The sequence below is a fragment of the Pangasianodon hypophthalmus genome, chromosome 2 (assembly GCF_027358585.1).
Source record: "Pangasianodon hypophthalmus isolate fPanHyp1 chromosome 2, fPanHyp1.pri, whole genome shotgun sequence".
Taxonomy (NCBI): Eukaryota; Metazoa; Chordata; class Actinopteri; order Siluriformes; family Pangasiidae; genus Pangasianodon; species Pangasianodon hypophthalmus.
This window is the reverse complement of record NC_069711.1, coordinates 10,230,154-10,302,242: the sequence shown is the minus strand read 5'-3', so window position 1 is coordinate 10,302,242 and position 72,089 is coordinate 10,230,154. Positions and strand designations below refer to the sequence as shown.

The 72,089-nt window shown below is 38.7% G+C and overlaps 3 protein-coding genes across 9 annotated transcripts in view; 1 reads left to right on the top strand and 2 right to left on the bottom strand.

Moving 5' to 3' along the window:
- Nucleotides 1-2,300, bottom strand: part of tfap2c (transcription factor AP-2 gamma (activating enhancer binding protein 2 gamma)) — a 13,766-nt gene extending 11,466 nt beyond the window's left edge. Inside the window, exon 1 of one of the 4 annotated variants that reach the window (XM_026930188.3) lies at nt 2,142-2,300. In XM_026930188.3, the coding sequence (XP_026785989.1) occupies nt 2,142-2,171 (30 nt within the window). In that variant the 5' untranslated portion in view covers nt 2,172-2,300. Of the gene's footprint in view, nt 189-2,141 lie in introns of those variants that run through there. The other 3 variants (XM_034300033.2, XM_026930180.3, XM_026930172.3) reach the window with 3 other exon arrangements.
- Nucleotides 2,301-16,856: 14,556 nt separating this feature from the next.
- Nucleotides 16,857-25,290, top strand: gcnt7 (glucosaminyl (N-acetyl) transferase family member 7). 4 transcript variants are annotated; one of them, XM_026940250.3, is made up of 5 exons: nt 16,860-17,633; nt 19,397-19,845; nt 19,939-20,362; nt 20,547-20,642; nt 20,821-25,290. In XM_026940250.3, the coding sequence occupies exons 2-5, from the start codon at nt 19,420-19,422 to the stop codon at nt 21,048-21,050; spliced, it is 1,176 nt and encodes a 391-aa protein (XP_026796051.2). In that variant the 5' UTR covers nt 16,860-17,633; nt 19,397-19,419; the 3' UTR covers nt 21,051-25,290. The 4 variants fall into 4 exon arrangements, with proteins under 4 accessions (XP_053098242.1, XP_026796051.2, XP_026795982.2 ...); XM_026940181.3 differs by having other exon boundaries at nt 19,397-20,362; nt 20,821-25,283; XM_053242267.1 differs by lacking the exon at nt 20,821-25,290 and having other exon boundaries at nt 16,857-17,633; nt 19,397-20,362; nt 20,547-20,813.
- A 15,732-nt stretch (nt 25,291-41,022) lies between these two features.
- rtf2 (replication termination factor 2) lies at nt 41,023-66,709 on the bottom strand. Its single transcript, XM_026916832.3, has 9 exons — nt 66,503-66,709; nt 63,618-63,712; nt 63,422-63,515; nt 62,264-62,403; nt 56,584-56,662; nt 49,916-50,029; nt 49,677-49,731; nt 47,641-47,694; nt 41,023-42,070 (listed from the first exon to the last, which is right to left on the bottom strand). Exons 1-9 carry the CDS (start codon nt 66,569-66,571, stop codon nt 41,886-41,888), a joined length of 885 nt encoding a protein of 294 aa, XP_026772633.1. The 5' UTR covers nt 66,572-66,709; the 3' UTR covers nt 41,023-41,885.
- Nucleotides 66,710-72,089: the final 5,380 nt, after the last annotated feature.

Sequence of the window (72,089 nt, the reverse complement as noted above, 5' to 3'; positions counted from 1 at the left end):
CACCGACTCTTTCAACCGCCCAAGTAACCACGCTCCGAGAAAAACGAGATTTAAACAAAAAATCAGCTACAAATAACAAACACAGTGTGCTAAAACTAAGAAAGTGCACTCCCTCTGACGGACGAAAGCCTGTCCTGTCCTCGACTCGTTCATCCTGTTGGAAGCTTCGCCACTATATTTGCATAGACACAGCGAGTGGGCGGGGACTTTACCGGGTGTAATCACTAATGTCCTGGCCAATTGGTTGCTGCAGAAACAACGGACCAATCAGCGCGCTGTCCGCCTATTCATCAGCCAGAGCTTCCATTTTACGTTCCATAAAACTTTAAAGAAAAAGTAAAGTTGGCATACCAGATACGATTATTATTCAGAAACTATATTACTTCAAATTATTGTAGACTAAATTATTAAGTGTTACATCGTGTATTTATCGCCTGTTAAGGCTTATTATTATTAGTAGTAGTAGTAGTAGTAGTAGTAGTAGTGTTAGTGTTATTATTGTTAGTGTTGTTGTTGGTTAAGTGTAATAAATAATATGATGGAACTATGCATAATGTTTTCCAATAATTCTACTGAACTTTGTTAAACTCTATCTGCTGATCTGCATTCGCTTCACTATTCAGCAGCAGAGATCTGCTCTCTAATCTCACTGCCTGCTTCTGGCCGAGCTGCCTTTCCGCAGCCTCTGTGGCCACTGCGGCTTGTTTTCGTATACAAGCTGCAGAATATCAAAGTACCTCTTTCTTCAAATTAACCCTTATTATTATTATTATTATTTTTTTTATTATTATTATTATTATTATTATTAGAGGGTTAGCCGTTAAGCAGTGTTTTCTGTTTCTAAATGACTTCGTTAGGCCTAATTTACAATTACACACAGAACTTTTAAAGAAAAGTTTTTTATAGATTAAAATTTTCCATTTCCAAAATTTGACTTTTTTTTTCAGCAGTAAATATACAACAAAGTAAATATCAATTATAAAGGCAGCCATTTGGTTAAAGCATTGCAAATAAGCAACTTTATGGTCATATTTAACCCGTTTTAATGAAATACAATATTCGTTAAAATAGGAAAACAGCAGTTAACCTATGGATTAACAATGACATGGCAAATCGGGTTGAATATATTCATGTCGTTTAGATCATTACTGGAGGAGCTGTATAATCTTTAAACTTGTAAAACCTACCAGCGGATTTCGGCTATCAACAATTTTATCATTACTTGTTTAATTCTTTCTTATTAAAGGCTTTAATTGTAATTATATATATTTGTATTCAGCCAACTTATATGTTATTAGCTATATATATTAATCTTATTTCGTTTATATATATATATATATATATATATATATATATATATATATATATATATATATATATATATATATATATATATATATATATATATATATAAAATGTATGTAACCTAGCCTACTAACCTAATAATTTTGCATTAGCAGCACAGCACAGAAGGCCTTACTTGGGCCTTACTGGTTTTATAAATTTAGGCAACTCTATAAAATTTTTTGTCTTTCTCTCACGCAGTTTAATCTCAACCAGATAATGTAGTTAATGGAGAAGAGTACGAGGCTAATTTAATCTAAACAAGTCGATACACTGTCCAGGACACCAGGACATTTAATTCCTTCACACACTGAAAATGCAATAAAATATTTAATTCATATACCTTATTATTCCATTGCCTATATATTTTCTATATATTTTTATAACATTCCAGGTTCTCTCTTAGCCATTAATGAAACATTAATTAAACCTATAGCTAGGCTTGTCCTCGTAAATATAGGCTACTTGATGTGCAAAACTAAAAGCAAAGCGTGAATTTACTAACATTTTGTTTCTATATTATTATTATTATTATTATTATTATTATTATTATTACCCTATTATTAAATAAAAACCTATCAGTTTATTATACTGATATTAACATAGTTTCGTTTAATTGTGTAAACACTTCATATTGATCAGAACAGGTAGCAGTCTAATCCCAACCAAGGATGCTCTGGATAACAAATAAAACTTCAAAACTGGGTCGGCATTAACAGAAATCGGATTAGTAGTTGTCTGCATTTTCTAGCTGATATGAAAATCCCCTACATTATTCACAAAGGAAAATAACTTACCCGCCAGTCCAGCCTCTCTAATAACGACATCTGCAAAGATCTGTACAGTCCTTTCCGAGTAAGAGCGAATGCCTGAGATCACAAGTGCGCCTTATCGCTGACTACACCTGGCTGCCGACTTCTGTCTGTGCGCATGCGCGAAACCTGCACCACCTGAGCAGAGACCGTAAAGACGATGGACCGACCTAATAGGTCCAAATGACGAATGCGGTGCCTCATTCAAATCAGAGGAGACACGTGGTCCCAACGCTATGACCCTTGAACACGTGAGTCGTGTTATTTAACCCAGTTTGTTTGATTTCAGCGGTTTTCTTACCATCATTACAGGATATGTGCTCAGTGCTGCAAGACCAGTGAATCCAGAGATTGTTTTCCCCATTAATTAAACACTCATTTAGTCTTACAAAGTTTTCATCCAAAAAGCATATTCTGTATATAATTAAATAAATAAATCAATAAACAAACATTAGGAAACATCAGAAAAGCCACACAATAGATGTTTAACATGCAGATGGTAGTTATCCTCGAAAAATGATGCTATTATTTAAAATTGTAACAAAATTTTGTTTATCTGATATTTGTAATTATGTAGACTACAAACGCAAGTTTATTTAATAAATGATAAAATAAGGACAATCAAGCAAAAGTGATTCCCCGCATGAGCAGGAAAGAAATGAGTAAAACTGGCTGATTTCCACTCAGGGACCTGATCATCGAAATATCCAAGAATAAAACAGTTAAACAGTTTATTTGCTATCCGAACTGTTCGCACTGCTTCTACTACACTTCTTACTCTAGCTTTACTGTACTGGGGAAATCTACTGAGCATGAGAAACGAATGACTGCATGTTAACAAGTCAAACGTGATTACTCTTCACACACAGAATACACACACAGGAAAGAGCAACGAAAAAGCAGCGAGGATTTTTTTTTTTTTAGCATTTATGCAAGAGTACATAAATCCTAAAATGCGAATTAACAACAAAAATTAGTCCATGAGTATTCCAAGTCTTTGCAGATAAAATCTGTCCAAACACGTGCTAAGTGTACTAACATTCTGCACTGTAAATATGTGTGGTTTTGTTTCTGCGGACCCCTCGCAGCTGAAACTCTTCTGCTACTGTAGGACTTAGTACGCCTGAGGAATCAAGAATCAGTATAGTACTGCTCTCAGCTGGCCACTGGTTGGAACTACAGCCAGGGAAAAATGCTTGCTGGGAACTTAGTTTACAACTCCTGAGTATTTCAGGGTCAAGACTTTAAATAATAAGAAGCACACTGACATCTTCAGGTTATTCTTTTAAAGGTTATCAAAGACAATTTCACACAGGGTATACAGAGACTGGTGACAAATTAAAGTAAAAGCTGGTGGCTCTGTTATGCAGTGGGGGCATTTTGTTGCCATGGTTTGGGTCCACTTGTCCCCTAGAGGGAAGGGTTACTGCAAATCAGTTATTCTGACTGATCACCTTTATCCATGCAAAGGCACAATGCAGCTGTTCCATCAGAAATATTCACTTGAGTTGAAACCTGATGACTGTGAGACTGACATACATTATATGGCCAAAAGTATGTGCACACCTGACCATCACACCCATATGTGGGCCCTTAACATTGAAGCACATAATTGTCTAGAATGTCTTTGCATGCTGTAGCATTAAGACTGCCCTTCACTTGAACTTAGTGGGGCTAAACCTGTTCCAGCATTACAATGCCCCTGTGCACAAATTGAGGTCCATTAAGATTGGTATGGAATTGAATACTGACTGCACTTCAGGCGTCTTTGCCCAACATCAGTGCCTGACCTCACTAACACTCTTGTGGCTGAATGAGCATAAAATCCCCACAAACATGCTGCAACAACTAGTGGAAAGCCTTCCCAGAAGCGTGAAGTTTATAATAGCAAGTTTATAATGGAGTAAGTCTGGAATGGGATGTTCAAAAATGTCATATGGGTGTGATTGGTCAGGTGTCCACATACATTTGGCCATATAATGCATACGACTCATCAAACCGTTTGTTGGACCCTCATGCCCTGTGGATGGGGGCACTGCCATCCAGGAAGACACCACTCCCATCAGAATATAAATCTTTCATCATATAAAGGATAAAACTTATGAGTCAGAGTAACTTTATACTAATTTGCAGTCAGCCTTCTAATGACAAACCATGTCAGCAAAATGTTCCCACTGCATAACAGAGCCAGCCATCTAAATATCCACTAGATTTAATAAAACTAATATATCACAAGACAACTGTAGAGAAAATAAGTGAAACAACAATAAAATGTAAAAAAAAAAAAAAATGTGAAAAAATACAGACAAAATAGGTTTCAAAACATGTTTTGTCTGACAAAACCCATGTCTGAGAAAATACAAAGTAGCTGTTTGGAAAGAATAATGCGTCATAGCTACAAAAGACAATTACATGATTAAGGCAAAATGAATTTAAATGAATTTAAGAACAAAGAATTTAGAAATTAAACAAAATGTCAGCAAAAGGATCCTCCATCACCACTAGAGGGTGCTGTTTTGCCCACTTATCACTAATCATGTGGCTCCTAAAAGTGGTAGGGTGTGTGGGTAACCCAGTTGGACATCTGGTCTTTTGTACGCTGTGAGATGTGAAGATGGATTTGTGGGTCTCAGACTTCTCCTCCTTGTCCTGAATTGACCTTTTACTCCCTGCTGCAGCAGTGGGCTTCAATGGCTTAAGAGCTAGAGGGTCCTGGAGCTATAGATGAGTTGGGGAAAGAGCCATAGATGAGTTGGAGAAAGACCACACACGAGTGCAGAAATACTACTGAGCTTAAATGTAATTAAAAGAAATGGTTCATGGTTAATTATACACTGTCCTGAGTATGAATTTAAGTATGACTTTTTCCACTTTGGCATTGCATATTGCATGATTACAGCAGGCAGGATTAAAGCTGACTGTGAGACAGAAATGCACACAGAATAGTTTTTTTTTCTTCCTCTGTGGTTCATCTACACTCCAGTGTCTCAAATAGTGGTACAATGGATATAAAACGGTGGTACAATTCTCAAGTTATCAACGGGTTTAAGCCTCAATTTCTGCCCAAACTTGGAAAAAGGCTTCAATCACCTCTAGAGGGAGAATGGAACAACTCAAAACATCTGATTTTGATTACTGATGCAATTTATTAAAGACTTTCCAGACAACAGCTCAGTCTTGTTCATAGAGTTGATGAACACGTTGTTGCTTTTCCCCAACTGTTCTTAAACAATTTCAACATGCAATTTATTCCAAAGTCATTCTCCATAACTTGTTTACTTCTTCCTGGATAATTCTTAGTCTTTTGTATGGGTAGCCTTCAAACTCAAAACTTTCTCGACCCCCTCTTTTTCCAATACGCCCCAGCAGAAGAGAGTTTGGACTTATATATTCCACACAGTCTTCCCGACTTTGTGTCCTGGCATCAATAGGTCTCTCGTTGACCAAATTAGCTTACATGTAAAGGAAGGTCTGGAATTTCCCCCATGACAGACCTCCATTGCCCCCTAGGTTGTAGAGGGCTGGCTTCACCAGATGGAAGGCTGCTTCTGCTGCTCCATTTCTAGGAGGGGAGTCTGCAGGATGAATTTTCCAAGACCATTCTAATTTGACCTTATCTTGTTGTTCTAAGAAATTATAAAGATCTTCAAGAGTAGACTTGGCCCCTATAAAATTGGATCCTGAGTCTGACCACAACTTCCTTGGATGTCCCCTTAGAGCTGTAAATCTTTGATATGCCAGCAGAAATTCTTCAGTTGATTGATCAATAACAATATCAGTATGGATAGATCTTGATGCCATGCAACAAAAGACAATACTGAAGACTTTGAGTCCCACACTTTTCTTTACTTCATCTTTTACCTCATAAGGTCCAAACAGATCCAGGGTTGTGAACTCAAATGGTGCAGCTGGTTCTACCCGCTCAGGTGGAAGGTCTCCCATAATCTGTTGGCATTGCCTTGCCCTCACGTTTCTGCAGATCACACAACAGTCAATGATCTTCTGGGCTAGTCTGGGGCCTTTTACCACCCAAGCTTTTCTTCTCATTCTCAACAAAGTTCCTGCTACTCCTTCATGGTTTGCCTGATGGGCCTCCTGAGCCAACAGCATAGACGCATATGCATTAAAAGGTAAAACTGGAACTGCAATTTTATTTGAATTCTACCTCCAGAAACTAACAGTCCAGAATTTTCTTCCTTGTAAACTGCCAAACTACTGAGGGTAGTATCAGGAAAAAACACATTTTCTTAGGCTGCTAGAAAGAGATCTTCAAGAGCATCTTCTTGCTCTCTCACTGTCAAGACAACTTCATTGCATCTTCCCTTTAAAGACTTTAACTCCCACTTTGATGAACCCAAGGTTTTAGTTATCTCCAGACGCACCCAAGCAATAATTCTGACCAGTCTGGAAAAACTCCTGAATTTTTCCACATTCAGTAATTTACTTGCTACTAAGCCACCAAACATCCTTCCTGATGAAACACCCATCTGCCTTTTCTTCTCATTAGCAGAGATGCTTGAATCTAGAGGGAGTTGATTTAACTTAACTTTCCCTCCATCCTCATGATCTCTCAGTTTGAGTTTGTCCAGGAGGACTGCATTTTGTTTTTCCTTTGCCAGACTTCTGGTTAGTACTGCAGAGAATGCTTTCTTCTGAAGTTTGTTAATACTTTCACTTGCAGCACTTGTCACTTCCATCAGAGAATGTGATTTCCCATGGTCTTCCCTTCCAACCTGCAGGCATTAGGCTTCTGAGGAACTTTATCTTGCCAAGTTGAACATACTCTTCAAATACTTTGATGGCTTCTTGTCTAAGGCTCATTTATCCGATGTATCTTTGGTCAAATTTCCACGTCCTGCTTCCTGAAATGCCTTTCATATAAGGATTGCCCCTCTTTGCTTAGCAGGTGTGACCAGGCCAAATGGATCACACAACCCAGCCACCTGACTCAGTAGTTCTCTTCTAGTCAGTGGATTAGGAGTCTTGGTCTTTACCTCCTCTTTAAGGAGGTTTCGTCCTAATTTCATTTTCTTTTTCCGCTTGGAAAAGTTAACCAAAGTCATGATGTAGAGTTTATCTTCCTCCACTAAATACCCAACTCCAAGAGCTTTGTAGTCTTCCTCCCTAATCTTTTTCGGAAGTTTCAGTGTTCTGCTTTCCACTGCTGACCTTACTTCCTTCACATCACCAGGCTTCCAACTTTGCTCTGACAAAAACATAGAGTTTCAGGAAAAAAACACCAGCTCTTAGGATCTCCTCACCACCTTCTGTTATTTTATCCAACCTTTTTTGATCATTGTGGGACATTAGAATATCATCTAGATAACTATCCTCTTCAGTGACTTTGTGCTTCTCATGTAGATGAATGAACTCTGTCAGTTTTGCAGTTTCTCAAATGGCTAGCTGTGCAATGCACCCTGCAGGTTGGTCTCCAAGGCTGATTCTTGTAATTGCATATTCTTCTATTTCTTGGCTCTGAACATTCAATTCAATTCAATTCAATTTTTTTGTATAGCACTTTTAACAATGGACATTGTCACAAAACAGCTTTACAGAAATAAATGGATTCACAAAAAATATAATGTAAATATGTGAATTTATCCCTGTGAATTTATCCCTAATGAGCAAGCCAGAGGTGACGGTGGCAAGGAAAAACTCCCTGAGATGATATGAGGAAGAATCCTTGAGAGGAACCAGGCTCAAAAGGGAACCCATCCTCAGCTGGGTGTAACTGTGTAACCAATAAATTCATCACAGTTTTTGCAAGAAGTCCGGTTGGTTAAAATCTACTCAACTGATGAGAACTCCAACCAGAAGTAGGGCATCAGGATGGGTCAGGCAGCGAGGAGGAGCAGAAGGGGCATCAGGATGGGTCAGGCAGCGAGGAGGAGCAGAAGGGGTCAGGATCACTGGCATCTCAGAAGTAGCATGTGTAGTTCTACAGAGAGTGAGGGAGAGAGAGAGATGAAGAGAGGAAGAGATTGTTAGGTAAGCTTTTGTCCTCTAATGGTTAAGGACAATGTACTTTGCGTGCAGAGTGCAAGCAGGGACTCCGGCAAGACTAACTATGACAGCATAACTAAAAGAGAGAGCCAGAAGCTAACACAGACATGAGGGCACCCTGGGACATAAGGCAGCCAGCCACTCCACCCTCAACAAACCTGAGTGAACGCGTGAGAGTGGGGGGCGACAGCATCCAAACATCCCAGTTCACCACAACACTCTATGCCCGTGAACCCTCCAGACCTGCTCCTTTACCTAAGAAAAAAACTATTGACAAAAGGCTTGACTACAAGGTCTACCAGAGCTCCAATCCTCTGCCCCGCATTAGCTGTAACCTCCATGAGCATCATAATGACAGGTAGCTCTTGTATTCCACTTTCCTTTAAAAGTCCAACTTGGGTTTTCCCAGTGCAGGTCACTGTTGCTGCTTTGTTGGTGAAGGCATTTTTACATCTTTCTGCCAGCTCTGGAGAAAGTTCAGCTAAAAAATCCTCTTGCTCTGCTGTTAACACCTTTTGAGACCTTTTCTCACTGCCACTCTTGAATTCTCTTCTTGGGCAGAGAAAATAACACAAGAATATATCTCTGCAGTTAGTGTCAACCTCGTGACATCCAAGGCACTTCTTGTATGTCCCATTCTTTCTTACAGCAGCTTTCTTTTAAGCTAGCTTTAGCTTTTTAAACTTCTGACAGAAGAAAATCTTGTCTTTATGATTTACAGCTCCACACACAGTGCACCCGCATATTTCCTTTCAAACCTTTTTTCTGACTTATCTAATCTTTCTGTCTTGTGATTCTGAGCTGTCCAATTTTCTCTAGAATATCTTCCTGTTTCCTTAAAAACTTCAACAGGACATCAAAGTGATTCTCTGGGGTTACACCATTAAGATGGTCAATCATGAAGGTAAGCCAATCTCTTTTTACAAACTCAGGCAGTTTACTCTCAATAGAGTTGATCGCAAGTGGGTTCTTGAATGCAGCAGTGTTCCCAAGATCTGTCAGGTCAGATAGAGCTTTTTCAACAGTCTGGTTCAGGTCTATCACTTTTCTGGGTTGAGTTCCCTTTACAGCAGGAATTCTCTCCATTTCTTCAATAACTTCCATGGCGATTGTTACCTTGTTACCATATCGATTTTCTAGAACTCTAAAAACATCTTCAGCAGTATTATAATTTGACAGCCTCGGGTCCTTAACAATTCTGTCATCCAGACTGTCCAGGAGATGAATTTTCTTAACTTCTGCTGATCCAGTTGGCTCTCCTTGTTTCTGCAGGCTTTCCCAATTTGTCTTCCAGCATCTCTTTTGATACCACTGAATTTGGGTAAACTAGTTGGTTTTATCCTCATAACTGGTGTAATTGCCATAATTTGTGATGCTGTGTTTAGGTCTACTGGAATAGCAGCCTGAGCACTTCTTTCTACATTACGTGCTGTAATAAATTCATTGTTTCTCGAAACAAGCCTATTGTTTTGCCCCTCTAACTGTTTTACTCTGCTCTCAAATTCATTCTTCATTGCTGTAGGAATCCATCGCTCCCAACTAGATACAGTTTTGACTGCTTCACTCACAAGCCTTTCCAAGTGAATTAGTTGAATCTCATATTCTTCACAATTGACACCAATGACAGGTATTGACGCTGAATGATTCCAAGCTTTCTCAGCTTTGTTGACTGCAGTAGTTAATTCCTCTTGACCATACCTCTGCCACAGGTCAAATTGGACAATCTTTTTAATTTCCTGCTGCATTTCAAGCATCATCACTCTTTGCTTAGCTTCTAATTCAGCCAGCAATCCCAGTCATCATTAGCATCACTAAGTGCTCTTGCATTAGAAGACAGTTTCTAAAATTCTCTCTGAGTTCAGATTCAATCATTTGGTTTGACACTCGACTGAGAAAGTTAGCTTGCTTTGTTAAAACCATTTTTGCAGTGGTCCTCTCCCTCTTAAGTTGATCCAGTTTTTTCCCCATGGCTTCTTCTGCCATTTTGTTTTCAAGGTAGATGATGTGTGGTCTTAAAACAACTCAACTAATTTATTGATGACTTGTATTGACAGTATTATTTCTTATATCCTCTGCACCAGCTTTATTTTCTGGAACAGATGAAGCCTTTAATCTTCATGCCCATGAGTGGTTATCAAGTGTCAAGTTATCAAATAGTTTCAGCCTCAATGTCTGCCCAAACTTGGATAAAGGCTTCAATCACCTCTAGAGGGCGCATGGAGCAACTCATCTTGCTCCCTTGTTTTCTGACCATGATGCCAACTTGAGTAGGAACAGCACAGTCCACTTTGCAAACAAAGAACTCTGGCCCGCTGGTACTGACACACCTGCTGCTATGCGTTATATCTGATCAATGGCCAATTAGCTTCTTCACTTTTCCTATGTTGTATTGCGTGCTCACATACCAATGGCTCTTCTTTCCTTTTCATTTCAAGAGTAAACTTATGTTATCTGGTAGATTCTTTCACTGTTTTAAAAATTAGGACTATGAATTATGAATATAAGGGTTTTTTCTTTGCAATTCCAGATTTAACTTAACAACAGTGGATATAAAAATGTCTGCTGACCTCTGTTAAAATGGCAGGTTTTTGTGATGTAAAAAAATGAAACCAAGATAAATCATGTCAGAACTTTTTCCACCCTCAATGTGAAATTCTAACATATAAAAATTAAATGAAAACAATCAGAAACAGTTTAGAGAAAAATAAAAAATTACAATAACCCTGTTGCATAATTGTGCACACCCTTTTATAATTGAGGATGTGGCTATGTTCAGAATGAACCAATTACAACCAATCTCATGTTCAAAAGTAATTATCATTCAGCTGTCATCAATGAAATTATTCTGATTAACCCCAAATAAAGACTGGCTGTTTCTTTAGGATTTTCTTAACATCTTGGTTTCATCTGACAGCTGAAGCCATGGTCTACAAAGAGCTTACAAAGCATGCATGGTGTCTCACTAGTTGAAAGGTCTCGATCAGGAGAAAGGTATAAAAAAATTTACAAAACATTAGATGTACCACGTAACACGGTAAAGGCCGACATCAACAAATAGAGAAAATAGAGCACCACAGTGACATTACCAAGAACAGGACCTCACTCCAAAATTTATAAAAGGACAAGACAAAAACTTACCAGGGAGGCTGCCAAGAGACCTATGGCAACAATATAGGAGCTGCAGGAATATCTGACAATTACTCTGTCTGACGATTACTCTGTCTGGGCTATGGGGTAGGGTGGCTAAATGGAAGCCCGTTCTCACAAAAAAACATCCAAGCTCAACTAAATCACCCCAAACCATGTGGCAAAATGTGTTATGGTCTGAGGAGACAAATTCCAAAAAGATATAATAATTGCAATAATAATTACACTGTACGACATTTCAAGTTGGTTAAACTTAGAAACGAAAGTTCACCTGCTGCCTTAAAAAAAATGAGTAAACTCAACTTGAAGATAACCTTTGTTTCAAATCAAAGTCAATTCAAGACAATGACTTCAAGTCAAGACAATAGATTACTTTAAGTTTAATTTTTGAAAACTTATAAACTTGAGTTCAACATTCAAAACTTGTCATGACAATTGGCGTTAAAGAGAAGAAATAAGTTCACATAACTTAATGGGGCTATCATGTTTACAGGGGTTTGGTGCAAAAAAGCAAATCACCAAAAGAACACCATACCCACGGTGAAGCATGGTGGTTGCAGCATCATGCTTTAGGGCAGCTCTTCTTCAGCCAGAACTGGGGCTTTTATCAAGGTGAATGGAATCATGAATAGCAACAAATACCAGTCAATTTTAGTGCAAAACCTTCAGGTGTCTGCTAATAAGCTGAAGATAAAAAGGAATTTCACCTTTCAGCAGTGACCCAAAGCATATATCCAAATCAACAAAGAAATGGCTTAACAAAAAGAAGATCAATGTTTCTGAATGGTCTAGCCAGAGCCTAGACCTGAATCCAATTAAAAATCTGTGGGGTGACCTGTAGTGGGCTGTACACAGGAGATGCCCTCTTTTTATTGCAACAAAGAGTGGAAAAATATTTCCAAGTCAAGGTGTGCCACACTGATAGACTCTTACTCAAAAAGACTGAGTGGTGTATAAATAAAATTAAAAGTTGCTTCAACAAAGTATTCATTTAGGGATGTGCACACTTGTTTTATTTTTCCGTTTTCCCTAAAAAAAATTCTGATTGTTTTTCATTTTATTATGTATACTTTGCAATTTCACATTAAAGGTGACATGATTTATCTTAGTTTCATTCTTTTACATTTCAAAAACCTGCCATTTTAACAAGGGTGTGTAGACTTTTTATATCCACGTTAGGTTGGCTTTGGTACTACCTGTTTGCTGTTCAGAAAGCTAAGTTAATCACAGATTTAACTTCCCTTCCCTCTCTCCACTTCATGACACTGACTGAGTCCTGGATCACTCTTGAGAATTTGGCAACATCTGCTGCTGTCCTCTGCTTATGCTTTCTCTCACAATTTTCTCACACTACTGGCAAGGGTAGTGGCACAGGCTTGCCTCTGTCACAGAAATGGCACATCATACCTCTTACACTGTCCCATCTTAATATCTCATCATATAAATTTCATGCTGTTACTTCTTCATGCCTTTGTCCATCATCCACACAGCCCCCTAGGAATCTTCATAGAAAAGCTGAAAATCTTCCTTAGTTTCTTCCCTACTGTTGTGACTTTAATCACTTACCATGGAGATTTCAACCTCCCTCCAGACAAGTTCCAGTCCTCCTGCCTCCTCTCTCTTGCACTCTTTTGACAAGACCTTCAACAATGTTCTGGCCATTGTCTTCAACCTACCTTCCTCAGCTTTACACATCAATGTCAACCTGTCCCACTTTTCAGATCATTACTATCCTTCACTCTCAGCATGTCTGGGAGACATCTTGTCATGGCTGTCTGCCATCTGAAACTAAATCCCAACAAGAGTGAGCTGCTATATATCCCTGCTATATATATATATTGACCCCTATGTCAAAATCTTCCCAGGAGAACTCTTGGATCATACTATGTGACAACAAACGCAACCTTGGGGTAGTTCTTGACAACCAACTATCCATCTCTCCTTATATTGCTAGCCTAACTCGGTCATGCTCGGTCCTTTACAACATCAGGAGAATCTGCTCATTTTTATCTATGAAGGACGCTCAGGTCCTTGTTTACTACCTTGTGACCTTGAGACTGCACTACTGCAACTCACTACTGGCAGGCCATCAGACTCCTGCAACTGTTCCAGAATTTAGCTGTATGATGTTTTCAATCTCTCCAAGTTCTCTCACATCACCCCATTGTTGCTTCCCTATTTTTAGCTGCTTGCATCAGATTTATACTGCTTGCCTGCAAAGCAAAACTGGACCACAGAACTAGACAATCTCCATTTATATGCATGTTACATCTAATCCAAACCAAAGTGAGGGTGAGTCAAATTAAATTGAATTGAATTGAATTGAATTTTTCCACTTATACAATAGGATAAACTATCTTTGTTTTAAGAGAACATAACTCATTAGGACTTTTTAAATAATAGTGTTTTCTCCTAAAACATATGTGTACCAAGATTGATATCCCCAAGGAATATTCTAAATAAATGTAAAAAAAATTGCCATTCTTTTGAAACGCACATTATTTTTCACTTGCTCTCAGCCCCCAGGAACTCAGTTGTTGCTTTTAACTATGTCCTGTTTCCCTGGGTGTGAGAAAACAGTGGACCAAATGGCAAAACCCACTGAAAAAGGGTTGTCCAAAAACCAGGGCCGAAGGCATAGTGCAACCAATGGATGTAAGAAATGCATAAGCAGTTAGAAAATACTATTAATCACAATTGGAGATACAAAGTTTCACGTCTGTAAACGGCTGTAAATTTGCTGGGAATTGGACCCATGAGCACACTGTCCACTCACACAGTGAGACGGGTAAAGAGGGAAACAAGAAGAAAAATTCATAGAAGCAAAGAAGAAAAATAAGAAAAGTTCATAAGAAAAGTGGCACATGCACACCTATCCTACACAGGCAATGTGTGAAACACACTATATGGCCCAAGGTATGTGGACACCTGACCATAACACCCATATGTAGGCCTTCCTCAAACTGTTTAAAGCACACAGTTGAATAAGATGTCTTTGTATGCTGTAGCATCACAAATTGCCTTTACTGGAACTAAGGGGCCCAAACATGTTCCAGCTTGACAATGTCCCTGTGCACAAAGTGTGGTCCATGAAGACGTAGGTTACCAAGGGTGATGTGGAAAAACTCGAGTGGCCTCGCAAATCCCCACAGCCACGCTCCAAAATCTATTGGAAAGCCTTTCCAGAAGAATGGAGGTTATTATAGCAATAAATGGGAGACTAAATCTGGAAAGGGATGTTCAAAAAGCACATACTGTATAAGTGTGATGGACAGGTGTCTACAAAATTTTGGCCATATAGTGTACCTTTTCGGAAGGAGGTACGTATAGATGAAAGAGTGCAGCTGATTTATTTGTTGTTCTGAGCCTCAAAAAATATTGTTACAAAATGCATTTGATTTAGTGACAAAGACTTAAGGTTCCTACAACTAATTGCACCAAAATTGATTATTACCCTAACAACTACTATATTTGCAATACCAAATCAAATATATCAGCTACAGCAAACATTTAAATTCAACATTTTAATTTATTGAATATTTAAATCCAACCTATATGTAAGGCAAAACTGAGCTTTGGCTGATTTCGAGCATCATAGTCAGAAGCCTATCCACTGCTAGATCATCACATTATGTATACCACAGTCTCTGCACTTCTGGTTATCTCACCACAGTGGGAATTGAGGTATTTGCAGCTAGTGCCTACAAAAGATAAACGTGAGCAACATTCATGAGAAGAATGTAAGTATTGTAAGAATACTTGCAAAGCCCTTTGTAGCAAGCTGGTGAAAGGCAACTGCAACTATATGCTTCATCATAAATACACTACTATGAAGGTAAGAAAATACCTCCATTTGCTGAGGCTGATTTTGACTCAGACGCTATATAAAATAAGAGAAAAAAATGAACAACAGTGCACAAATTAAACTTTTATAGGGAGTAATGTGACAGCATAAATAGTAACAGGGTTAAATCTTGATGTTTATGCTTATGCATGATCTCGTATGCTCATATGCACATAGCTTGCACATACTGAGCCTCCATCACAATGTTAGAGGCTAACTAGTAGGCACTGGAGGGGAACTTTTATTGCCTTTAAGGCCTTCAGACAAGGCTTAAGTCTGGTCATCCCCAAAAATGAAGAGGAGAAAACTGCATTTAAATATTCCATTTCAACTCTCCTGAGACACACTGATTGTTTAAAAGCAACTACTATTTGTTGATTTAATTTGAAGTTATATATATATATATATATATATATATATATATATATATATATATATATGCAATAAATAAACTATTAGAATTTGTATATCTTATACATTAGGCACATTATCAAAGAATTTTATTTTGACGGTGGAAAATGTCTAATCACTTTGGTCATCAGCATCATCGCCTGAGGGGAAAACATGTCTCATGAACTGACAATGAGATCAACAAATCATATGGTAGTTTTCAATGAGTAGGAATATTTGTGGGCACTAAAGCCAAAATGCAAGTACTACAGTGGAAGGACAGCCAGATTTGCTTGTAGATTTGTGATCAAAGGAGGAAAAAGACATAATTAGACATGGCTGATGAAAGTCTCTGTTAGCATTATCTTATCATGATTTTTTAACACTCCTATATGGATTTCTCATTACTGTTTTCATTAGTGACTATTTATGTACAATTTTTGTCCACTTTTTATTTTAATTAAAACTCAGTAATATGTGTTGTTCACAATGCAATTTATGCAAATGTTTATCTTTGTGGAAAAATATGTACTTTAGGCCTACATTTGCACATTTGCAAAATGCACAGGTCCCCAATGCCGCAAGCTACTCATCATACAGCAGTCAGCTCTATTTGAGAAACACTGCATGATAAAACACAACATGAATGTTTTTGTGTGATTCTTTTCATCTTCATGAAAGGGGTGCCCACACTTTGAACATTATACAGTTCAGAAGTTCAGACCCAAAGCACCCTCAGATATAAACCGTTAGATTAATATTAGAAGTATTAATGTGGTGTCTGTGTTGCATGGCCTGAAAATTACTGACAAAAATAGACAGTAAACAACAACAACAACAACAACAACAGCAACAACAATAATAAGTATAATAATAATAATAATAATACAGTTTATCTGTAATGCACCTTATAGGCAGAGTGTTCCAAAGTCTTGCATAAGTGCATACTTAAGTGCCACTGATTAGTTAGTGAGGCTCAGATGACATTGACTCAACCCTTTTGAGTCCTCTAAATCCTCTAGTGTGTGTCCAACTCATCATATCTGGGAAAACAAACCAGGCAAACAGCAATGGGTTGCATATTTTACTACAAAATACTGTAAATAGGGATTGAAAATATATTTGGACAAAAGTGTTCCTGTCCCCATACTTTTCAAGAAAATATTTTATGACAAGACAAATTTAAAGGCAATTCTTCTAATTCTGCTACAGAAAGTGAACAAAATAAAAGCCATTTCATTTGAAATTTGGTAGAAAAAAAAAAATTGAATAATTGTCTCCCAGAGCAGTGTACCTATAATCTAGGTCAACACAAGAGGACTAATCTCCTGAGCTGACCAGGCAGAGCTCACAAACAAGCTGCCCCTAGGGCTTAGAACATCCGCAACACCAGGGAGCCAACCTCATATTTAAACACCAGTAAAAATGTTTTTAAAAAAAAAAAACAAAAAAAAAACGTTATGTAAATTACGGAAGAAGGAACGAATATGGAAGAAGGAACAATGGGTGCAAAGGAAAGACACAAATGGAAAGAAAATGAAAAAAAGAGAACGCAAGGAGGAAAATGTGAAAATGATGACAAAAATAGGAAGTGAATGTGAATGGGCCCCAGAATCAGTCTAATGGGAAGTACGTTAGTACGTTAGTCAAGAGAGGGGAGGGGAATGTGTGTGTGTGTGTGTGTGTGTGTGAGAGAGAGAGAGAGAGAGAGAGAGAGGCATGACTAGTTGCTAGGCAAGCTCAGCCTCTAAATCATTATGCCTCTGGTGAGCTCTCTCTCGTTGTATCACATGGGGAATGTAGCTGAGCAGCCAAGCAGCCAGTCAAACAGAGAAGAGAGGATAGCACACTGATTACAAAGCAGCAGAAACAAGAGCTTCAATAACACCACTATCTGCATGCAGTGTGTGTGTCGGCAGCTCTTACAGCACACACCAGCTAACTAAATGGCACTACAGCAGGCATGACTCTCCTCTGCCTCAGGCAGCATGTATTTAGCTGAGGTCACCGTGGAGCAGACTTTTCTGGACGTCAGAGTTATTTAATGGTTAACCTTATTTAATGAGAGGACCAGACTCTGCTGCAGCTAAAAGGTAGGAGCCCTCTTTGGTTGATGTATTAAGTCATGTGTGAGATGGGGGATAGTTGTGAAAACCTCCACTAGGTCACTAGATTTAATGTGTTTGGTGGCTTGGTGGAAAATTTTCACAGGTCAAGAACATTGCTGCAAACATTTTATAAATGATTACTCTATTCTATATCCCAACTTGACTGAAATGAAAGGACCTTTGTATAAAAGGGTTCAAATGTCTAGTTAAAGATTATTCATTTTCCACTAAAGCACTTAGTGCTTAGTACTTTGTGAGGAATGGAAGGGCTGTAGTTGAGTTCTCTGTGTTATCTTTCAGGAAGGAAAAAATCAGTTAAAAAAAACAAGTGTTATCAATCTCTGTGAAGCAAGAGCATGTGCATTCATATTGCATGTATGTGTGTTACTCTGACAGCGATATGCAAATGGAAACAGAGAAACTTATTTGTATACAACACTGGGCACCTGCTTTCAAAAACAATATAATGTGAAATTTGCATGGGGTTATTGGAAAATATTTGCCAGTCTTTGAAAGGCAGGCAAACAAAAAGGGATGACTAATGAGAAGGCTAGACCTTGATGTTTTAGTAGTCAACCTGTAGGCAAATGGGACATCAAGCTGCTCAGTCAAGATCTGACAACAATAATGACAATGGTAATAATACAGACCTGCCAACCCCGAAGAGCAATAACGCTTATTCCCTGCGGGGGTGGGGGTGAAGTAAAAACACAGTACATTTTCGATATGATTTGGCTGAAACCTTTCACAAATCATTTGTCTAAGGTAGAAAGTCTAGTGTGCGTATGTACAAGGTTTTACAGTAGCCACCAGACGCTTATGGTTGAACATGTCTGTGCTACCAGTGCAGGGCAGCAAGCTGCATTTTTAATCACTTTCTATTTATCAATAGCATTAAAACTATTTGTAAAGTGACACTTTCTTATAGGCCTATTTAAACTTTTTATCATTTTTTTTCTCTCCTGAAAAAGTGCATCTTTTTCGCTGGCATCCCTAATAAACATAGTTAAGTGACTGTAACTATGATAATGTCTGCAGCATACTCTGGTGTTAAAATGCAGCGTCCCTCCAAGGTTGGTAGGTCTGATGATGATAATAATAATAATAATAATAATAATAATAATAATAATAATAATAAATGATTTAAATAGAAAAACTTTAAACAAAGGTTTTTTATAATACAACACATTAATGAAGTAATCTACAATCATTAATGAATGAACTACAAATCCAAGAATATTATTCCAAATCATGAAACATATAAACATGTATTAATATCATGAATATATAAATATCACAGATATCATTAATAACAGTGCAATCCAACAGTACCAAATTAACCTTAATACCATGCTAACATTGATGCCAGTCAAATTTAAATTTAGGATGTGACTGAACTTGTGAGTAGAACCTGGAATAATGGGCATAAATGCAGTGCTGAAAGGGTTACCTTCTTTCACAATATAAATTTTTGTCAGGAGACCAACAGACTAGACAGAAAGCTTCTCTTGTCTTGTCTTGTCTTGTCTAGTCTTGTTAGTGTATGGTGTAAGAGGTCTATAAACTGTAGAAAGTGTTAAAGAATATTCTTTTCTAGAAAAAGGAAAAGTACTAACAAGTAGCAAAAAAATCTTGTTAACAGCAAAAATTTTAATTACAGTATATTTAGCTATGAGTTTGCATACCTTTCACTTAACTTACTCATTTTTATTTTACTCTGTCTACACATTTCATATGGTCATACATAGACTAGTCTGCTTGATGCTGGATTATGCTCCAGCTTGAGAGTGCCAAGTGGAGTTTTCTTCTATGCCTTGGAATCAGCATCCTGATCTGCTCAGTCATTTATCTTAAGGGTAAACCTTCTTATGCTCCAAGGCCACTACACCGCACCTTGAGCTGCCGTCCATTCCCTGAAAGCTGTAAAGCTTTACCACCCACTTCCTCTTACACAAGATGGGAAAGAACAGAATGTCAGGAGCTGAGCTTTAACAATCCACTCAACTGCTCCCGTATACAATCTGAGCTTCACTTTATTATGGAGACCCTGAGCAAAGAAGAGGAGGACTACCCTCTGGCCTTCATCATCACTATCCACAAAGACCTGGAGATGTTTGTGCGTCTGCTCAGAGCCATCTATGCACCACACAATATCTACTGCATTCACATAGATGCCAAAGCTCCAGAAGACTACAGAGTAAGTGTTGAGAGATTGGCAGAGTGTTTTCCCAATGTTTTTCTAGCCTCAGTTAGTGAGACAGTGACCTATGCTGGTTTTTCTCGCCTGAAGGCTGACATTAATTGCATGGAGGACCTGGTGAGATCTCCAGTCAAATGGCAAAGGGTGATAAACCTGTGTGGCCAGGATTTCCCTGTTCAGAGCAACCTGGAGCTGGTCCGATATATGCAAGATGCAGAATGGAGAGATAATAATATGACTCCAGGCGTAAAACAGCCAAAGGACATGCAACACAGGACTCAAATACAGCATATAGAAGTTAAAGGTGAGCAGGTGGCCTCCATGGGTCAAGGTTACCAAAAGACTCCCCCTCCACACAACCTGACGATCTACTTTGGTACAGCCTACTATAGTCTGCAAAGAGCATTCGTGGAATATGTGCTCACCAGCTCAGTGGCCAAAGACCTGTTGGAGTGGTCCAAGGATACCTACAGCCCCGATGAGCATTACTGGGTAACCCTTAACCATGTGGAAGGTAAGCACACACTACTCATGAAATATGATTCACAGATATTCAAATAATCAGGCGAGATGCCAGCATTTGCCAAAAAAATCACTGCTGGTGAAACAGCATGAGAAGCCAGAGCATGTAAGCAATTAACTAAAATGGCTTATGATGAATATATTAGCTACTCTCACACTGTTCAACATCTCCACAGATGCCCCTGGCAGCAATGTAAACGCTGGCTGGGAGGGTAACATTCGAGCCATTAAATGGAAAGACCAAGAAGGAACAGCACATCAAGGCTGTAATGGTATGACAACTACAAAATTTTCATCAGCCACTACAACTCTGGCTGAAATTCAATCTAAAACAAAGGAACTCTGTACCATGAACCATTGTATATGTGAGAAGGTGCTGTCAAGAATTTACACAAGGTATAAACATCCATGCTACTAATCTTATCAAAAACACTATATTTGTTTCCACAGGACATTATGTCAGGGATATCTGCATCTACAATGTTGAGGATTTACCCTGGATAATTGAGAAGAACAGCATGTTTGCTAACAAGTTTGAGAGCAGTAGTTTTCCTGAAGCTCTTGACTGCCTGGAACAGTGGCACAGGCACAAAGTCCTTCAGCAGGCAACAGTACCCATTCAGATATCATGGCAACTTGCAACAGAGGTCAATATTAGTAGTGCCACAGTAGCAGGCTGAATTAAAAAAAAGCCAAAGAGATAAGGTCACAGTTGAGATAGTTAATTCTTAAACTAAATTATCCACACAATTCAACATGAAATGATTAATCCATGAAACATGGATACTGAGCAGAGACTTTTACTTTTTTTTTTTTTTTTTTTACATTTTTGTTTATTTATTTATTTATTTTTACTACTCATGTTTATGTATGTATTTATTTATTTATGTATGTATGTATTACTTATAATGTGTGAATTAAAACTATTAATTGCCATATATTATAAAGGAGAGTATAGAGTTAATATGCAGCACTCGTTACCTTTTATAACTCATGAGTGGCTCTGAATAAAATAAAAAGCATTAGTCCATTTCTAGGTTGGTCATTTTAACATGTTGTCCGCTGTCATCTGGACAGAGCATGTAAGATCTCTTATAGTTTACTAATCCTACTATTTGAAAGTACAGAGCCAAAATAGATTTAGTTTCAGATATTATGAACAACCATACAATAAACCTGCTCATCGGTCCTGCACAGCTTAATAGCAGAAAATAAATGCACTGGTCACCCTCCCACTGCCTCACTGTGTTATGATTGTTCAAAATGGTACAGCTAACAATTCTATATCTATTAACTGCAATTATCGCTGCAATTATTACTGTACTGCAATTTTAAACTATTTCATTAGGCTTATGACATTATAATAATACACATCTTGAGTAGGATTTAGCGAGCTATAATTTTGTGTGATGCTGTTTAGACATTATTCTACTTACTTGACATTGAAAAAACAAAATAACAAACAAAAAAACAAACAAAAAACACTGTACTAAATATTTTGGTGGAGTTTTCCCCTGTTTTCATGTTTTCAAAACACAACTCACTGGCCAATAAACAAGCCTTTTATGGGATTAAAATAAGAAGAATTATAATCAGTAATAAATAAATAAAGAATAAAACAATCAGGATTAATAAATTTTTCACTATTAATACACATTGACCTGTCTCTTCTGGTCTTTGTAGGAGACTTTTTAACAGTAAACCCATGGATGAATATTTAGAAAGCAATGTTTTCCTTTTTTTATTTACTTCCCTTTTTTGTTTCCTCTACCCTTGGGATTTCTCATTTTTGTCAGAATAAACTGATCATCATAATACATGGAAATTCCAAAGCCCCTTTGACCAGTTTATTTCAAAATACATACACAGGGAATTTTATCTGCTTTCAGACTTGTGCTGTGCTAGGATTTATGATTTTCTAGGCAGCCAGAAAGCTAGGTTGTTCTTGAGTAGAGCAATAGGTGTTTTTTTTCCAGTTTTTCCAGAGTCAAGCACCTTTAAAACAACTTGACTGGATGAAAACTATGCAATGGAACGAATAATTTGATAAAGAAGATTGCAATTCATGAGTGAAGTTTGCTGTCAATTTCAATACCATTCAAAGCAAGAGACACAGAAAATGACCTAAAAATACGGGTTACAATAATTTGTACTGTACATAAAAATCGGCAGTATCCAACTTCTGACACCGAGAGTGATTTGCAGGAATAGTCTTATTCGTATATAAGTCAAAACATACCCTACATATCTACATGAATGCAAATGACAATGTCTGTCCAAAACCTTTCTAAAGCACATTCCTTTTGTACATACTCAATGTGAACTTGAAGGGATTTGAAGGGAAATCTTAAAACTAAGGTATACAAATGCATTCTAGACAATTGTGTGCTTTCAACTTTATGGCAACAGTTTGGGGAAGACCCACATATAGGTGTGATGGTCAGGTGTCCACATATTTTTGGCCAAATAGTGTAGAAAAGCTGATTTATCACAATTTATCTTGCACCCTGAAAGTGTACTGAATACAAAATATAATCCACATGTAAGGAAATTTAGTGCTGAGAGTTAATAATTATAAGTTATAATTGAGCTGGGTGATATCAGATTTGATTGCCGTATTGCTTGGGCTAAGGGTTCTAATGAAAATAAAAAGAGTGACAGGGAAATCCTTGGTGAGTACCCCACCCTAATGAAAAAAGTGTTGAGCATTTCTGACCTGATAGCAGGGTTTGATCCTCCCTGAAGGATGTCAAATCTAGATGTGTGTGTGTGTGTGTGGGATGGGGGGCGTAAATGCAGGAAGTACCACGCAATCATGCATTTGGGGTGGGTGGGGGGCCTAAATGCAGGAAGTACCATGCAATCATGCACTCAATCGGCCAAATGCAAATGCAAAGAGATAGCACGGGGGATACCGTAAGTGTTTGAAAGACACTTTTTCTTGTAAAATAAATGTTGTAATCTAAATGTAGTTGTATCTCAAGCATAAATGTCCCACACAGTTCAACAAAATGAAATGACTATGGTGAACTGAGTAAGATGAAGTTTACCTATCGTCTTGAGGTCATTTTAAGTCTTGAGTGTGAATGAAGCAAGCTGATAAAATACTGTTAATTAAAATAGCATCCAAATTTGAACAAATAATTCAAATTCAACCACAAAAATGTAAATTAGACCATATACATTACTCATGTAATACGCATGTATTTTAACGGGCACCTATGATAATACATGTTTATAAATAAATGTTTGCCTAATACAAAGTTTCTTATGTACAATGTTTTGAAGAAGCACTGAGTAGGTTTAACTGTTCTGTAGTTTTAAGAGCTATTGTGTACAGTGCATACTGCATTATGGTGTACTTTTTTTTTGTTATTAACTGCATATTTTATTTAATAAATAAGATCCAATTGAATTACGTGTGCTAAATTCAGTTCACTGAAGCACGCATTTGCATTACAAGAACTGAAAGTCAATGTATAATTCACATATTGCCTCATAGTAGTTATGCTGAAGGGTTTACATGCAGTATTTTTATCATAGCAATGAAAGTGCCACCTAAACACTTGTTCTAATGTGGACCACAGATATTGCCATTCGAAATGCTCAAAGGCTTTTATAGCATCCAGTGAGAAATCAGACCAGAGGGATTCAGTTTCTTCTGCAGAGGAAATAATATGCAATAAGCGCCTAATATTGTCAGCAGCCAAATGATTTTTTTATGAAGCCTGTTTGGTCACAATGAACCAATGTTGGTATTATTGTTTCCAAATGGCAGGCCAGCACTTTTGTGAAGAGTTTTATATTTACATTTACATTTATGGCATTTGGCAGATGCCCTTATTCTAAGTGGCATTTATAAACAAGACTGGATGGTAGCTACTACAGCATGTTGGATCTTTGTCATTTTTATGTAGTAATGAAATAATTCTGTATATGAAGGCACTTATCAAGCCCTGCCCTACAACTTGTTCTCTTCAATCTTCTAGCATGGCTCAACTGATTCCACCATCCCTCTAGATACGACTAAGACAAATAAATCAAGATTCTTCTCTCTTCTGGCACCCAGGTAGTAGAAGGAACTTCCACTGAGTCAATGGTCTCAAGAAACCTGAAGACCTACCCCTTCAATAAGCAATTAAACAAGCTCTAAAAGAACAAAAGAAGCACCTTAATGTGTACTGCTTTTTTGTTTTTTTACTAACTCAGGATGTTAACTTGGAAATTTCTTAGACCCTGACCTGTTTGTAGTAGCACGATGAAAGGTTTTTGATTAAGACTACAAAATGCTCTTTTTTGTAATCTTTCTTTGGTGCAGAATGAAGTGTCATGAAGTGAGTGTACAACCATTTCTTAGTAAATGGGCAGACAATATGCCTTTATACTTGTTTGGAAACATAATAATGTGTTCATCTATAATTACTAACACAGTATAATAGTAATTACACTTACTTTCTCTTACCCATATTTCACCTTTCCCCAAACTTGGATCCTCCCCTCACATTGGTAGACGCTGTATGTCATCATATTTTGCTTTGTTGAACCTAGCATTTTCATTGTTGCTTATGCTAATCAAAACAGTTAATAAATACTCTCAGTAATCTTCGTGTGTTTGTATAAGTTTATATCCACACATACAGTTGTATGCAAATGTTTGGGTGCCCCTGGGTAAATCATATATTTTGTTAATTTTTAAGTGAAAAGAAAAAAACAGGAAACAAAAAAACCTCTAAGATAGACAAGAAAACACTTGATGGCTTGATCTGCATGGAAGAGTCATCAGAAGGAACATCATTCCTGTGACCTCATCATAATAGTCAATGTCTAGTGTAGACAAAATAACAACTGGGTAATCCAGAAGCATTTCAGAAACAAGTGCTATGGACTAAGGAACTCTAGACATGGGGTATCTTGGCAGGAAGCAGGCAGTGAGTCTATAACAGGCTTGCCAGGGTCTTGTGGCAGGGCTGAGACAGGCTCACCGAGGTCAGGTGGCGGGGCTTGGACAGGCTTAATGGGGTCGGTTGGAGGGGCTGGAACAGGCTTACTGGGGTCAGGTGGAGGGGCTGGAACAGGCTCGCTGGGGTCAGGTGGCGAGGCTGGGAAAGGCTTGCAAGGTTCAGGTGGCATGACTGGGACATGCTCGCCGAGGTCAGGTGGTTGGAACAAGGCTTGGGAGGCTGCACTGTCAGCCTCAGGCATAAGCAGGTCTTGGAAGGTCACACCGTCGGCCTCAGGCTTGAGAAGGTCATGGGAGGCCATTCCATTGGCCTCTAGCAGGAGCAGGACTTGGGAAGCCGCACCACTGGCGTCTGACTGCACCTTTGCTGTGGAGGCCGCCCCGTCTGCCTCTAGCTGGAGCTTAGCTGTGGAGGTGGCCCTGTCGGCCTCTAGAGGTAGCTCTTTTGGGGAGACCGCCTCGTCAGCCTCTGGAGGGAGCTCTGCAGGGGAGGCACCATGGTGGCCTCTGGCTGGAGCTTGGCTGTGGTGGCCACCCTGTCAGCCTCTGGAGAGAGCTCTGCATGGGAGGCCGCTATGTTGGCCTCAGGCTGGAACTTTGCTGTGGACGCGGCCCTGTTGGCCTCTGGAGGGAGCTCTGCAGGGGAACACGCTAGCACCTATACAGGCTACTATGGCAGCACCCTCTCAATCTGCTCCATTGCTGATCGCAAGCCCCAACACATTTTCAGGTGATCCCAATTCATGCAAAGGTTTCATGCTTCAATGCTCCTTGTATTTCTCCAGTCAAGAGGGAGTGACATCGAAGAATAAAATCAATTTGCTCACAGATAAGGCCCTCACCTGGGCTACTGCCGTCTGGACCCAAAGAGGATAGCAAACCATCTCTTGTGACCAATTCTTGGAGCTCTTTTGGCATGTTTTTACCATTCTCCTGAGGGAAAGGAAATAGGAGATCAACTCCTCACGCTCCAACAAGGCAACTAGAGTGCTGCAAAGTTTGAATTAGAGTTCCACACTCTCGCTGCTGGCAGTGGCTGGAACGAGTCAGCGTTAAAGGCAGCCTATCGTCAGGTATTGAACCCTGACATTCTAACAGAACTGGCTTGCCATGATGATCAGTCATCCTTCAATTCCCTCATTGATCCCTCCATTTGTCTTGACCACTTAACTAAAGAACCGGAGTGGCAAACCAAAGATAACTTCCGTGTCAGAAATCTCTGAGCCTGAACCCATGCAACTTGGACAAGCTAAATTGATGGACGTGGAATGCCAAAGGCATAACAAACTCAAGTTGTGCTTTTACCATGGCAGGCCTCAGCACTCAGTGTCTTCATGCCCAGTCTGACCCAAACCTAGGCCTTCTCCAAACTGCACAAAGCAAGAAAACCAGTTTTCTTGCGTCAAGACACTGAGTGTCCCCACATAATTACTCACCAAAATTTTGCCATACCTGTGCAGGTAGGCTACTGAACCTACCTACCCAGCCACTCCTCAATCACCTGCATGGGGACCCATCAGAAGGGGTTCCATAACCCATTGTACTACACCCCTTCTTCTTAGAGTCAGTGCTTTCCATCAGGAACAAATCTTGCTCCTTGTCACAGTCACCAAGAACTTTCTTATCATGCTGGGGTTCCTCTGGATGCACACTCACAACCCACAGATCGCTTGGTCTGAGAGAGAAATCCTCCACTCGTTCCCCCACTGTTTCAACCACTGTCTGTAGGTCCCTACACTTCTGGTAGCATCTGCTACATTTGAGAGTCCTGAAGCTGACTCTAACATGGAAATACCTCCAGAGTATCAGGACCTCAAGGAAGTATTTAGCAAGACCAAATCTAGCAGCCTCCCTCCTCATCGACCTTATGACTGCACCACTGAGCTCATGGCCACTGCTATGCCCCCTTGCAACCATGCGTACCCTCTCTCAGTTAAGGAAACTCAAGCCATGGGTGAATACATCATGGAGGCCCTGGAACAAGGATATATTCATCGTTCCACATCACCAGCATCAGCAGGCTTTTTCTTTGTGGAAAAAGGAGGAGAACTCAGGCCATACATTGACCCGTGAGGATTAAACCGGGTTAAGTATTGTTATCCACTTCCCTTAGTCCCAGTGGCACTGGAACAACTCAAGAAAGCCAAGACCTTCATGAAGCTCGATTTGCGACGTGCATACAATCTAGCCTGGATCCAGGAAGGGGTGAGTGGAAAACGGCCTTCAGCACCACGTCTGGGCACTTCAAGTACTGCGCCATGCCATATGGGCAATCTTGTGCACCTGCTGTGTTCTAATGCCTCATAAAAGACGTCCCCTGTGACACGTTCCAAATGTTCATCATCACTTACATCAACAACATTCTCATCTTCTCCCTTTCCAAAGATGAACATGTCAGGAGTTTTCTTGTACGGCTCTTAGAGAACCAGCTATTTGCAAAAGGGAAGAAATGTGAGTTTCATGCTACCACAATATCATTTCTTGGCTGTAACATCAATCAAGAGGGTGTACTCATGGACCAGGATAAAGTCTCTGCCATCACCAAGTAGCCGACCCCTACCAAAGTGAAGGAGCTACAGAGGTTCCTGGGGTCAGCCAACTTCTACAGCCGGTTCATTAGAGGGTTTAGTTCTATCACCCCACCCCTCATGTCACTTCTCAAGAAAGGGCCCAAAAACCTACAATAGAACCCCTCAGCAGACCAAACATTTCAATGGCTCAAGGACGCTTTCACACCAGTCCCTATCCTCAAACACCCATACCCTTCCAACCCATTCATCATGGAAGTGGACGTTTCAGAGACTGGCATGAGGGCAGTGTTGTCATAGAGGTTTGGAGAGAAACCTAAGCATCACACAGTTGTGTTCTTAAAGAAACTGTACCCGGCTGAATGCAACTACGACATTGGCAACTGAGAGCTCCTGACAGTAAAACTATCCCTGGAGGGGTGGCATTACTGGTTGAAGGGGGCCCAACTTCTGTTCATGATCTACACTGATCCCAAATCTTAGAATAAACAAGATGGTATTAAGGAGATTGAGAACACCCCAGGACAGAGAATCCCCAGTCAGTGTCCTGCAGGAAAGAAGTTTGTGCCCCACAATCAAGGAGCAAACTCATCATCTGGGCACACACCTCGCCTACTACTGGACACCTCGGTACTCACATAATCCACCAACCTATACAGGGGAAGTACTGGTGGCCCCACATGCTCTCCGACATCAAAAGATTCATCTCTTCAATTACCGTTTGTGCACAGTCCAAGGTGCCTATAATGCTACCCACTGGTAAACTCCTTCCGCTCCACATACCACAACAACCATGGTCTCACCTTGCCATAAACTTTGTCACAGATTTACCATGTTCACTTCCTGGGTATCAGTCAATCTCACTTCTGGTTACCATCCCCAAGCCAGTGGCCAGGTTGAGATGGCTAATCGAGAAATAGGCCGGTTCCTGTGAGCATACTGTGCCAACAACCAGGATAACTGGGCCCAGTTCCTCCAGTGAGCAGAATATACCCAGAACTCTCTACATGATTCAGCCACACGACTAACCCTGATCCAGTATGTTCTATGTCACCAAGCTCCCCTGTTTCCTTGGAATGTTAACCCCTCTGACTCCCCTGCTGTCAATGACTGGTTCAGGAGAAGTAAACAAGTGTGGGAGGTTGCACACCAAAACTTGGAACAAGCAACCCAGAAAAACAAGGAAGTTTGCAGACAGACGTCGCAATGCCACTCCACAGTATGAACCTGGAGATAGTGTATTGCTGTCCAACAAGGAAATCAAGGTCATGCAGTTAAATTTGCACATTTTTTAAGCATTACAAATGACTTAATTCCATACAACTAGGGTATTATTGTATAGACAATACACTTACTGACATGTTTTTGGGAGGTGGGAGGAAACCCATGCAGACATGGAGAGAACATGAAATCTACACAGCTCAGGATCTAATCAGGGACACTGGACCTATTAGATGGCAATGCTACCCAATTTAGGAACCTAATTAATAAACAGGCTTTACACATGATGTTTTGCTTGGGCTATAATAACTGTATATGAAAATTACAACTGTTAATATATTTGATATATTTATTATATAATTAATTATTACATTATACAACAGTTAGTTTCAGTCCACTATTTTGATTGGACAAGGGTGTTCCAAGAGCACTGGGACATTTCACTGTCATAAAATTCCAAATCTAACAATAGTTCATTACATTAAAACCATTAATACACTTACTATGGGCTGTCAGTCAGTCTGTGCATTGGCATGGCAACATTCAACACTCTATCCAGCTGTGGCGTCTTTGGGAACAATTTTCGTTGAACAAGCAAAAATAAACAAAATATTTGACCATACTGTGTCTGAAATGAGAGTTACTCTATATTAATTTCTTGTTTATAGAACTTTTGTACAAAAGCAATATCACACCCCCAGTCATGCTATTGTACTCAGTGGTGAGGCCAGAAATTGAACGGTGGCTGGGCCTGGGTAAAACAGGGTGTGCAAGGGGTTGAAAAGAACACTCAAATGTCAACAGTCACTCAGAAGAACTTAAATGATTGCAGAAAGCAGGGAACGAGTTGAAAAGCTATCACTCAAGAGGACCGTTCTCTTAGCAGTTCGGTAAGCCTACTTGTGGCCTAATTCACTTTAATTTTTAAAAAAAATGCCAGTTACTGTAACACACACAAACACACACAAACATGTCAGGAACTTTAACAATCTTTAGGCTTAACATGAACACAACAAAAGAGCTGTCACAGAATGCACTGAGTTGTGCCTATCATTAGGCCTACATATCAATTAAATCAAGCAGCTGAACACATCACACTTAAGAGAAAATCACAAAATGAAACAACTGGTTGCAGAAAATAGGCTGATAAAATTAGAGATGTTTATATTGCTGTGTTTTACATGTGCTTGTGCCATTTCAATAAGCCAACTAGAATTACATTTCCTAGAACTTCTCTTACTTGAGTCTTACTAGCTACAGTTACTTTGTTGGTTTATCAATTTAAATGTGATGTTTCTTTATTCAAACATTTCCTATAGGCTATGTAGGCTTATTATGGGACATTGCAAGGGAATATCTAACCAATGTAATTAGGATAAAATATTGTTGCAAAAGAAAGCAACAAATCACATGAATTGTTTTAGCTACGATTTCTTTTAAATCTATTAGGAAGAACAATTACAACAGTCTGTCGGATTAATCTTTGGCTGCAGTGAGATTTAAAATAATTTTGTTCAGGTGAGTAGGCACATTTTTACCTCTGTCTCATTAGATTTTTTAATATAAATCATTTCATTCACATACAAAACATCAGCAGATTTGGACTAATAAATAAGGAAACCAGGCATGCTCTAATTTCTATGATTAAATATAATATGTACAGTACACAGCCATCATTTTGCTAAGAATTTTTATTACAGTTAAAAATGCCCTTGTTTTAATGTTGCACCATGCATTCCTCAAAGAACTGCGATTCAATGTAAATGTCTATAAGTTTTCCTGCCTTCAGTTTAGTAAATATGCAGGTGGGAATTATGTCATTTTCCAGTGGGGGGAAAAAACATGGACGCCTCCATGTTCGTCTATTGTTAGCAGCAAGCTAGCCAGCTAAGTGTGATGGGTGATGTATATTTTTCTCGTCAAACAGCGAACTGTATAGTCAATGGTTGAGATTTAACAAGCGAATATGTCTCTGTGTTGATTGATCTAAACTAAATATTGTATATATACCGCATAACTCATTTAAAGTTAAGACATGCTAAGACCTTTTAAATGGTTAATTGACATTAATAGAATGTAAACTATAATGTTTATGAATTATAAAATAAATCTAATAAGTCTAATAATATTAACAGACCAAAAATTCTGAGAATGGATGGGATATTATCAGCATAGGCTAATTTGCACTGAAATGGTTAATTCTAGTTATATAGCCTACTATCAGTAAGGCTGATGTTAGCTAACTTGTTAGCAACATTGGCCACTGATTTACACAATATAATATTTATCCTAATGTTAGCTAGCTTGATAGTGCCCCTGTTACTAGTTAGCCTAAGAACCTATGTTATGGCTAATATTTTCCATTTCTATATTATCAGTTAATAATATTCCAGTCTCATATAACCCAGTCTCACGGCAGTTCGTGATATAGTCACGAAATATAATCTATTGATTCGTGTTCATGGACACGAATTTCCCTCTTTTTTCGTGTCACTCAGCACGACTTTCCATCTAATGTATTTCAATAGGAAATATCTTTCGTGCCCTCCACCACGTTTTTCTTTTTGGCACTGGGTAACACAGACGCTGTATTTTTTTTTTTTCTGATTTGTTATTCATTTTTTATTATTTTTTTAATATTCAAGCACTATTACTCAACATTTAATCAGGAGATTTTATCCTTGTTTTTATTGCTTTATATTCTGTAAGCTACTCGCTATTATAAACCATCGTCAGTGATTCCTTGCAGTCAAATATACTATATATATATATATACGAGACTGCGTTAATTAGACACATTTATTACAGTATAGAAAGTCTAAAATATATTTTCTGCCTTATTCTCTGATAAAAATGGGGGAAAAGATTACATTTGGCATTTCTGTCAGCATTACCCATGATCCTCAGCTTCCGGAGCCAGGCGGCGGCCGCGGGTCAATTTTTCTTCTCATTGCGCTCGAACCGCTGTGCAGGTAAGTCACAAGCTCATTGCTAATGATAACGTTTTGTTTAAATGTTGTAATTGATGCCTTTCTTTGCCATTAAACTCACATGGTTTAAATGTTAGAGCAACAATTAAAACCCGACGAATGGTTTACTCCTTATCAGCGAAAAATAACAATAATAATAACAATAATAATAATAATAATAAAAACACTTGTGAAATTAGGCTTGCTAAACGGGGCTAGCTAACTTCAATATAAGCTAACTCTATTAATAGAAAGAAATCCAAGGCACTTCTTCCGGTCCAAAAAAGTTAAAAAGCCTTTATTCACTTCTTGGCCATCATCACTATTAATAGAAACATAACTAAAACACTGCACACACTGTAGATACAATTAGTCAGTGAAGTTGGGAGAAATCAAAAGAACCATTACAGGGGGACCTACAAAAATTAAAAATATGAAATAAACAACTAAATGAAAAAAAAAAAAAAACAATAATCATACTAGTAATGATTACTAGTAAAAGCTAAGTGTAGTTTAAGTTATATCAGCTGAAGGGCAACTTAGCATGGAGCAGTGCATTATTGTGTGAGCTCTAGACGATGTCGTTTTCTCTCGATCATCGTGGTTCACCCACAACTTCACTGTAATGTGTCAGTATTAACAATATAACTTTGCCTAAAGTTACTGCACATAAAGTTTCCTTTAAATCTGGGATGAGGAACCCCAGAAGCATGTTACATGCCTTTTAACTGTCATACAGGAAATTGAAAAATCTTGAATTTTTATTAATTTACCTTAAGTATTTATAAGAAAATGGGAACCTCTCAATATTGGGGTACATTTTTTTAAACCTTATTTTAACATAACTAATTTTAACTCTACACTACATTTTCTGTTCTCCCTTGCAGATCCTGTCAAATGAGTCACCTGTCTGAACCTAGATACACCTGATTTACCGAACCAAAAGGCACTTATAGGAGATCTATCTATCTATCTATCTGTCTATCATTTTCTATCTCTACCTCTCGCAATGCCAGGGGGGTCTACAAAAAAGATTTGTCCCTTTTGTCAGGTCATTTTATTTTGTGCACAGAAGATCTGTTTGAATTGTAAAAAAGACCAGCCTCTGAAGCAGCAGCTCAAGAAGAAGCTTCAGAGGTTTGATGAGAAGCGAGAGGAATGGGTGGTTGGTCGTAAGAAGAACCACAACATTGCATCCATCAAGGATGAAGCAGTTGTTTTGGTACAATTTTTTTTACGTGACATTAAACTGTCCAGATAAATTCAGTGGTAACATTTGTGATTGAGTGATCATGCCAGTGCAAGGTCAGAAAGGCATTATTATTATTATTATTATTATTATTATTATTATTATTATTTTATATCTTTTATATCAGAACAAATTTAAAAGTACAATTTAACTATCACTTTTGAAGGCAGATGTAAATGTGATTTTGCAAGAATGTCATTTAATGTACTGTTTTTATTTCAGTGGTAATACCCTTAAATAATCACATCTTAGCCTTAACACATCAGAGTCCTAAATTATCTACCACAACAAAATTGGAATACACAGCAAATATAAGTGATAGTTGGGAATTCTGAATTCATAAAAAAACAGAGCCATGCATTATGACAGAATTACAGGTGCAATATAATAATCAAACTTTCTTATCTAACTTTTTTAAGGGGATGAGAAATAACAAATGGACTGCATTCATTCTACTACATTCATACTGTACTATTTAAAGCTCTTTACAATGGGCACATGTCAGCTGTAAATGTATGTGGAGCATTCACCCATTTGGCCATATAATCACAAAGGTTCTTATTTTGAATAAATCTGTAGATTGTCACTGTCCAATTGTACAGTGGTTACACAATCTTGCCAATGTAGGTGCTTAACCTGAGCTACTAATGTTGCAAAAAGTTCTATGATACCCTCATGGTTTCAGATCATTTTTTTGCTTTTTTTTCTACTGTATATAGAACAGTTGTTTCTTGCTTCTACTGGAGGAGCCTTTCTTGGTTGCACGTACTTGGTTATACAAAAGCTAAACTCACCATAAAGTAAAAAATCCTGAATCGCATTAACCTGTATGCATTCATCAATAATGTTATATATTCTCAATAACTAATATGCTTAGTTTTTTTTTTGTGCTGTTGTTTTTCTATTACTTTAAACAGCAAATACACAATGTTGTCATTGCAGCTTGAGAAACTCCATGCCATTGGATACAAGCCAGTTCTGCTTCTTGGCAAGGAGAGCAAAAAGAAACAAAACAAGTGTGAAATATTAACCCCTCGCTGCACACTCTCCACCTATGCCCAGGACTACCTTCAGAAGATAGGTTCATTTTATGAATACCTTTGTGAAGGTAAGATGCATGCACTATATTTTTAAAGTCACAGTTCACAACTTGTGTTGAGTATGCAAAAGATTTTTTATCAATGTTTAGGCATAAATCTTAAAGGGATGGCCCCCCTCTAAAACATAAATTCAGTCGTCAACTCCTAACCTCATTGACATTAGAAACTTGGGAGAGGTTTCCATTTTTATATAACCAACACAGTTTGTTAGCACAATACTGGGTTTTTTCATACAGTTAAAGTTTTTAAAGATTAATTTATCCTTAGACAAAGCCAAACAGCTCTCCCTCAAACCATTTTGTAAGATTTGGCAAACTAGCCTACAACTTGTAAGACAACTGTCTCCAAAAACTTTTCTACCTGTCCACTGCCACAGTTTTTCTCTGCATAGTATTGTGAAGTTTGAAAGTAATTGCACAAAATTTGGGGATGAGGAACTATGACTGTTTATTTTCATTTTTTTTATTTTCGTATTTATCAGTCGTTGATGACTGAAATTTAGTTTTAGGGTGAACCATCCCTTAAACAATTGTCTTATTCACTCCCCAAAAGAGAGCAAGCTTTTGGGAATGATGGGAAGAGCACAACACATGTACATCAAATTCCAGCTTACCACATTTGCAGTTTGGCACCCACAAACCCACAAAATTGGACTGTACGATTCAAACAGATTAACCCTTGTGTTGTCTTAAGGGTCCAACGTTAGAAAAAATGAACCATTTTCTATTTTCATATTTTCATGAAGGCTTTACACAGCTAGGGTACAAAGATTGTCTTAGGGGTCAATTTTGACCCGCCAGCTATAAAACCATTTATACGCCACAAAAACTACAGACACATCACAGACACACACTGGCACACACATGCACACTCCAACACACACACACAATAAGAAACTAAGATTGTGTGCTACTGATTGATTTCTCTCTCGTCTTCCCTCCGTGACCCCATGCATGACTCAAGCTCAGACAAAATAAAAAGAATTTCAGACAAAATAAACATGTCTTGAAAGCATTATTTACTAATAGGGAATGTTTATATATAGGTGCTGTAGATTGCAGTACCCTAGTTGTCTTTTTGCCGAAGTCATGAGTGCTTGTTTCAGTGCCCAGCAAGTTGCAGATCTGATTACTTCAGGTGTCCTGGAGGAAGAAGATAACACTGATTTGGAAGAGGAGGAGGTATCTGAAGAAGAAGATACCTACTCAGTGGGTACAACCCAGAGAATGATTCCTCATCTTCGGATGAAGAAGAAATCCCCCAAGCTGACAAAGAAACTTTTTTGTCAAAGGACAGCAAAATATCATGGTCTTCTTTACCATATGGCAACCAGGGCAGGATGGCAGCAGAAAATGTCATGAACATGACCCCAGGGACAACAAGATATGCTGTTTCCCATGCCCAGGACATCGTCTTAACATTTTTCATGTTCATTACACCAGCCATTGAAAAAATCCTAGAAATGACCAATCTACATGGTTTCCAGAAGTATGGAGACAAGTGGAAAATCGTGGATGAGACTGACCTGCGTCCCTACATAGGGCTGCTAATCCTAGCAGGTGTGTATAGGTCCCGAGGTGAGGCTACATCTAGTCTCTGGGATGCAGAGAGTGGAAGAGCAATTTTCCGTGCCACAATGTCACTGAAGGTCTTTCACACTCTTTCAAGAATGTTACGGTTTGATAACCGTGAGTCAAGACCTGCAAGATGAGTGACAGACAAACTGGCTGCCATAAGAGAGGTCTGGGAGAAGTGGGTGGAGTGCCTGCCGTACCTCTACAACCCTGGGCCTGAAGTGACAGTGGATGAGCAGTTGGTTCTACTGCTGGTGCACTAACCATATCAAACTCCTACCTCATGTCTCATTCACATATATGAAAACACCGAACATTATTAACAAATTCCCCCAAAACAAAATTAATAAATAAATACAGCAACCATGGTGTCACTTCAGGCTCTTCAGCTCCCTAACGTTAGTTCACTGCTGGTTCAGCAGCATGCGTCGGTCCCTCTTGTGTCAAACTTGTATGGACTAACTTGTATTCTACAGGCACACACTCCCGATGGTAGCTGCCAATGTTAATATGGTGGAACAGGCCACTGCTTATTACAGACCTTCGACGAGATTACATTTCAGAATTAACGATATTAGGATAATTTTAATATTTATATCTGGCTATGCCACACCACCATTTATCCACCCCTTGCGTTCCCTGAACAAGTCAGCAAAGGATCAGCACTTGTTAAAACAAATTGTGATTATCACAAACAGTATGGGCATAAGCAAGAAAACAAAACATGTGGGATTAATGAATCAACCTTAATTCAATCGCAGTAAAAATGCATGTACTTTACACCTATTAGTACTGCTGCACTTGTGAGATGTTGTGATCTTGATGTATTTGAAATAGAATGTTTAAGCTTTATTTGGTATATGAGTAATTTTCTTTGTCCAAACCCACTGCTGTCTTCACAGGGTCAGCAATGGGCAAAGTTGATCTCAACTGCAAAAAGAAAAAGTCAGGTATGTAAATAATGTTTGTAGGGTAATTATTGGTGGTTCTGGTAACTATGTATTACCATAGCTCATGAGTCAAGCAGATTCTATTAAGGAATTGAATTAATTAAATTGAATTTAAAGGAGACCTATTATGCTCATTTCCAGTTCTATATTTTTATTCTGATACTCCACTAGAGTAATTTTGCATGATCCACAGTTACAAAAAAATCCTTGTTTATCTAAAACTGGGCCTTTATGCAGGCACTTAGTTCATCATTTGTCAGAAACAAGCCATTTTAGATGGAGTCTTCTAGAAGCCTACTATGGTTACTATTCTAATGAGCCTGCATGTAATGTAAAATGTGGAGCCAAATATAAACAGCGTGTTTGCACATATATTTACTATAAGAGAGAGGATGGCCTTTTGTCATATTTTGGGGGTTTTTAGATGCACCTGGGACACATACAGTCATGGACAAAAATATTGGCACCCCTGCATTTCTGTCAGATAATAAATGCACTACTTCTCCCAGAAACTTGTTGCAATTACAAATTGTTTGCATTGGAACAACACAAAAACACAGATCTCCAGCAAAAATTAAACAAACACACTCGTGAGACCTCCTGTGCCACCATTTTCTTGTTTACTTTTGCTATAGTTGGGGGGGAAAAGCTAGACATAGGGAAATTCACTTATATAGTCTTCTTGCAAAGGGAAAATCATGATGATTAAAATGTTTGATGTAAAATTCAAACTAACACCTGTCTGGGTTTACAAAATTTTCTGAAAATATCTTCTGGGATATATATATTTTTTTTTAAGATTTGGTTATCTGCCACATCTGATGCAGCCCATCAAGGGCCAACCCCTTAAACATTTGAAGAAATCAAAGGGAAAAGTTATCCCATAGTAAGTTCCTTTATCTATTTGTTTAATTGTTGCTAATTTCCTGACCAATGATTTGTTGTTACGACCATTAAAAGCTTAATTTTTTGCCATTTCAGGCTTGGCCCGTTTTTTTTTTTTGCCCAGGAGTGTATAGTGCTGGAGGACATTCTCCTCTGTCTACTTTCCTCTGATTCTTTGGGTCAGTGCCTATTTTAACGGTGTGGTACAATGCAACTCAAGAACTCGGATTCAGGGTGAGATGACTGGTAAGCATTTATTACTGTCAGTGCCCCACAAGGTATTAAAAAAAAGCAAAATAGAATGAAACATAGCAGAAACTTGAACTTGGCAGCTTTCCAGAGGCTTGGATCAGTTCAGCTCACATGACACACATACATGCCTTGGCCCCACTCAATGTGAGTGAGTGAGAGAGTATGTGAGTGAGTGAGTGAGTGAGTGAGTGTGAGTGAGACAGAGAACCGCATGCTAAATAACCATTCACAAATAAGAAGCAGGCCACATTAATTTGCTCATTCCCTCACCTTCTGCTGTAGACTCCCACGCCCTCACCTGCCACAAACAGATGCCATTATGTTAATTTCCTCTATGAGACCTTTAGAAGTGATATATAGTCAAAAATGTGCCTTAATGTAAATGCCTGAGCCCTTTGAAGCTCATTTGTAATTGTCTGCAAGATACCCCACAACCAGGATGGTCACAACGCATAAAACTCCAGGCCTCTCTGCTCTAAGAGGGGGGCAGAGCCAGGAGATATAAGACTGTCTTCTTAGGAAGAAAATGGGAGAGAACATTATCCATACCTCTGGTATTATTTCACCAGACACTTCCTTTCAAGCACATTAAATCAGAAAATTGCTCATGACACTCCTTTATCATGTACTGTGCTATTTGTGTGGTAATGGCATGCTTAATGGATGTGTAATCCTTCCCTTTTCCTGAAATACACAGAGACCACAGCAAGCATGTAAAGTTCAAATGCATTGTAAAAGCATGCTTGGAACTTTGGAGTAACGTCTTTGAATTCACTCCAATGCTTCAGTTTCGTGATCTAAGCATTTTATGAGCAATCAAAAAGTTATCCCAAGTGCAGTCCTTGGGGGATTGTGAATTGGAACTTCACCCCAGGAATTCCCTTTGAACCACTGACCTATCAGTCACACTGAATGAGGAGTCAGGAACATTGACCCAAATTATCACTAGTCAGTGATAGTGATAATGACAAGCCAAGAAACTCTCAAACATCTCTGAGTTGGGCATTTCAATCCACCTTGATCTGTGTAAACTTCAGAGCCAGGCTCTTTGTTCTGAATGATTCCACATTATACCTAGTCAGCATCTACCGTAGCACTTTGGCCCTTCAGTGGGACCTCTATGGAAGAATTGTGCACAGTGAGTCATAAGGCCTTGTTCACAATCTCTGGACAAACGGACTCAGTGGAGGCTATGGCTGGAACTTCCCACTGAAACAATTTCCACTGAAAGCAGTCCACACAGAGCCAGAAGCCTTCATCTTATCTACCTGAGTTCGACAAACTATCAACCGAATCACCTATTTCTTATTTTGGTGATGCAACCTTCTCAATCTGAGATTAATTTGTCCATTGGACTGTTGCCCTGTTTTATAGAGCTGCTATTTTTATTTATTTATTTATTTATTTACTTATTTATTTATTTATTAATTTTTTATTTATTTATTTATTTATTTATGTATTAAATAATAATATTTCATTTAATAATAATAATTTACTTCACAAACCCTACACCACCATAATGGATTTTCTGGCATTTTTTAGTTTTTTCAACAGTTTTTGCTCCATCTCCTACAAATGTTTGTCCAATAATCACCAAATTTGGAACACAGCATCCTGAGGCCAACCCAAACTAAACATGGTGTGAAGTATAGTGTGAAGACAGTAAATGACCTCCTCCTAAAGAATTCCATTAAGTGTTGTCTAAATTCACCTTTAGGTGGTGCTATAATTCAGAAAATAGTAAACTTATCCTAGCTTTGTGATTTGGCAAACAGGAAGTCATCCATTTTGAAATGTAACAAAAACAGATTTTTGCATGTTCTATAAATTTTGTTCAATCTTCACAAAATTTGGATCAAAGCATCATAAGACCAATCCAAACAAAATATGTTTCTCAGATTTTTGATATACAGAATGTTCCTTCCATAACCTGCAAACAAATTTGATGGCTAAGTCACCAAACAGGAAGTGTGGGCATGTCTCAGCAACACTTTTACTTACTGACACCAAACTTGTACTTGTATTTAGCAATATGTTAACAACAAGTTTTGAGTTCATTTGCAACTTGGGAGGGCTACTAAAAACAAGACTTGAGGCAATGTCTCAGAAATAGCTTGACAATTTAGCCTTCAAATTTAGTGCATCTCCTTAGGTACAAGAGCCGATTCTCCCAGTGGCTTGTGGTCTTCCTCCATTGCTACGTGTTAGGGTCAGAAAATGCTTCTCACCCTTAATCACAGCTTGCAGCTATATTTTGTAATATGTATTTGTAACTATGTATGCTACAAACATTCTGATACAAGCTGGAACTTAATTTAATAAATGTAACAACATCCTGATAAAATGAAGACAAGCAAATCAGATTCACAAGCAAGAAAGAAATGAATAAAACCAATCCCCAGTCAGGGACCTGATCATTTGAATATCCGAGCGCTCAAGCTTTTTGCATGCAAACTTCATTAAGATCACCATCTGAAATGTTGTCAAGCTATTACTCTCCTATATGTATTACTAAAGTGTGACTGTAGCATTGCACTAGAGAAAAAAAAAACAAGTGAAAATGAGAAAACAGCTTAAAGAAAATAACTGCATGGTCAACAAGTCAAATGTGATTAGAGTACGGCATTAGAAATAACCCAAAATACACACAGTAATGATTGTAGAAAAGTTTTTTTTGTTTGTTTTTTTGCAATTGTACAGTAGTACATAAATCCTCAAATTTAATTAACAAATTAACCCAGAAGTCTTTCATTTTCTGTGGATTAAATCTGTCAAAACATGCAAAATTTACTAATAAATTGCACTGTAAATATATGTGGTTTTGTTTCTGTGGACGATTGTAGTTGAAACTACAATCTCTGCTATTGTAGGACCCAGTCCTCCTGAGGCTAAGACTTTAACCAAGAATCAGTATTGTGCTGCTCTCACCTGACCACTTATAGGAACTACAGCCAGGGAAAAAAGTTTGCCAAGACTTTTATTTACAAATTATGAACCCCTAAGAGTTGAAGCCATGATACATAATACAAAGCACACTGGTATCTCCAGGCAAGGCTTTATAAAGTTCATCAAAGATGCTGTCACACAAGACATATACAGATGGGTGATAAAGGAAAAACTGGTGGCTCTGTTATGCAGTGGGGGCATTCTGTTGCCATGGTGTGGGTCCACTTTTTTCACTTTAGAGTGATGGGGCATTTTAAATCAATACAAAGTTATTTTGAATGATCACCTTTATCTATGTCAAGGCACACTGAAGCTGTTGCATTGGAAATATTCAAATGTGTTGAGATCTAGTGACTGCAAGACTGACATGCCATATGACTCATCCAATTGTTCATTGCACTCTGTGGATGGGGCATTGTTATTGCCTGGAAAAGACCTCTCCTATCAGGATAGAAATGTTTAATCGGGTCAGAAAAATTTTATACTAATTTGCAGTGATGTTTCCTTCTAAAGGGACAAGTGGACCCAAACCATGTCAGCAAAATGCCCTCCACTACACAACAGAGCCCGAATGTCCACTAGTTCTAATACAACAGTTTAATATATCACAAGACTACTGTAAAGAAAATAAGTGAAACAATAATAACAGAAAAATGTGAAAATATACCAGACAGAAAAGGGTTTCAAAACATGTTTTGCCTGACAAAAAAAAAAAAAAAAAAACATGCTAAAAAATGCAGTAGGTATTTGGAAGAATAATGTATCATAACCACAAAACACAATCACTAAATTAGGTCAAATTTCTTCAAAGGAAGAATTTAAATGCCTCCTTAAACAAAGAGGGCACTTTTTCTCCCACTTATCACTAATCATTTTGGCTCTTAAAAGTGGTAGGGTGTGTGGGTAACCCAATTGGACATCTGGTCTTTGGTACGCTTGGCGGAGCTGTGAGATGTGAAGATGGATTTGTAGGCCTCAGACTTCTCCTCCATGTCCTGAATGGACCTCTTACTTCCTGCTGCAGCAGTGGGCTTCACTAGCTTAGAAGAACCAGAGGGTCCTGGAGCTATATGTGAGTAGAAGGGGAAAAAAAATGTCTTATTGAAAAAAATGGTTTGTGGTTAATGATGTACTGTCTTGAGTATGATTTTTGATCAGCTACAGTATATATTTTACTATTTAGGGTACCATTACTGTTGTCAGTTAGAAAGGTCAAGATGTGTTTTCCAGAAATACCTAAAGAATTGGGACACTACAAGCAAATGTGACATTTGTTGTTTAATCACAACAGCCAGCATTAAAGTTGAAGTGCACCCTGTCACCTATTGTATATACAGCGTGTCTAGGTGTTGGGGTTTGCTTCTTGTTCATCTACCCTTCACTATTGTCTCAGTCCCAAACAGTGGTGGTAAATAGATTTTGGTACTGCCAGTGTGCCATCCACAAAGCTGATTTCATCTCAGCTTTAGCTTCCCTTCAGTCTCTTCACTTCCTGGCACTTACTGACAGCTGGAGCACCACAGAGGATTCAGCAGCACCGGCTGCTGTCCTTTGCCTATGCTTTCTCTCACACACTACAAGAAACCAGCCAGGGCAGTGGCACAGGCTTGTTTCAGTCACAGAAATTCTCTTACATCAGAGGTGGGAAAACTTTTTGAACAAATGGCTGGATTGATTACAGCAAAGTAAGCCAGGGGCCACACATTCTAAGGTTGATATTAAATATGAAAATGTATTTGTATTGAATTACACAGATACCATAAGTAAACCACAGATTGCATTACAATTTACTGATTTCAAAATTTAGGGCTTACGGGTAATGTAAGGCTGGATATGACAAATGATAGCTGACCATTGTCTTAATGTAAAGGAAAAAAATATAAAAATGCTAAGTATATTGGTGATGAGTGTTAATGAGTGTAAGACAGTGGTATGGTTATGAATAACAGCAGTATTACAACAGAAAATAATAACAGCAACAGCAATACCGTAAATTACAAATAGCAGAAATTACAAGATTGCAAGATATATTTATGTGCCAAAAAACGTAAAAGTAGTCTATTTCAGTAGGAACAACCACTGGAAATAAATCAGAATAACAACACAAGCACATTTAATTATATACACGGTATTAGAATTGAAAATGATTGACAATGAACCATTAAAGACATAATTAAACAAAAGGGAGTCAAACCTGCCTGCCCCATTCTCAGTCATTTTTAGGAAAATGTGAACAATTAAGTTGGTCGCCTAGATTTGCAAGAGTAGTAAAATCTGGTGTCATTGTTAATGTTGAAAACAGCAGCACAGATGACAGATGCTGATCAGTTAAATGTAATTGATAACAGTAAATGTAGTTTTTCAGAAGAAATGTTTGTGCACAAACACATATGGAGATGAACAAAACAAGCATCCTTTGAGTGTGTTTATTTTTTCTGCAACAGAACAGGCCTAGCATCACAGCACCATCTACTAGACATATATAAAATAACAATAAATAGTCTTGATGAGCTGAATGCCGGATGAAAATAATTTGCCCATGTCTGTCTTACACAAGTTCATCTAAACATCTCAATTTAATTCCATCTATTATCTATTGTCCACACAGCCCCCTAGGAATCTTAATTGAATAGCGGAACATCTTTAGGGTTTTCCTTTTCGATGCTTACCTACAAGACATCACCCTCTCTCCAGACAACCTCTAGTTCTCCTCTCTCTCTTGCACTCTTTGACCTGACCTTCAGGAACTGCCCACCAATACACAAGGAAGGATTTTGAACCTGGTCTTCAGCCAACCATTTCTATACATCAACATCAATTTTCAAATCATCACATTGTATCCTTCACTCTCAGCATGTCTGGGAGACATGTCATCAAGGCTGTCTCCCATCTACAACTACATCCCAGTAAGATTAAAACATAGTGCACTCGATTTTAGCCAAGATTTCCCAGTCATCGACTTATTTTGGTATTTTTGCTCAGCAAATACTCAAGGCATGCTCCCACAGCAACTGTTCATACTGTAAAAGGTTGAGCGATGCGATTTTCTCAGTCTGTAAGTGATCACAGAGGCTCCATTATTTTCAAGCTTGTTTAAAAAAAAAGCAGTGAATTGTGTAGTGTGAGCTCCTCTGTGACTAGTACAGCCATGAGAAACAGCCAATGAGAGCCCAAAAGCAATTAATATTCATCTGCTCTCATGCACCACAGATCCCAGAACATAGAGAGTACACAGAATAGGTTTTTCTGCACATCTGGAGAATCTGCCACAGTTATTGCGGGAGACTTGGACAGTGGCACTTGCTTCTGTGTTTGCATGTGAAACCTGGCAGCCTTCATCATGTTTTTTTGTCTGAAAAGTAGTCTATTACATAATGTTACTTTACTGTCAAACATTTTTAATTTTTTTTTTTAAATGTTTGACAGTTGGAAAAAATACATCGTGCCTAAGACTTTTCCACAGTACTGTATATACAGTCATTGATCACAAGCAATTCAAGTCGTGTAGTGTGAAAGGGTCAGTAATTCTACAAATTTGGAAAGTTTAGTGTAGTGTGCACTCGGCCTAAGTTGCTGTATATCCCTGAAGATGCATCCCCATGTCAAGAACTTGTGATTTCTCTGGAAAACTTTTGAATCACACCATCTGACAGCAAACTCAACCCTGGAGTATTTCTGGAAACCACCATGTGATGAGGAGGAGGGAGGGGCCAGGCTGTGAGGACGCATGCCTGGCACTAAGTTGGCTAATCAGTGGGAGAGAGGGATAAGGGAGGGATAAGGGATACATCAGTTCTTGCCTCCTCCTTGGCCGTCTGTTACAATGGTGCCGAAACCTGGGAAGGAGGAGCAGCTGCCGTCCGCATGAAAAGGGGAGGAGCAGCTGCCGTCCGCCTGGAGATGGAGGAGCAGCTGCTGTCTGCTTGAAAAGGGGAGGAGCCGTAGCCGTCCACCAGGAGGCCCAGCGCCCGGCATTGTGGGAATCGCTTCCCGGCTGGTCAAGGACCAGATGACAGTGTGTCTGGGGACCGGGAGATCAGTTGTCTCTACTGCTCTCTCCTTCTCTCTTCCTCCTCTAATCACTCCTCTCACTTGCAGAGTGTGGGGCCGGCCGAAGGAAATAGCCGGGAGGGCAGCACCGCTCCTCCTGAGGGGGGAGGAGGTGGTGTACATCAGGCCGAAGGCCTGAATCTGCCCATGGAGGAGTGTGACGAGGAGGAGGGAGGGGACAGCCTGTGAGGACGCACGCCTAACACTGGGTTGGCTAATCAGTGGGAGAGAGGGATAAGGGAGTGGGGCTGGAGACACTGAAGGGGAGAGACAGACGCACGTGTTTGTGTTTTACATTTGGTGTTTATGTTCTGTTTGAGATTAAAGTTTACTTTTGCTTGCCCATCTGTGAAGTTTGTTACATTGGTGCCAAAACCCGGGAAGGAGGAGGGATGCGCTGTCAGAGAGCCCTCCCCAGTGCAGGAGAATCGCGGCGCCGAGGAAGTGTGGTGCTGGAGCGGTTGCCGGAGGACGGAGGAGTTGCTGCTGTCCGTCTGAAATGGGAGGTGCACGGTGGCTTAGTAGTTAGCCTGTTTGCCTTGCACCTCCAGGATTGGGGGTTTGGTTCCTGCCTCCTCCTTGCTCATCAGTGAAGATTGTTACACACCAACTATCCTTCTCTCCTCATATTGCTAGCCTGACTCAGTCATGCAGGTTTCTTCTTTACAAAATCAGGAAGATCCAGCCATTTCTCTCCACAGGGGACACTCGAGTGCTTGATCAGTCCCCCATCATCTTGAGATTGGATTACACCTCCTGGGTAGGTCTGCCCCTGCACGCCACTACAACTGATCCACAATTCAGCTGCCAACTTGTTTTAATCTCCTCAAGTGCTCCCACCATCAGTGCATTCCTTCCAACAGCTTTTTGTTTCCATCATTTTAAAACACTGATGCTTGCCTACAAAGCCAAAAACGGACAAGACACCACCTACCTAAAGGCACTTCTCGCACCCTGCTCTGCAGCACAGTCTCTGAACTTCTAGTACAGTTTGACTGGACTACCATGTCTCAAGGTACAAGTAAGACAATCAAGATTCGTTTCTGTACTGGAACCAAGTACACACACACACACACACACACACACACACACACACAAAAAAAAAAAACCAAAAACAAAAAACAAACAAACAAAAAAAAAAACACCTTCTTCCTTCTTGGTAAACAATAACCTCTTCCTCTTGCCTCAGCTGAGTCATTGGTCTCAAGACCTACCTTTTCACTAAGCAATTAAATGAGCAGTAAAAGAAGAAAAGAAGCAGTTTAATGTCATTTTTGTTGCTGCTCTACTAACTTGTACCAATTCCTCTCTAACAGGGTTTTAGCTTGGTAATATTCTTAGAGTCATTCTTTGAGGGTACAACCATTTCATAGTAAATGGGCAAACAATATGATTTTGTAAACTTTTAAAGATTATCTATAGTTACCAACACAGCATAACAGCAACCATGTTTAGCCCCTCAAAATCTTACACAAGTTTGTGGACACCTTACCTTCACACCCGTATGTAGGCCTTCCCCAAACTGTTGTCACAAAGGTGGAAGCACACAATTATCTAAAATGTCTTTGCATGTTGTAGCATTAAGACTTCCCTTCACTGGAACTATGGGGCCCACACCTCATTAGAATTGGTTGTAGTCAGATCAATCAAACTTTTTTGGTCATGCACACCATCAGCATGTTTGGTCAAAAAAAGGGGACTGTATAGGAAAAGCACCCGATACCCACTGTAAAATATGGTGGTGGATCACTTATGCCAGGATATTTCAGACCAAAACATGGCTGCCTCTGGCAGGAGGTTCAGACTTGTCCAAAGAGCTTTCAACACAATGATGAGCTCATCATACCTCCAAATCAGCACAGAAATGGAGAAAGTAACACATAACTAATGTTTAGCTGACCATCTCAGTCACTGGATTTGAACCGTACTGAAAAGTTGACAGTTGAGGACAGAAATACACATGCACAAACCTAAGAATATAAAGGAGCTTAAAGTCTTCTGCATGGAGGATTGGACCAAAATCCCTCTTCAAGCCTTTCCAACCTTGTTAGATATTACAGGAATTGAGTAGTATTATCCTCTGTTAGGGCAGTAGTCCCAAAATATTAATTGTAAGGATGCTGATAACTTTTGAAACCAGTGTTTTGTAGAAAAAATGTCACTACCTATCTTGTGGATAAAGGTATGTAGGGATGAAAACGTTCAGCTGATTTACTGACAAGGTCTTAAGATTCCTAAATAGCACCAGAATTGATTATTACCCTAACAACTACCATATTTGCAATACCAAATCAAACAAATATTAATAATTTTAATTTCTTGGGTATTTAAAGCCCGCCTGTACGTAAGGTAAAAACTGAGCTTTAGCTGTTTCACCTGGTGCTGACAAAGTTGCCAGATGTCTACTACTCTAACTACTACTACTACTCAGTCACAGTGTATTTATTCAATGTTTGATACCAATTTAGTACTGATGTGTGGTACTGACAACCTGCATTCATTTTTCTGCAATGCTATCTATGGGTTAGACTTTATGCTCCAGCAGATGTTCTAGTTGTGAGAGGACAATTATTGTGAAGTCTATACCTGAGTCACTGCTGCTGCTCTCTCCATTTGCTGATGCTGATTTAGACTCAGACACTATATAAAATTAGAGGGGGAAAAAAAAAAAAACAGTTAACAATAATGCACAAATCAAACATTTTACAGGATGTAATGTGGTAGTAGTAATAGTAGCAGGGTAATAGTAGCAGGGTAAAATCTTGATGTCTATGCATATTCATAATCTCACAACAACAAAGAAAAAAACAAACCTAGCATACACACACTGAGCCTCCATCATATTGTTTTAGGCCAACTAGTAGGCACTGCAGGGGAACCTTTAGTTATGTCTGTTTGCTATGACACATAACCGTCTAGAAATGATCAAATCATGACTTTCACTATGTGAGGAAATCACATAGCGATTATTGGCTCCTAATCCAATGTGATCTCTGCCGAAAGCCTAGGGATGGTCATAAAGTAAATAAAGAATTTTCACTTCATTTTGGTGAAATTTCTGTTTTTTTACAGTAGTGGTGTCAAAATTTTATATAATGGACCCAAGCACGAAGAGTGAAGCAGTGCTTGTTTCTTGAGCAAATCTTGGCATGTAGATGTTATCACGTTGCCACACAATAATAACATCTACACGTCATCACCTCACTGAGCATATCACATGGCATGCAGTGGAATTACACAACATTTCTAGAAGGTGTATAAACCTGTCAGTGATACTGTTAGACAGAGTCTACATTCAATAATTTAATTACTGAAACCATTTTATTCTGCTTGAGCAGCAGGTTTCATTGCATGAGGTACAGTGGAATTATGCCACACTTTTTGTGTGTGAATGTTACATGTTAATTTATTGCCTTGTTATCGCAACACAATTTAAGATATCAAATGTTCCATCCCAATTTTCCTACATTCCCACCAAATTTAGTGCATGTAGGTAAAAGTGGATTTTTATATTGAAGAAAAATGCCAAAATGGGGTGTAATCAAGCCCCAGGGACATGACTAGGACCAATCTTTTGCCAGAACCTGATGGGCTGCCCTTCTGATGTGTGCCAAGTTTTGCCTTTTTTTTTTTTTTTTTTTTTTTTTTTTTTAAAAGTATGGCACCTCAAAAAATGCAAAATAATTATTATTATGATAATATACAAATATTATTATTATCCTAACAGAAACAATAGAACCCTTTGCACCCTTGGTGCTTGGGCCCTAATTATTGGCTGAAAACCTCCATTTTAACCACATTTGTCTGTTTGCCAGAATTCAGCTGCAGCAACATCCAACTGACTTCCCCAGACATATTTCTGCCACATATACAGTATAATCATGAACTGATGGTAGAACTAATAAATTATATCTTGACTATGAATGAGTAGGAACATTTATAGGGGAAAAAAGGTTACTCCAGGCTTCATGTAGTAAGCTTGAACAGCAGCCTGTCCACTAGCTGGCCTTGACTAACCCCATCAACTCTGCTCAACTCAAGCAGGTGAATGCCACAAAGCTTCCAGCAAAGCAGGTTAGCTTGTGGCCAATAAAACCGAACTACAAGTGCTGCAACAGGAGGACAGCCAAATTTGCTTGTGGATTTGATATCAATGGAGAAAAAAAATGACATACTTAAACATGGCTCATGAAAGTCACTGTTAGCATTGAGTTACAAAAATTTATTTATTTTTTATATACTCTTGATTTAGTAATTGGCAGTCTGGGAGACTGTGGTCAACAGGATTTCCTAACATTCATGCTGGAATGTTTTTATTAGTGACTATTCATGCACTTTTTTCGTCCACTTTTTATTTTAAGGTGGAAATTAAAACTCAGTAACATGTGGTGACCACAATGCAATTTATGCAAATGTTTATCTTTGTGGAAATACAGATACTGTAGCCCTGCATTTGTAAAATGCACAGGTCCCCAATGCTGCAAGCTACTCAACATACAACAGTCAGCTCTATTTGAAAACACTGCATGATGAAACACTACATGAATGTTTTTGTGTGATTCCTTTTCATGAATAATGGTGTATAGCTAACTATACTATAGAAAAATATTCATACACTGTACCTTTTGATTCTGGTGATTTGAAAACAGTCTCAGCAGCCTTGTTTTTCTTTGACTTCTGAGGGAATAAAGTGCAATAATAAACTTTAGAATTGGTTTGATTTAGAAACACATGGTACATACATACTACACTGGCATAAGCAGATTTGAGGTTTGGGTACAGAATGTAGCTAAAGGTGTGGCAATGTATAGTAGATATGGGACATTCTTTATTACAAACTGTTAAAGAGGTGAATCTCTACCTTTGCTGTTTTAGCTTTGGCTCTTCTCTCCTCCATTGCCTTCTGCAGCTTCTCCTGCTCTTCTTTGCTCCCATTCAGCACCACAATATCATCTTCGTGAAAGGGGTCTCCACACTATGAAACAGACAGTTCAGAAGTTCAGAACCAAGGCAGCAAATTAGATATGAACTCTTAGTTTTTAACATAAGCAAGAATGTGATGTCTGTGGTGCATCGCCTGAAACAAACATTTTATTTGCAATGCACCTCTTTCAGGCAGAGCATTTTAAAATCATGCATAATCATGCAACATATGAGCTGAAGCACAGGCCAACTAAAAAGAGCTTAAATCACTTTCTTATTAACAGTTTCTTTCTAGATTTACATGATTGCATGTAATAAATATGTAATTTTAGACTGTAATAGTTTTATGAGCCTCACTGCCTCAAAACAAAAGTTTTAGCCATTTTTGGATGTTTGCCAGAATTCAGGTGCAGCAATTTCCAACTGGTTTGCCCAGACCGCCACACATGTAAGCACAAACTAATAGTGGGATCAACAATTCATATGTACGTTATCAATGAGTAGGAACATTTGTAGGGGGAAAAATGTTACTCCAGGCCTTCTGGCTATAAGCAGCCTGTCCAATAGCTGGCCTTGATTAACTCCATCTCAATACTGTGTTGAGTATGTTAATGAGAAATTCAGAAAACAGGTCAATAAACCAGCAATGCAGGTTAGCATGTGGCCACTAAAACCAAAAGTACTACAATGGGAGGACAGCCAGCTTTGGTTTTTGATTGAAGGAAAAGAAAGAGGCATAATTAAACATGGCTGATGAAAGTTACTGTTAGCATTGAGTTACATTTCTATCTATCTATCTATCTATCTATCCATCCATCCATCCATTCCAAAAGCAGAATATGTGGGTTAGTGGATTAAAAAAAGTGAGAGACGCCATCCCCCTGAGGCTCAGACACACTCACAGCCTCAGCCTCCACCCCAAACTACAATGCCCATAATGCACTCCTAAACATTAATGCTGCTTTTGTGCTGCCTTGTAAGTGGTAAGTTAAAAGCTGTAATGTGTCTTTATATTAACTGATCTATAGCCAATGATGCTATAAGCTAATTTAAAAGTTGAGAAAGGACACTTTATACTGTTCACAGTGTGTGCGGCCATGTTGATTTGATGTCACTCCACAAAAAGGTAAGGAACTGGTAGTTGAGAAGATTACCCCAAGCTGACTAGTTGAAATTGCCAGTTGTGGGGGTGATTTCGGTGGCTTTTACGGGTTGTAGAAGGGGAATTATATGTTGCAACTTCACCTTGAACACAGCATAACTCCTTATTCTCCAACACTAGCATGCTCTGACGTTTTTGCGGAGTTCCTGTGCAAACTGCATAAGGGTTGGTAAGGTTGATAATATAACTTTATTATATATTTATCATTATATCGCAAAAGCCTACATGAAGGATTTTCTTCTTAATTGTAACATTCTGTGCACTAGCTGGATGACCATCTACACTATTCGAGTGCCGTTGCTTGTTAGTGAGGCTCAAATGACATTGACTCAACCCTCATACCACATTAAGCTTCAGAGAATCTGATTTTTTTTTTTTTTCAATTTTAATCAATCAAGCAATCATCTAGTGTGCGTCCAGTTAAATCATATCTAGTTCAAGTGTCAAATAATCATTAAACTTATTCTGGGAAAACTGACCAAGCAAACAACCAACAAGCTGCCCCTAGGACATAAAGCATCAGCAACACCTGAATATAACAGGAGTATTGAGCTCATTTCAAATTTAAACACCACTGGACTTGATCGGGGGCTTTGATTCAAGAAAAAATATATATGCATGGAAGATGGAATGAGGGGCTCAAAGAAACGAGACAAATGAACAGCCAAAAAAAAAACAAACAAACAAACAAACAAACAGAAAGGCAGTTGGAAAAGGTACTGAAAGGGCAGAAAAGCTGCAAAACGAGAGGGTGACAGAGTGAGTCTTAGGGTAAGTCTCTCCCATAAAGGAAGAGAAGGGAGGAGAATTAAAGGGAGAGAGAGAGGCATGAGTAAATGCTATGTATGTTCAGTCTCTAAATCTTTACATCTCTCTCTCTCTCTCTCTAGCTGAGCTCTCCAATCTCAAAGTAAGGAAAGGACAGTACACTGATCATACAGTGGCAGAAACAAGAGCTTCAATCCCACTGCACACATCGTCAGCTGCTCTTACAGCACGACTTTCCTCTGTTTTTAGCTGAGGCCACACTGACTTTCTGGGATGTCAGCATATTTTAATGTTTATTCTTATTCGATATCTTGACTGGAATCTGCTGCATCTAAAAGGTAAGAGTAGCCTTAAGCTTGAAATGAGTAAGAATACCTAGAAATAGGTTTAATAAATCATATATTTAGTTTATTGTACTCTTACAGTAGGAAATACTAGATAGATCTACTATATTCAAGATATTTTCACTTGCTGTCATTTTTTTTTTTTTTTGCAGTGTGTAAAAAAGGTGACAAATTGTTGTAGTTTAATCCTTTCGCTTACCTCTAAGGAAGGAAAAAAAAGTTTAATTGTGTTAAGAAAACATGTGAAATCAATCTCTGTGAAGGAGAAGTGTGCACATTCAATCTGCATACATGTGTGTTACTCTGACAGTAATAAGCATATGAAACAACCAAAATTATTTGTCTCCAACACTGAGCACCTGCTTTCAAAAACAACTCAACAAACTAAAAACAACTATTAGAAAATATATGTCACAGTCTTTGAAAGGCAGGCAAACAGAAATGAGAATGCAGGAATATAACGATGATGATAATTATAATAATAAAGATAATAATGATAATGGTAATGCTCTTGTTCATGATACAATAAGAATGATAAAAGTGCACTTCCAACCCTGAAGTGATGGGTTGGGGAAAAACACAGTACACCTTCAAAACATTCCTTTCTCAAAATAAACTAACCACCAGGTGCTTGTGGTTAAATACGTCATCGCAATAAAGCTGGCAGTATTTTTAATCATGTTTTAATCATCATTACAATTAAAATTATTAGTGTTAGACTTGACATTTCATAGTAGGCCTAAAGTCACATGTGTCGAACACAAGGCCCACAGCCTCATTTCATATGGCCCATGTGAACTTGGAAAAAATAATACTGCTGATGTTTGTGTTGATGTCACTAATTTGTTATTTAATCATTGAAGGCACAATCTACCATCAAACAATCTTTCCAAATTAATATCTTTGCCATAATATAGCTTTGTGACCGTTTCATTGAAAATGATTAAAATTAATAATAGGGGAAAATTACACTTTATATCATAAATCCTGATCTACTTTTCTTTTGCAGTAATCTCCAGCAAGCTACTTCACCGGCTCTCACTTCCATATTTCTGTGCTTTCAGTGTAGCTATCTGCCTAGTAGGTTTAAATTGGTTAATCCTGTTTCTCATCACAGCAGCTGGTACCCAATAAAATGTTATAAAACAAAGGAATGCATTCATAAATCTAACATTTATTTAATTATATAAAAAAAACAATTATTATTATCAGTAAGCTCATAATAAATGTTATTACCTAATAGTGCACACACTTCAATAGTTTGTGTTAGCCCTTCTTTTTCCTAGAAACATACTATTCTAATTATAGAGCCTATCCATATTAGTGGTGTTAATAGAAAGAATATGTTAAATAAATAATATTTAAAATAATAATAATAATAATAATAAATTATAGACTTCGATTATGGCTCTTAGGGTTCTCACAAAAACACTGATGTAGCCCAGGCAGAATTGGAGTTTAACACCCCTGCCAAAGCTGCCATGTTCTAAATTGTTTAACACATCTAGATGTAAATATCAGGAAATGAAACCTGAAATTCTATGATCTATAGTATCATATTCATCTTTTGATCTCAAACATAAATGTTTTCAGCATATAGCAAAAAATAAAAGAACTGGCCTTGCTGTTCCAATACTTCCGGAGGGGACTGTATTGTAGCAAGGGTGAATGAATTTTGTTTTCTGGAAGAAGCAAATCCAATAACATTTAGATAGTAGTTCTAGTAAATTTAGCCATGTACCTCTCAATTAACTTATTGATCTTATCTCACTCTGTCTACACATTTCACGTTGGTCTTAAGTGGTCTGGCCTGCTTGATTCTGAATTATGTTCCAGTTTGAGAGTGGCAAGTTGGGCTTTCTTCTATGCCTTGGTATCAGCATCTTTATTTTCTCAGTCATTTATTTTAAGGACAAGTTTTCTTATGCTCCAAGGGCACTGCACCTTGTCTTGAGCTGCCGTCCATTCCCTGAAAACTGTAAAGCTTTGCCACCCACTTCCTCTTACACAAGATGGGAAAGAACAGAATGTCAGGAGCTGAGCTTTAACAATCCACTCAACTGCTCCCGTATACAATCTGAGCTTCACTTTATTATGGAGACCCTGAGCAAAGAAGAGGAGGACTACCCTCTGGCCTTCATCATCACTATCCAAAAAGACCTGGAGATGTTTGTGTGTTTGCTCAGAGCCATCTATACACCACACAATACCTACTGCATTCACATAGATGCCCAAACTCCAGAAGACTACAGAGTAAGTGTTGAGAGATTGGCAGAGTGTTTTCCCAACGTCTTTCCAGCCTCAGTTAGTGAGAGATCTCCAGTCAAATGGCAAAGAGTGATAAACCTGATGATTTCAGAAGCTCTCAGGCATTTAACACAAACAACAGACATGGAGTTAATATTCTGTCTTTCATAAATGCTTTGCTTTCTTGACCAGTCTTGGCATTGGCCATTTCTGTTTACAATGAACACAATGCACATTATCAATTAAGCTGATAGTTATGTTCAAGTATATACTGTATATATACATACATTTTCCCTACCAACTTTTTTTTAAACATTTTTTATGATTATGAGTAAATACATTTTTGTTTGCATTTATAAGTACAAAGTCAGAAGATATTATATGTGTACATTTGTGGAAGAAAAAGTGGAAAGTACATCAAATAACAAAAGCTCACTGTATATCTCAAAAAAAAAAAAAAGCATAAAAGGTCCTGAAAGTTCAGCAATTGGAATAGGGAGACAAGCTTTCTTCTTTCACTAATTCTTTGCAGCTTAACCAACTTTATTTTTCCGCTCGCAGCATTGTTTCAAACTTCTCAACGCTGGCCACCCTGCTGGTGTGACTCTCAAGGGGGCATATGTGAAGTCACACAGCTCTCTGTAGCTCAGATGTGTTTTTGAATCCTACATTCTCCACTATAATGAATCATCTAATATCTGTGACTAATATCTCTAGCTATGAACCTGCAAAATGCCACAGTGATCAGCCAAATGCAATGGTATTAGTGCTGGCTAGTATGCTAGCAAAAGCAAACGTATTAGCTTGTGAAAAGCAGCAATGATGTGAGGTAGTAAAAAAGCTAGCAGTGTTTGCTTCATGGATCTATACCAATTGCCTGAAAACTGTTACTGATACACCATTGTATTGACGATGCTTAAAAACGCAACATGCCAATAAATACACTTCACTGATAAAAACCCATAACATACCCATACTAGGTTTGTAATAAGAACGTTTAGATAGAAATAACAGACACTTAACCTGTTCATTATCATTTGGGTGGTCCAAAATGACATTTTTTTTGTTGCACTTTTGTAAAGAATGCAAACTAAAGAGATGCATTCATTTGACCTTTTGGAGAGGTTAAATATGGAATACCAATGATAATGCTTTTGATCTATTATGAACATCATTATAATGCAATTACTTCAATAGTGCAATGTTCTGCAATGTGAAACATTCTTTTTTTGTGCAGCAGCTGGGTCATAATCATGTATAATCATGTTCCACAAATAGGTATTTGGAAGCAAAAAAACAAGCCAAGGAAATTCAAGCCAGAATTCCACACCCCGGCTATGCCTCATTACTAGTTGTTGTGAGGCTTGTGCATCACACTCCTGCACCCACATCACTTTTGTTACTTTTTTTTGTAACTTTTTTCCATGGCACACTATTTTCTTATGGCACTACTGACATTATGAAAATTATGTACGATATACATACCTGTTCATATATATCCTACTGTTTTACTGACTAAACGTGTATGTGCAAAGGAATAGACAGAGAGAATTGCCTCCTTGCAGAGAAGTTTTCTGATTGCTAATACAGCTGCACTATATTAAAATATATAGTTGTTGACTACAAAACCCATTTTACTCAGTAAGTCTATCTTAAAGATAGTTGTCATCATGTAAACACATTGTCTTATAAAGGATTGCAGAGCTTTACTATCAACAAAAAAGGCAAAAATGAACAAGGCCTTAACAACAAGAAAAATATATCTTACATCAACCTGGCACAACCTTACAAAGAAGCCCAGCTTCACATAGAACCAATGATAATGTTAGCGGAGTTGCACACTATGCTGAAGAACATAAAAAGAGATGCTACTAAAATACATTCTAGAAGTGTCAAGGCATGTGATCTCCATCTGCTTATTTTAACTGTAACAATCTGTACAGTACAGTGTCTTTTTAATTACTATAATGCTGAAAAGACAATAGCAGCAGCAGATAATTATATCCTCTGACACTTTGATCTCTGAGTCATGTCTTTAACACATAACTTAGTTCACACTCCAAGTTTCATGTTATAGCTTCTTACCTTATGACAGATCTCTGTCTTCACTTCCCTGAGAGCTCGTTCTGAAAACACGCAGCCACAGGTAAGCAAGTAGCAAAACCTGGCATGAGCACACACAATAAATATAAATTAAACATAACACACAATGATTCAAATGTTTCACTTATATTTCGCAACTATACAGATTAATTAAAAGGAAATACAACTTTATCTCTTAGAAAAATACAATTCTCTTAAGCTTTCTTTTAAATAATAGTTTTATTTTTTTCAACAATGTGGCAAAATTAGACACCCCTAAAAGAACTTTCTCAACAAACACATACAAACTGCCATTCTTAAAAAGTCCTCAGGAACCCTGTTGTATACTTTTATCCAATTTTGTTTCCCTAGGTATAAATATGAGGTTACACACATATAAAATTGTGGAAAAATCAAAGAGCCTTTACTATAAAATAAACAGATGGTAGTAGGAGTAGGCAATATTGCCCAATTTATTTATTTATTTATTTTTTTTTTTTTAGAAAAAAATGGTTCTTTTAAAAGAAAGATATTTATATGAAGGAAGGATATTTAAATAAACGATATTTAAAAGAACCATTGTTTCCACTATTTGCTATAGATGGTGCTGTTACTCTTTTTGCACAACTTAATTAATCCTACTTCCTCAATAGAGAAAACTGTCACCATGTCTTTCGCAATTAGAAATGTCACCACATCAATAATTTCTTTCCCTCGGGGCTCTTGGAAGGAACAATGCTAGAAAATCCCAACATATATTTCCCAAACTCCAACCTGTAAAAGTCAAAACAAAACACCCCCTCAACTTGAAACTCCTATTAGTCAGCTTCTCAACTCCGAGTTCCCTCCCCGTTTACGGAGTGACATCAAGTCAACATGGCTGCTCACAGCATCAGAAGTAAACAAAGTAGCACTTCTTATCTTTAAATGAATTATGCTGTACATTCACTGAGCACTTTATTAGGAACGCTATACTAATACTGGGTAGGGCCTCCCTTTGCTCTCAAAACAACCTCAATTCTTCATGGCATGGATTCCACAAGATGTTGGAAACATCCCTTTGAAATTCTGGTCCATGTTGACATAATTACATCACGCAATTCCTGCAGATATTTGAGGTGCACAGTCATGCTGTGAATCTCCCGTTCTACCACATCCCAAAGGTGTTCTACTGGTTTCAGATCTGATGACTGGGAAGGCCACTGAAGAACACTAAACTTACTGTCATCTTCATGAAACCAGTTCGAGTCAACTTTTGCTTTGTGACATGGTGCATTATCTTTGCTGTAAGTAGCCATTAGAGGATGGGTAAACTGTGGCCATGAACGGCTGCACATGGTCAGCAACAATGAAGGCTGTGGCATTCAAGCAATGATTGATTGGTATTAATGGGCCCAAAGTGTGCCAAGAAAACATTCCCCACACCATTACACCACCTCCACCAGCCTGGACTGTTGACACAAGGCAGGTTGGGTTCATGGACTTATGCTGGTGGTGCCAAATTCTGATGCTCCCATCTGTTTGCCTCAGCAGAAATCGAGATTCATCGGACCAGGCCATGTTTTTCCAGTTTTCAACTGTCCAGTTTTGGTGAGCCTGTGGCCACTGCAGCCTCAGCTATCTGTTCTTGTCTGACAGAAGTGGAACCTGACATGGTCTTAAGGCTTCTGTTAAAACATTTAAGATAAAGAGGAATTTCACCTTTCAGCATGACAACGACCGAAAGCACACCTCCAAATCACCAAAGCAATGGCGTCACCAAAACAAGATCAAGGTTTTGGAATGGTCCAGCCAGAGTCCAGATCTACAGTAAATCTGATCGACCTCTTCAGGTCACCCCACAGATTTTCGATCAGATTTACTGTAGATCAGATTTTCGATCAGATCTACAGTAAATCTGATCGAAAATCTGTGGGGTGACCTGAAGAGGGCTGTACACAGGAGATGCCCAGCCAATTTGACAGCGTTAGAACGCTTCTGCAAGGAAGAATGCCAAAATATTGCTAAGTCAAGATGTGCCAAACTGACTGAATACCATGATAAAATCTAAAGTTGCCTGAACTAAATATTAGTTTAGGGGTGTGCACACTTGTGCAACCAGGTTATTGTACTTTTTTTAAAAAATTATTTTCCCCCCTAAAATGATTATTGTTTTTCACTTTAATTTATAGGTTGCAAATTCACAATAAAGGCAGAAAAAGTTTTGACATGATTTATCTTGGTTTCATTTTTTCACCTCAGAAAAACACACACCTACACAGGGGTGTGTATTTAACTCCAGTTAACTAATCATGTGACTTCTGGTAACTGGTAGTGTTGAAGTAATTTAGAGATTTCAGATTCATAGGGACCGCATACTAGATATAACTTAATAATAGGTTAGCTTTTGCTGCACCCTTGCTGGCAAGTTTTTCCACATATAATTGTGCACATGTTTAACAAAGCAACTCAAGTAACATCCAAAATCCGAAACGATGGAAAATTCTAAATACTTAGAGACTGACGCTGTGCTCACATCAAAGCAAATACATTGTGTATGTGTGTGTAAAACTGAAAGTGATTTTTTTTTTTTTTGCTGTTTCACTACTCCAGCCCTTCATGAGCAGACACTATTTCTAACAGAGCATGCTTACTTGAGAAGTGCCATCCAATATTGTACTCTTTGACTATAGCAACATTTTCCTTTCACATAAAGCCCCTGTCAAAATTTCAGATTTACACAATCTGTTTCTCATTTTTCATCCACACAAGTTGGTCTCTGGATTAGGATAAATAAAGCTTATGCTTAGGACACCTGGTGGAGGTTCTGACTTACTACAAGACAGAATGCTGGAATTAGAATTGAATAAAAAAATAAAGAAAGAAAGAAGACTGGCAAATAAATTTAAACAAGGTGGTTTTTGCCTGTGCAATCCCAGATGCATGCAAATACTGATTAAGTGGCCAGGAAAAGAAGCGTATATTTTAGCATATGTCTATTATATAGCATATATCTATATTTTAACTCTATGGGTTGCACAGATACAAACAGTGCAATTGTATTAGATGTACACTCAAGGAGCAATTTACAAGGAACACCTACACATTCATGCAATTATCTAATCAGCCAATAGTGTGGCAGCTGTGCAATGGAGAAAATCATGCAGATACAGGCCAGCAGCTTTGGGTAATGTTCAGAAAAAGTGTGATCTCTGTGATTTTGACCGTGGCATGATTGTTTGTGCCAGATAGGCTGGTCTGAGTATTTCTATAACTGCTGATCTCCTGGGAATTTCAAAGACAACAGTCTTTGTTAATGGTGCAATAAACAAAAAACACCCTGTGAGTATGTGAGTATTGCTGCTGACCATGTGCATCCCTTCAATGTACTCATCTTCTAATGGCTACTTCCAGCATGATAATGCACCACGTCACAAAGCAAAAGTCATCTCAAACTGGTTTCATGAACATAACAGTGAGCTCTTCAGTGGCCTTCCCAGTCACCAGATCTGAAACCAACCTTTGGAATGTGGTAGAACTGGAGAGTCGCAGTATGAAAGTGCACCTGAAAAATCTGCAGGAATTGCGTGATGCAATCATGTCAGGGTTGTCTGCTCTCTCCACTGCTCTTCTCCCTCTACACTAATGACTACCCTTCTACAGACCCCTCTGTCAAGCTCCTGAAATTTGCAGATGACACCACAGTAATCGGCCTCATCCAGGACGGCGATGAGTTTACATATATGGAGCTCGAACAGCTGGCTCTCTGGTGCACTCAAAACAACCTGGAACTGAACACGCTCAAAACAGTGTAGATGATCATGGACTTCAGGAGGAACTCCCCAGCACTCCTCCTTCACCATCCTGGACAGCACGGTGGCCGCCATGGAGTACTTCAGGTACCTGGGCTCCATCCTACCATCTCACAGGATCTGAAGTGGGAGACCCATATAGACACCAGCGCAAAAAAACGCCCAGCAGAGGCTGTACTTTCTTTTCCAACTGGGGAGGTTCAACCTGCCACAGAAGCTGCTGACCCAGTTCTACTCAGCTGTCACTGTGTACTTCAATAACTGTCTGGTTGGTTCAGCTACCAAATCAGACATAAGAGGAATACAATGTACAGTCCGGACCGCTGAGATCACTGAGCACCAGAACATCCAGACAAAAGAGCAGCTTTTTTTTTGAAGAGTTAACCGCCTCCAAGAACCCTCTTAATGCAATCTTTTCACTACAAATAGATTCTCATGTGCAATTGTAAATTCACTGCTATTTATTCTATTACCTGTATATACTCTGACCTTCTGTGCATTGCATTATCCCTTGCATAGCTGTACACAGCATCTATACCATGTCTACACTGATCAGCCATAACATTAAAACCACTGACAGGTGAAGTGAATAACACTGATTATCTCGTTACAGTGGCACCTGCCAAGGGCTGAGATGTATTAGGCAGCAAGTGAACAGTCAATTCTCGAAGTTGATGTGTTGGTAGCAGGAAAAATGGGCAAGCATAAAGATGTGAGAGACTTTGACAAGAGCCAAATTGTGATGGCTAGATGACTGGATCAGAGCATCTCCAAAACAGCAGGTCTTGTGGGGTGTTCCCGGTATGCAGTGGTTAGTACCTACCAAAAGTGGTCCAAACAAGGACAACCGGCAACAGGGTCATGGATGTTCAAGGCTCACTGATATGCTTGGAGAGCGAAGGCTAACCAGTCTGGTCTGATCTCACAGAAGAGCTACTGTAGCACAAATTGCTGAAGAAGTTAAATTAAAAAATTGTTAAAGCTGGCTATGATTGAAAGGTGTCAGAACACACAGTTTGCTGTGTATGGGGTTGTGTACCCGCAGACCTTTCAGAGTTCCCATGCTGACCCCTGTCCACCGCCGAAAGCCCCTACAATGCAGAAGTGAGCATGAGAAGTAGACCATGGAGCAATGGAAGAAGGTGGCCAGGTCGGATGAATCACATTTTCTTTTACATCATCTGAACAGCCGGGTGCGTGTGTGTCGCTTACCTGGGGAAGAGATGGCAACAGGATGCACTGTGGGAAGAAGGCAAGCCAGCAGAGGCAGTGTGATGCTCTGGGCAATGCTCTGCTGGGAAACCTTGGGTCCTGGCATTCATGTGGATGTTACTTTGACACGTAACACCTACCTAAACATTGCTTCAGACCAAGTACAGCCCTTAATGGCAACGGTATTCTCTAATGGCAGTGGCCTTTCAGTAGGATAATGCACCCTGCCACACTGCAAAAATTGTTCAGGAATGGTTTGAGGAACATGACAAATAGTTCAAGGTGTTGACTTGGCCTCCAAATTCCCCAGATCTCAATCCGATCGAGCATCTGTGGGATGTGCTGGACAAACAAGTCCGATCCATGTCGCAACTTACAGGGCTTAAAGGATCAGCTAACATCTTGGTGCCAGATACCACAGCACTCCTTCACAGCACACCTTCGTGTGAAGTCCAAGCCTCGACGGGTGAGGCTTTTTTTTCCTTTTCTCCTGAATCCTGTTCACCTACATCTAGACTGACCAATCACCCAACTTTGTTGATCCTAGTCAGACTGATATTTAATACTGCCACAGTATTATTAATCCCAGTTTCCTAAAGGCTTGTGCTCTCCTTTAACAGTATGGATATTCCTCAATCTAGCATTATGATGATATGCCAGGAAAAAGGAGTTGCTCTTACTTGTGTTTGCCATTCATTTCCAGCCCCACTACAGGGCAGATAAACATGGCGCAATGTATGTCTTCATAGCAGTCACCCTTAGCATTCCTCCTCTCCCCTTCCCATGCTGGGTTATCAGTCAGATTCAACTCTTTCACATCCTTCATGTATAAAAACACAAAACATACACAAAAATACACAGAAAAAAAGAAACAAAAGAGAAAGATTAAGCTTGTGTAACCAGTACATCAAATTCCCCCACATTTCACCAAACAGCAAACCCCTGACACCTTAAACAGAACACTGATTCTTTAAAATATTTTATTTATAACAGAGGTGCACAAATAATAAATTCTTTAACTAGCCCACCACACAAGTCAAAGCTTTAATGTGCTTGTCCAGTCCCATGTTATGCCTACACAGTGTCCCAATTAACCAGAAAAACAACAACCAAAATTTACCTCAAAATTATTACAAGCTTATTATGTACATTAACACACACTATAGAAAATAAGCGAGTATTTTTATCATTAGGAGAAGCATCTTCATATAGCCATAGTCTTTATCCTCTCCTAATAACTTCTCTGCTGATGAAGCATATCCTGTTTGCAACCTCACTAAAAAAGGCAAAGTCTTTAGCTAAGGCTGATTCTCTCATCACATGTAAAGATGTTATTTGAGGCATATTATTAATTAATATGCCTAAGCAAAATAGTTCCTACCAACAGCCAGAATCTGCCCTTGCTTCGTATACATGATGCAGCAAGTGGTAGGACTCAGAAAAGAGTAGTACTGTATCAAGGTGCTTTGCCCCACCAAGAAATATATGAACCAACTGGAGCTTGTTCCATTCAAACAAACACTTCAAATGAGCTTTCTCTGGGAAATTCAGTAAGGAGTACAGTTTTCCTTTCTCTGGTTGGTGGATGTAAAGTGAAGTAAAATAGAATTGGTAGCATTTATGTCAACAGCATAATCAGTCTACTTTTCCAAGTAGCAACTGTAAATGGAAAAAATAATAGCCTGGAAACATAATCTGCTCGCCCTGAACCCTGAATGAAGAACGATAAAAGTGACTGCGTAAACAATAAAATGTATGCATACCAGCAAGTTAAAACAAGACTTAATGGGTGACCTTTTCATACTTAAATTCATATCAGTGTTCGCCCTTGGGCTCACCTTGATGCCACGTATATGTGCAACAACTTCAGTGTTTGGTCTTTCTGCTGATTTATCCAACAGATACTCAATGATGGCATCTTTATTGTACAGTCTGTTAAAAGAATAAAGTTAAGTTCAAGCCATATCATTAGTAAATGGATAGAAACTACAGCTATTTGTAGGTCTCGTCTGTAAATAAACAGGATTCTTTTACCTCCCAAGTTCACAGGCCACAATAGGACGGCGTAGCTTCTCTTGGCTCAGGCTGCAGTATTTCCACTTGGCAGCGAGCTCTGCATTTTTGTCCACCTGAAAAACAGTTTTTGAGAAATATCACATTTCAGCTCACTGATGTGGCACATCCTGACATAAATTACTGTCTGCAATATGTAAAACTAGATATGCTTGCTCTAAAAGCCAACCAGCTCCCAAAGTTAGCTAGATAGTTAAGGATGGGAATCTCCATGGACATCAAGATATAATTAGCTAGATTTCAGGATCCCAGAATGCAGTCTGAAATCCAGTGACAACTGGTGGTGATATTACATGAAGAGCTGAAATCTAATCAGTCAACACCTCAATAATGAAACTGTTAGGGCTAAGAAATGAAATATATCACTAGGTGTCACCGATGGCATAATAAGAATGATGTGGGTTAAAAAAAAACCTATTTTACACGCACACACACATGCACGCACGCGCGCACACACCCACACACACACACACACACATATACACCTCAGTGCAGATAAGCAGCTTTGAACAGCACCATTGTGCACAGGGCAGACTGTCTGTGCTGGGGACTCCAAAATAAATAAATAAAATACAAAAAAAAAAATAAAATTTAATATTAACTTGAATGCTTTTTGTGCATGTTTGTCACTCTTAAATGAACATTCTGCATTTATATTAAAAGAAAACCATCCCAAAAAAAATGACACATTATATGCCATTTCAGTGAGAAAAACATGACGTTATATAATACATAATGATATTACTGCTTTTGTCCATTCTTAAAACAGTTCTGGTGGCACCATTGTTAAATGTAACGCTGTCAAAACAAAACTAGCTCGTACTTTATGAATCTCCTGACAAGCAAACTGACAAGTTCTGTACGTAAATTTACAATAAACAACTGTCTGACATTACCAGATTCTTTATACAAGTCATGTTGCTGCTTAAATGCCCTGTCTGTGACCTGAGGGAACATCCGACAACAGAACAACGTGGTTCTAAGTTTAATTTTGACATCTTGTCCTTAAATCAGCCTACCAGACACATCAGATATGGTTCTTCGCTATTGTTTTGAACGTTTTTTACCACCAACTGTACATGTCCTGGGAACAGCTACGTCATTGCCTGCACTGATGAATATTCGCTTGAAACGAACTATACTGAAATGCTGCTTAATGGGTGCATCAGGTGTAGGTCCTCTTGTGCCACCAAAACAGCTCTGACCTGTCGAGGCATGGACTCCACAAGACCTCTGAAGGTGTGCTGTGGTATCTGGCACCAAAGCGTTAGCAGCAGATTCTGTAAGTCCTGTAAGTTGTGAGGTGGGGCCTCCATGGATCGGACTTGTTTGTCCAGCACATCCCTCAGATGCTCGATCAGATCGAATTTGGAGGCCAAGTCAACACCTGGAACTCTTTGTCATGTTCCTCAAACCATTCCTGAACAGTTTTTGCAGTGTGGCAAGGCGCGTTATCCTGCTGAAAGAGGCCACTGCCATTAGGGAATACTGTTGCCATGAAGGGGTGTATTTGGTCTGCAGAAATGTTTAGGCAGGTGTTATGTGTCAAAGTAATGCTCAGAAAACCCATTTCGAAAACTATTTTTGCACATTTCTTTCTTAAATTGCTGCTAAAACACTGCACACAAAGTACTTTTATTGACCACCTGCACTCTTGCTGCTAACACTGTATTCATCATAGTAAATACATAGTGTCAGAGTATATTACATTTACATTTACAGCATTTTCCTGTTATATTGTTATATCTGTACTGTACCAGCTATATATGGTTGAAATGACAGTAAAAGCCACTTGACTTAGGAATGCTTGTTTGGATTTGGATGCACCTCCTTACTCTACAGGCCATAACAGTAGTAGAACCTGGGAGCGGAGCTTCATGAACATGGACAGGAACTATCTGAACCCACATATACGTATTTACGAGTTGAGATGTGGTAATTACGATGTCAGGTGCGTTCAAGCCACTTTGGTTGGAGGAAGATGGCGGTGTACCTTTTCTTAATCAACTACAAAAAAAAATACAGCAAGGTGTATTTTTCAATTTCAACTAATTTATCCTCAAATCCAGACCCTGCATCCACTGAATCAGCCATGTTTTCTTACTGACACAACACCCCAACTCAGAAACTCAGAGCTCAGAGAAAATCCTCAGTTTCCCACTCGTAATTACGACTTTGAGGTGGTGTTCATGTGCGTTTAACTCGTAAACACCATGTTTCCAACATGACTTGAACACACTACTACTCTCACCTAATGCACCTTTAAGAGAGCTCATGTGTTGACGTTTAGGATCCGTGAACGCACCATCAGCAGCAACAAGATAACAAGGACATAAGATGAACTTAAAAGTGAATTAGATAAGATTGATAAGATTAGTCTCTTTTTTCCAGGATTGGGTCTCTAACAGTTCGGTAGGTTCGACATTCAAATGATTTAAGAAGCTATTATTTGTATATTCTTGTCAAGTCGCTAATCAGTGACGGAACATGGCTATTTAGCCAAATAGCAGAAGTGAATTTCCACCAGAGTCTCAGAGGGAAAAAAGAGAAACAAATACAAATTTATCATTTATTACAAGGCGTTGTTTTCAAACAGAATATTTTTGCTTGTGCTGAGAAGGAGTGGTTTGCTGCTTTACTCTGAATGTGAAACACCTGAGAGATAGTCTAACTCATTTCAATATTACAAATAACACACTGTTAAACCTGGATAATTATTATTATTATTATTATTATTATTATTATTATGAAAAAGAAACCCCAGCTGGCTAGCCTGAATCCCTCGAACATTAGCCAGCTAGTTAGCTTTAAAGCACGCGCGTTTATGTTAGCTAGCTAGCTCTTACCTTTTCCACTTTCTTTGGTCCTTTGACCAGTTCGTGTCTTTTAGGAATGGTTCCTCCATCACATCCCATCTTCACTCACAGATCTGAATGTTTTATACACAAAGTTCTCAGAGCTAACAACTCTCAACCTAGCTAACTAGTGTTAGCATATAAACAACCAAAGAAACCTCAAAAAGACAACTCTTTCGGCTTGTTGAACTGTTTGTGTTTTTGTGTAGCGCCCCCTGTGGTCATTATAACAGAGCACATACACGGTTCTACCGTATTGAACACTAGATGGCGCTGAATTGTCACCTTAAATAAACCTGCTCGGCTTGTAGACTGTTTATAAACATGTCTACGCGGTCTATGGCACCAAACTCATTTCAGGTAAAAGGCCACATTACACTTAGTCCAGTGTCACGTGGACCAATAACACACGTGTGTGTCTTGCTTAAGTTGTTTGCATAAGTATTCACCCCCTTGCACTTTTCCACATTGTCCAGAGAAATGCACTTAACTGGGATAAATAATTGGGAATAATAAACAAATACAGTATGTTATGAATCTACACAAAAGATCCCATTATACTGAAGTGAGAAGAACATCAACATAGTTAGCACAATTATTTATTAAAAATAAATAAATAAATAAAAGTTGGGATTGCATAAATATCCGTTGCTGTGAAACCCCTAAATGAGTCGTATTTTGTTTTTCTGTCTTTTTTTTTTCTGTTTTTGTTTTTTTTTGTTTGTGGAGATATGGTTATATCATAAAGTTTTTAGGCTGCTGATTAAGAATTTCATTTCATCAGCACATTTTGTCAATAGCTGACAAAATAGCTGGGTTTATTGCTCTATACTGCACCAGAGACTAGCTCTTTTTTTTTCCCCCAAAACTTTCAATTCAGTTACAATCCACAAGACGATTATAATGTAGAACACAGATTCTACTTTTAAAGTATGCACACTAGAGGAAAAGGTGGGTCTGTAGTTGTAGTATGATATGTGTTTACTTGTTTCACGTAACAGTTAACCAAAACTGTATCTCACCTAAACGGTATCTTGTTACCTTTGTGAATAAGCTGTGCTAACCAACCTGCTATTAGACTGCTACACAGCTGTTTCTCTCAGTTTGTTGTTGTTATAGCCACACAAACTAATCACTTACGAAGGGCTAGATGACTATTAACACAAGCTCTAGTCACTACATATACAAGGTGAATCGGCAAGACAGGCATGTCTAACAACTGTGTACAGTGATTGAAAGGCTCTACACCAGTAACAATGCTTAGTATTATACATTCACTGCAGCACCACATACAAACATGTCAGTGTCGAATCTGTAGTTAGAATAGTCTATAGCTCAAATAACATCTGGTCAGCTACAGTCAATAATTATAAACCTAAGTCAGTAAGTCACCTATATGGTAGCCTTAACTGATATAACTACTGAGAAGCCACTAAGTATAGCTTAGAAAGAACTATAATGAGTATTGATAATGGGTATTGTTTACTTGTAGGAACTGAAAGTGTTTTATCTGAATATGGCTCACATCAGTGCTACTAGCCATATGCCATGCAGTTAAAGAGTGACCTCTTTATTCCTGGTCAGGGTCGCAGTGGAGATCTGGAGCCTATCCCAGGAACACTAGGTGTGAGGCAGGAAAACATCCTGGATGGGATGCCAATTCATCGCAGAGCACCATGCACACATATATTCACACACTCATTCGCACAGAAGGACAGGATAGAGTAGCCAGTCCACCTACTGGCATGTTTTAGGAGGTGGGCCAAATCCAGAGCCCCTTAGGAAACCCATACAATCACATGGAGAACATGTGAAACAGGATCAACCTGGAGAGCATGTGGCTGTTAGGCAGCAATGCTACCCACTGTTAAAGAATGAAATGTTTTTTTTAATCATACAGTTGTTGTTACTTAAAAAAAATGGTGTGCAGGTGTTAAAAGGGCTCTTTAGGTCCTAACAGGTCGTGATACCTTAATAGTTGATATATTATCCACTATGCTAGATTACTATTTATACCATTGCCATGTTTATATGGAGCTGAAGTAGCTGCTCACTGGTATCAGTTCTGGTTAAAATATCCTTTTAATCCATTACCTTCAAACACATTTCAGATATTTCTTAAATATAAACAGTATTTTTTAAAATGAGAAATGCAAAAAAAGACTGTTACTTACCATCTTTTACAAGGCAAACAATTACTTGCTGATCCTATAAAGCATTGAGAATTATGTCAAAGAATCAGCTTTCCTCTACTGTTTCCACAAATTTTGCGGTTGCATATTTCCTTCAATGTGAGTGCCTTTGTATATTCTAATGTTTTGTATTTAATGTTTATATCCTTGTGGTTTTGTTTGTTCTTCAGGTTACATTGCTTAAGCCTGTTATATTCAATAGCAAGTTAGAAAGTAAGGAATAAGACACAGTGCAGCAACAAGAAAAGATTAATTTTTCTTTGTAATAATAAAAAATAACAACACATTTTTTAATCTGTTTATAGACTACATGGCACAATACAAGGCCCTGTGAATAAGCTATTGCAATAGAAACAATGATGTATTAGAACTACGTCATTGTTAGCCTTACAGCCAGCACTCCTGTCAGAGCTGCTGTTACAGACAATTAATCAACACCCTCCTACCAATCAGATTTGAGAATTCAACATTGGTGTGGTATAACAAGCTATATCATATCATATAATGTAGTATGTCTCAACCAGAGCAGTGGATGTGCCTTCCCAGAACCTCTGCAAGTCGATTTTCTCTCACCATCAACAATAGATATGAAGAGAAATTTTCAGTGACAGGTCACTGCTACAGTTCCTTGGATGAGAGAGATAAAAGTTTTCTTGAGTGCTAATAAAAATCAATTTCCTGAGCCACACAGAAACGGTGATTGGTTTAACATTGACGTACACAGAGGACTTTATGGAAGAGGATTGCCAGATGATTGATGTGCATGAATAGGTTCAGGCCATTAAGTATTAATGATACAGTTTCCTGAATATCTACAGTGGCTTGAGTAATGTATGTAATGGGAGTTATTTGATTATATAGAAGTATGATGGCTGTAAATGTTTTGCTCATTAGATCATATGGCATAATTTTAGGTTTATCTTCATAATACTTTGAGTGTCTTGGCAGTATTGCATTGTTGATCTGTAGAACTTGGATGTTTTCTCAATCCAGAATTAAAGGTCTTGGGATGTTTATTTTATGCAACAGCCGTTCCCTGAGAGGAATAAGAAAACCCAAGGTAAAGCATGCAATCAGAATCATGCAATCAAAAAAAATCTTGAACTGGCCTCTGGCCCTGGGGCAGTCATTAGCTGCAGTCATCATGGCTGATGGGGTAGTAAGACAAATGCATTTAGCATCTCAGTTCGGGCAGGCATCTGACCGCCTCTACAGGAGGGGCTCCTCCTCACCAAAAGAGTCTCCAGCCACTTGAAGGCAGCCAAAATTCTAGAAACCTAAGGAATGCAACTTTTCTTCTTTCAGCTTTTACTGCTCCAAAGCAGGAAACAAAGCATACTAGGGACAGTTTGGCAGGTTGGTATGGTATAGAGATCACACAGCACATTCGAGGTTAAAATAATAATAGTTCGACTGGGGAGGGGAAGGCACGTCTTGATTAAATTTCAAAAGGTAGTCCATCAAAATATATGCGCAATGGGAAAAGAATGTGAGACAGTTCAGAAATGAGAGGCTTTTTGCGCCTTGTTTATCAGCTGTAGTGGTAAATCTCTCCACTTGAAATGTTTCTAGACAAGTCATTACAAATTGGATAAGGGTCATAACACTGCAGTGACTAAAGCTCACTAAAATGACTTTCTCTGGAAAGCAGGCCAACACCATTAGTGCTCAATGGGTCAATTATTATTAAGTTTTTATAAAGTATCCTTATAATAATTTTAACCATGACCATATAAATTAGTCACAGTGATGCAATGTCTCAGGATATTGTTTTCTGGTATAGTGGAAGACTTGACTCTCAAAAACTAAAGCCCATATTATAATAATAATTATTATTTAATTATCTAATTATAAAGTTGCTAACAAGGACGCAAAGGCACAAGTAAAGTAACTTTAACTTACTCATCAGTGCCAACGCTGAAACGTCATCACCCAAAAGCTCTACAACCCAGTGCAGTCTGGTTCATATACACTCCAAAAAAAAAAATGTTAAGATTTTAATGGTCTTAACAACAAATCGTTGGTCAGGAAATGAGCAAGAATGAAACAAATAGATAAAGGAAGTTAGTGTGGGAAGCTTTTCCCTTTGATTTCTTTAAATGTTTAAGCCTTGTGGCTCTTGATGGGTTACATCAGGTGTGGCAGATAACCAACTAATGACTAATCTTTTAAGAAAAAAAAAACATGCCAGAAGATATTTTTGGAAGATTTTGTACACCCAGTCAGACATGTGTTAGTTTGAATCAAACATTTTAATCATTAGCATGATTTTATCTTTGCATACAACAAGACTATATAAGTGAATTTCCCCATTTCTAGCTTTTCCCCAAACAAAAAGTTCACTGCAGCAAAAGTAAACCAGCAAATTGAGTCACACGAGCTCTCAGGAGTGCATTTGTTTCATTCTTGCTAATTTTCTGACCAATGATTTGTTGTTAAGACCATTAAAATATTATATATATGTATTTATATATTTTTTTAAGACCATAAAAATATTTGCCATTTTGGGTTTGGCCCATTTTGCCTAGGAGTGTATTTGGTGACATCTTTATGTTATTTTTCCCTTTTTGTTTAAAAATTCTGTTAAAACACCATCCATTTAAATATGATAGAAAAAGCACCCACCTACAGCATACTATCACACATGATCTCGCTTAGTGATAATGCACTTTGTCCTATTCGCCTTGATTACACCTCATTCCTGGGCTCCACCTGACATCACTTTTTGGTAACAGAACTCCCGAAGATGTTTTCCACTGCTTGAGAGTAATTGGCAGCATTCATGGGTCTAACGAGGGAAGCCTGAAGCCCGAGAGACAGGGGGAAAACCCAAACCTCCACATGTGCACGAGTGGAACAAACCCAACACACCCCCCTTCTAGTTGCTGGCTGCTGGGGCCTGGTCGACTCTCGTTATGCTGAAGGAGGAGAACAACGTTCCTGACAGCTCTCTGGCTGGGGCAGGAGTTACCCACCGAGTTGGGGACATACCTGTGGCTAGTGTCTATGTGTGTGTGCGTGTTTCTGTGAGCTGCATGGTCATGCACACAGGCACTGCCACACAGTAGCCCATGCCAGACCTTGTCTCTTAGAGCTCTAATAAATAACATACCTCTGCTGCCTTCGGGTGCATGCTGTTGCATATCAATGAGCTCCAGCTCTGTGCTTTTCCACATTTAGAAGTGTGTGGCTCCTGAGTGGTGCAACAGTAAAGAGTTTGCCCTATCGTCAGGAGATCATGACTTTGAATCCTGACGATGCCACAAACATCATTGGCCAGGAGCCCAAGCAAGTAGAATCGGCCTTGCTATCTGAGTGGGAGGGATGATATTACTCTCTCCTGTCATTCAGCACAATACCAACCAATTCTGGGCATGTTTGAGCTT

What these genes read in the sequence shown, in the direction of transcription:
- gcnt7 (XM_053242265.1), top strand. Translation starts at nt 19,420, where the DNA reads ATGCTCCAGCTTGAGAGTGCCAAGTGGAGTTTTCTTCTATGCCTTGGA. An exon ending in AACCCTTAACCATGTGGAAG is followed by an intron (nt 20,363 to 20,546) that starts GTAAGCACACAC and finishes ACATCTCCACAG; the next exon opens with ATGCCCCTGGCAGCAATGTA. An exon ending in AGCACATCAAGGCTGTAATG is followed by an intron (nt 20,643 to 20,820) that starts GTATGACAACTA and finishes TTGTTTCCACAG; the next exon opens with GACATTATGTCAGGGATATC.
- rtf2 (XM_026916832.3), bottom strand. Translation starts at nt 66,571, where the DNA reads ATGGGATGTGATGGAGGAACCATTCCTAAAAGACACGAACTGGTCAAA. An exon ending in GACCAAAGAAAGTGGAAAAG is followed by an intron (nt 63,713 to 66,502) that starts GTAAGAGCTAGC and finishes ACTGTTTTTCAG; the next exon opens with GTGGACAAAAATGCAGAGCT. An exon ending in CCAAAGCTAAAACAGCAAAG is followed by an intron (nt 49,732 to 49,915) that starts GTAGAGATTCAC and finishes TTATTCCCTCAG; the next exon opens with AAGTCAAAGAAAAACAAGGC.